General features: G+C 53.8%; 1 protein-coding gene across 1 annotated transcript; it reads right to left on the reverse strand.

Annotated features, from left to right (window-relative positions):
• Positions 1-1,156: 1,156 nt before the first annotated feature.
• On the reverse strand, positions 1,157-25,516 carry WNT4 (Wnt family member 4). Its single transcript, XM_054571452.1, has 5 exons — positions 25,440-25,516; positions 11,286-11,521; positions 2,719-2,850; positions 2,488-2,630; positions 1,157-1,754 (listed from the first exon to the last, which is right to left on the reverse strand). The coding sequence occupies exons 1-5, from the start codon at positions 25,514-25,516 to the stop codon at positions 1,287-1,289; spliced, it is 1,056 nt and encodes a 351-aa protein (XP_054427427.1). The 3' UTR covers positions 1,157-1,286.
• Between the last annotated feature and the right edge of the window lie 44,595 nt (positions 25,517-70,111).

Here is a 70,111-nt window from a genome sequence, read left to right on the forward strand (position 1 = left end):
GGGCAGCTAGGGCTGTCTCTGGGGGACTCGTTAATACCCAGGGTACCTGGGGACAGGGGTGCCTTCCAACTGTCCACGGGTTCATCAGAGCCTCAAGAACCTGTGGGCTCTAGCTCAGCCTGTGGTCTGTGCCTACATCTGCCTCGCTGCCCCTCTCCAGCCAGAGCCCCCTCCCCAAGCCTCAGACCCAAGCAGACTGGCAGTTTCTGGGGCTTTGGGTACAGGAGCTCAGGTGGAGCCTTGGATGGAGGGCTCTTGGGTCTCTGCCTTTGCATCTTGCTTGCTCTGGGACTTGGCTGGGCATTGCCATCTCTGCTGTAAAATGGGCACAAGCATGCCTGTCTTCTCCATCATCCGGTGAGATGGCCCAGTACAGGGCCTAGAGCATAGTGTTTGCTCAGTAAATTTGGTTGAGTGAAATAATGGTTGGGAGAGGGCTTTCTCCCACGACCCTTTCCTCTGTGAGCATTTCCATTCTTAGCTTCACGGAGGAGCAGCACTGTGAGGAGGAGACCCACACGGGGGCATCACTGCAAAGGCCCCACTGGGATCTCTGATCCAGGATGGCGGCCTATACTCCTGCCTGGGAGGGACCCGGGACCAGGGAGTGGGGGGTGGGGGGTTCTCTCTCTGAGGGGGAGGCCAGGCAGGCTGGGCTCCAGGGTGGAACTGTAGCTTTCTCTTGCCCTCATCTCACCTGCCCTCCCTGCCCGGAAGGTTCCACAGAAACTGAACCTCCAGTTGCTCGTGGAGGGCTGAAATGAACCCTTTGCTCTTGACCTGGTATCTGCCCGTTCCCTTTCTAGGGTGCTTGAGAAGACAAGGCCCACCAGGCTGAAGCTACCAGGGGTCCGTGTGTATGTGTGGGGGTGCAACTTCCAGCAAAATGGCACCAATTTCCCCTGCCATAGGGCCACCTCTTTCCCTAGATGGCAGGGTCAGCAGGCATGTGGCTGTAACACTCTTGTTACCCACTTTAAGTCTATAAGTAGAAGAATGGATACAGGTAACAACTGAATGGTCAGCAGCAGCCACATGTGGACAGCTGGAAGCATAAGCAAGGTCCCTTTGGTCAGTGGCAGCCACAAGACTCAGGTCAGGGAGACCCCAGTTGGTGCCCTTGGGGTCGCCTGCCTGGTTTCAGTAATAAATAACATGAGGACCCAAAAACCAAACCAAAACAAAAAAAATATAACCAGTATCTTTTGGGGTAGGTGGTGGGGGACTTTAAATTATCGGCCTTCCCCGGGCCACTAGGTGGTTGCTGGGTGTGGGCTGGGCGGCAGTCACCGGCACGTGTGCAGCTCCACCAGCCGCTGGCACTGCCGGCACTTGACGAAGCAGCACCAGTGGAATTTGCAGCTGCAGCGCTCAGCCAGCTCCACCTGTGCTGTGTGGAAGCCGCGGCCACAGCACAGCAGCTCACAGCCGTCGATGGCCTTGGACGTCTTGTTGCACGTGCGGCCCCTTGTGCCCAGCACACCACTGCGCATGTCCTGCTCACAGAAGTCTGGGCTGGGCTCCAAGTACACCAAGTCCTCATCTGTGTGCGGCTTGAACTGCGCGTTGCGTGGCACCAGTGCCCTGGAGGAGCCCACGCGGCGTGGCTCCACCTCGGTGGCGCCATCAAACTTCTCCTTCAGTGCGTGGCCCACCTGGCGAAAGGGCGGCACAGCTCGCCAGCACGTCTTTACCTCGCAGGAGCCAGACACCCCGTGGCACTTGCACTCCACCCGCATGTGTGTCAGGATGGCCTGCAGGGGACGGGGAGGGGAGAGAGCCATCAGGAGATGTGTCAAGGGAGGCTGGGGAGAGGCCGTTGGGGGGCAGACGGTGAGGGCTTGGCTGGGAGCATGCTGCAGAACTGGAGGAAAAAGTACTGTCACGCTTCCTCTGTATTAAGTACCTACTGTATGCTGTGGTGGGCTGGTAAGTTGTGTTGGGGACAGTTGAAGAAGATATTGTCCCTGCCCCTTGGGCACTTGCAGTTGACGGGGCAGAGACATTTTAAAGGGCAATGGCATATGAAACAGTGAGTGACAAGTGACATGATGGGGAGGAACATGGCTGCACTGAATCTGCACAGAAACCTTGACCAGTAGGTAGGTATGAAGGCAGGTGGTATCAGACTTAAGCCCATGATCTTTGCTGTGACACAGGATTCAAATCCTAGCTGTGCTACCTATTAGGAGGGTGAGTGACAAAGAGGGATGGAGACACCTATGACCATGAGTACACATGGGTAAGGTGTGTTGGGGAGCATGTGTGTTGTGCCGGGGGGGCACTCACTGTTCTGTGACCCCTGCTCCCCTGTCTTTTCCCTACCCTGCCGCCCTGCACCCCACTGGCCAACAGGAGGTGCCCAGTGCTGGTGAGAGCCTGAACAAACGTTTTCCAAGTGGCATGTGGGTTGGGAGAGTGTTCAGGGACCATGCTGAGCCCGCTCTTGCTCCAGTGGTGATGGTGGCGGAAGAAATGACACACTACCTTCCTGCCAGCCTCGTTGTTGTGGAGGTTCATGAGGGCCCGGCTGGATGAGGCCCCTTTGCTTCTCTCCCGCACGTCCACGAACGACTGTGAGAAGGCCACACCATAGGCGATGTTGTCCGAGCACCCTGACCACTGGAAGCCTGGGGCGCAGTGGGCAGAAGGGGCCACGGGTGAGTGACGGCCGTGCCCCTGTTCTCCCACTCATGCCTCCCCACGTCCTGCACTTACCCTGGGGGCTGACCCCATGCACTGTCCGGTCACAGCCACACTTTTCCAGCTCCCCACTGCTGCATGCCCGTGTCACCGCGAAGGCCACACCTGCTGAAGAGATGGCGTACACGAAGGCCGCCTCCCGAGTCCCTGTGGGGGCAGAGGGAGGGCAGGGCTGGGTCCCGGTGCTCCTCCCGCACCCTCCACTTCAGAGGTAGGGGCTTGTGGGACCTTAACAATCAAGGCCCATGGAGAGATCGGGGCAGGCTGACTCCCACGGGCCAGGAATGACACTGTGCTGGCAGTTCTTCTCACACACGGATGCTAAGTACACTTACTATGTGCCAGGCACTGCCCTCCATCTCCACACGTGCTGAGGTCAGTGCTGTCCTCACCCCCGTTTTATAGAGGTCAGCGGTACATGGTGAGCAGACAGTCCAGCCTCACTGCTCTTAGCCTCTGTGGGGCTGCTGTTCTCACAGCTCCCTCCAGAAGGCTAGTGCTGTTCACGCCATTTGAGAGAGAGAAGACAGGCTCAGAGAGGTGGTTTGATGGTAACAAGACTACAGAGCTGTGGAGTAGTGGACTGGATTGCTATCCCAGGCCTGGCGTCCTCTAAAACCAGGGTTCTTTTTGTGCCTATTTCCCAGCCGGTCCCCCTGGGCTCTGAAGGGTCCCCCCACCTTAGTTCCTGCCCCAGGCCTTCTTGCTCAGGCTGAGCTCAGTCCTGATAACATCTTGCTTCCTCATCTCTTGAAGTTGTAATCACAATGGCCCCTACTGTTTACCTGACCACTGCTGATGAGGGCATGTCCTCTACCACCGGGAGCTTTGTCTGTTCCCATTTTACAGATGGCACAGTGCAGGTTTGAGGAGGGGAGGTGATAGAACCAGGACTCAGACACAGGTCTGTCTGCCTCTGTGCTTGTTTCCCTTCCGCCCATGACTTCTCAGTGGTTCTATTTTGGTGCCTGCCCTCGCCCCCTGCCTGAATGGGTGTTTTTATCCTCCTAGGAACTGTGCCTCAGGGGGTGTAGCTTCTGTGGAGCCTCTTACTGGGGGTGTGGGTGGTGGGAGGGAGTATGTATGTGTGTGTGTGCAGTGCAAGTGTGGTGCTTGTGTGCGTGGCTGGCTGGGAGTGTGACCAGACAGGCCCTGCTCCTCTCCTGGGCCCTGTGAGGGCCTCTGTGTGCCCGTGACTGTCCTTCTGTCTCTCGCTGGAGTGTCTGTGTCCGCAGGAGTGGAGGGGGCAGGTTTTGGCCCCATGGTTGGCAATTACCTCTGCGACACCCAGGGCTGTGCTCTCGGCTGCCCTGGGGAGCAGTCGCCGTGGTCAGACAGAAACAATCACCTCCTCTGTACCCGTGTCTGTGGACAGGCAGCAGAAAAAGCTGAGCCGGGGTGGGGGCAGCTCAGGCCCTGGTGGCTCAGGATGCCCTGTTCTTGGTTCGGCCCTTGAGCTGGGGCTACTGCCCACCACCCACTCTCCACTGCCCACCCTCTGCCCTGGCCCGACCATTTTGGACTGGCATCAGGGGCCTTGGCTGGGGCCACGGGGGCCTCGACAGCCTGAGGTGGAATCCTCTCCAAGTTAATCGAGGTTAATAGCAGGATCATGTTGGTTGGTTTTGTGCTGTGGCCGCCCAAAGAGAGACGACTTTAGTTTCTGGTATTTCTGGTATTTCCAGGCCTGAACCAGCACAATTCTTTGCCCCAAAGACCAAGGGGGAAGGGAAAGCAGGAGATAGGGCCACAGGCCCCAGATCTTGGCCCGGCATGGTCCTTTCTCTCTCTGCTTCTCCAGGCTCTCAGGCAGCCCTGGGCCGCCCCCAGCTCTGGCCTCACCTCCCTTGAGTGCTCGTGGCCCTGGAGTGCGTGGGGGCTCTGTGAGGTTGCCCAGGGAGACCTCTGCCTCATTCCCCAAACTGACACCCATCTGCCAGGACTCCAGGTCCCCATTCTCCTGGCCTCGGGGACAAGACGTTACGGTTTTCTCAGCTTGGGAGTGTGGGCCCGAAGGAAGGCTTTCTGAAAGGAAGATAAGAAAAAGAGCTAAAGCTTACAGAGCACTTCCTCTGTCCTGGGTGCTGTCTAAGCACTTCACATAATTTATATACTCTCACAATAATCCTATGAAGTAGAGGCTTTTAACCCTCATTTTACAGATGAGGAAACTGAGGTACTAAGTGGTGAAGCAATGTGTCCTATAAAACCCAGCTGGGCAGTAGTAGAACCGAAATTTGAACTCGGGTATCCTTGCTCCAGAGCTTTGAACCTTGACACTATCTTGCCCCACGGCTAGAGCCCCCAGGGACAGACATACAGCCACTCTTGTCCCATCGCCTGTGTGTGAAGCAGAAAATTCCCTTAGGTCTACCCTAAATCTCACGTGCTGTAGAACAAGCCCGGTTACTTTTGCGGGTTCTTTATGGGGGATGGTGAACAGTTGGCCTCTGTGCTCAGCACAGTGGGCCCCAGAAGGCCTGGAGAATGTGGCCGCGCCACCATGCCCCAAAAGGCGATGGCAGTGGTTCCTCCAGTTTTTTCTAACTGACCCTGGGCCCCAGCCCTTCAACTCCAGTGCTGCGGCCCCTTCCAGCTCCTCCCCTCTGCCAGGGCGCCCAGGCTGGGGCCTTGCTCACTCGTGCACTGGGCACCAGGCAGAGACTGCTGGGAGAGAGGATCGTGTGCGCCTGCAAGTGTAGCTGAAGGGAGTTCCCGGCCACGTGGTAGATAACTGCTCCCTGGTCAGGGGCTTGCCTATTCCAGCTGCAGGAGAAAGACAGTCCTGGCTTTGTCCTCCTGGGACAGCAGAGCCGGCCCAGGGTAAGGCACGACTCTCCAAGGTGCCAGCAGCCACCCTGCAACCTTTGCCTTTTCCATAGAGCCATCCACCCATTCTACTCTCAACTCCTTTCTTCCTGCCTTTTTTCTCCTTCCCAGGGCACCTTCTCAGCCGGTACCACTGGGCTAAATCCTGTGTGTCCTCTGGGTCCTGTCTCAAGGCCGTCTTTGAGAATGTGCTGGGGTTGCTCGGGGCTGGGAATTCAGCATTGTCCTGTGGCCCCAGTAATAGCTCCCCTTCCTGAGGGTGCTGGGACCTCTGCATATGCTAAGGCCCACGACAACCTTAGCAACCAGCTCTCTCCAGCTCTGCTCTGTGGAGGAAAAAGTGAGGCTCAGTGGCTTGTCTGGGGTCCCTCAGCCAGTCTGTGGCCAAGAGGGAACTGGAACAATTCTGAGCACATCACATGCGACGTCTCTCTCAGATGGTAGAGGGAAGTATGTTGTAGCCGGCGGGAGCGTTTGGAGGAGAACCAGAGTTGGGCTGGAAAGGAAGCCATGGGCACCTGGCGGGTGTCCTGGTGGAAGTGCCATCCCCAGCCTAACTCCTGTGCTTCCAAAGCAGATTCGGTGGAGCCCCTAGGGAGGTGGGCAGGACGGGCACGGCTCTCTGAGAAAGACATTATTCCCCGTTCTCTCCCCAGCCCACCTTTCTAGTTTCTTTTGTTTTTATCTGCAAAAGCTCACCTTTTCTTGAAGCCTACTTGTGTCTGAGTTCCAGTTCTATCACCTCCAGGAAGCCTCTTTTGGATTTAAGAGATGATGTAGCTCAGGGTGAAGAGGAAAGGCTTTGGAACTGGACAAAGCCGCATTAAGACTCTTCCTCTCTGAGCCTCATCTTCCCACTTGAAACATGAGGAAAGTCCTCATGAACACAGGCCAGACCCTTGCACTTCTCCCACGTTTCCCTCCCGCCACCATGTGTTTGCTCTCACTGGCCTGCCTGGCCCTTGCAATCAGAGTCGGGTCGCAGACTGTTAAGTATCTTGTGTGTTTGGCTTCTGCAGCCCGATCAGAAGATCCTGGGACCAGGCTGTCCTTTTACGTCTCCTCTAGCCCCCTAGTACCCCGCACAGGGCTGGGCCCAGAGTGGGCCCCTCACAGCCGCTTGGAGATGGGTGGGGTTGGGAAAGAGGGGACGCTCACCAGGCAGGCCTGAGGTGCAGTGCTGGCGCTGCCGCTTCCTAAGTGTGATTTCAGCTGTCTTGTCCATAGAATGGGGCTGATAATAACTACTGACCTCATCAGGTGGTCCTGGAAATCTAATGAGGTTAAAGTAAGGAACGTGCTTAGTCTAGTCCCTGGCACATCTTAGGCGCTCAAGACACAGTAGTTACAGTGAGACTTACTGTTGGGTGATTGATGCGACTTTATTCATTTGCTAATCGATATCGCTGGGGCACGTACACTCTGAAGGGCAGTCAGTTGACCATGTCTTTGCCATTGGGCTAAATGCTTTCTTTGTGCAGAGGCTCTTTCTTGTTGCCATCTCACCAAACATTTATTGATAACCTGCTGTGAGCTAGGTCCTATACTGTGCCCTGGCGACACTGAGGGGAATTTGTCCTCAAGGAACTCTCAGTGGCAGAATGTCTCAGAGGGTGCCCCCCAACTGGCCACCGCTTGATAAATGATCTGATGGCACCAAAAGGCTGGCCTGAGAGGTCCCCCAGAAGGAAGGCATGTTCTCACCCTCATTAGGTTCAATGTGATGCCAATATTGAGGACAAAGATGAGAACACAGGTTTCAGTGAGTGACCACACGGGACTGAAAGGCATTTAATTCTCAAATCTGGCCTGATGTTACCATCAGTAGGGTGTCCTCAATGACAAGCATGTGGGAGTGGAGAGATGGACCTGGATTTTGAATCTTCGCTACTGCCAGTGCCCCACATCCCCTCCCAACCAGGGCTGCCAGAACTGAAAGGGGCCTCAGGGCTCACTGGGTCTCCTTTCTGAGAACAGGAGCTTGATCGAGGTCACAGAGGCAGAGGCAGAGGCAGAGGCAGGCCCTGTGCTGTCGGCAGACAGACGCAGGAGAAGAGAGGTCTGCGTGGCCTTCCCGGTGTTTCCCGTCCTGCTCAGGCCAGCTGCTCTGACACCCCCCTTCCCATCTTGCTCACGGCAGCCTCCAACCTTTGCCAGACTCTGTGGCCTCTCCCTCCTGTTCTCAAACCCTTTTCATTCATTCAGCAAACACCTGCGATGTGCAGGTACTGCTCCGGGCCCTAGGATGAGGCAGTGACTACATGGCACAGAGGCCATCCCACATCTGGTCCTTACTGCCTGCTCAGCCAAGAACTGTCACCTACCAGCCCCCATTCCTAGCTTCCCCAGATGCCAATTTTACCAAATTTCTTGTAGATTTTTGCCTAGAGCATACATTGTCTTCACTGGTCACCATTATCTCACCGTCTGTCTTAATATCAGTAGGACAGAAGCCTCTGGGTGGTGGCCTCTGCTGGGTGGGGGTTGGGGGGGTACGGAGTTGGAGGCTGGAAGGCCTCAGGCAGTAAGAGAGCCTGAGAGGGGGGGTGGGGGTGGGCTCTGTGGGAGCCAGTTAGCCCTGCAGAGGCACCATCTCTCTGAACCCTGACGGGCGTCCCGGGAGGCTGCTTCTGAGATTGTCTCCACTTTATAGGGAGCAGGCTGGTGAGGCTAGGGAATGCAAGGACCTCACCAAGATGTCACAGCTGAGTTGGCAGGTCCCAGACCTGGATGTGTTACCACCCTCTGCTTGCTAGGCCCCCTTCTCAGCTGTGAAACAGGAGCAATACTACACCCTCGCAGAGTCAGGACGATCTGACGCAGACAGCTCACAGGAGCCCCTCTACAAAAGGGGGTTCCTGACTCTGGCGGTGATCTGTTAGGTCTGGCCTCTTCCGTATCTGAGGTCATGACCCCAGCCAGGCAGCTCATGAATGCGGTATTGGCCAAGCCCCTCAATTCCCAGAGCCGGGGGCTGTGACGGGGGCCTGCCCAGACCGGCGGCTGCTGCTGCTGCTGCTACCGCCGCCAAAAACGACAGCAGCTGGTGATGACGGACGGCTCTTCTTGGGTCAGGGTCTCCACTAAGTGCTGCCATGCATTACGTCACTGAATCTTCGTGACAACCCTATGAGGTAAGCGCACCTGCTGGTCTCACTGACAGGTGAAGATGCCGGGGCTTGGAGGAGTGAAGTCACCGCTCGAGGTCAAGCTTGCCACACGCTCCCTCCAGCTGCCTCGTCAACCCCTGCACCTTCTGAGAGTAGCACATTGGCCTCGGGATGGACGAGTCCCTTCTCCTCTTATTCAGTGGAGACAAATTAAGACTTTTCCAAAAGGAATTTTACTCAGGAAGAAAATGAAAAAATACAAAAGTTGAGGAGGTGGATGGAGGGGAAGGCTTCTTCAAATACGACTGCCCTGTGTGGTGGGTCTTGGGGGGCGGGCATCTTGACTCAGCTCCGAGGGGACTGGACGTTTGACCAAGTCACTTGAATCTGGAGCAGGTTCCAGCCAAGCCTGGTAGGATTCTCAGTGTCTTCCCAAACTTGCTGAGCCTGGGCCGGGCCCCTCCTTAGTTTCTGCCGCAAGCACAGGCAAGGAATGGGGTCCCTCTCTGGCTTCAGGCCAGCACTGACCCGTGCCTGCCTTTCTTGGCCCCTCTAGTCCTTGCCCTGACTTGCTTCCTGTCGTTGGAAGACATCCATTGACTGTCACCTGCCTGCCAGGCTCTGCCAAGTGCCGGAAAGCAGGTAAATGAGACATCACCCTTTCCTTGGAAGAGCTCAAGGTTTAGGGGTGGGGGAGACTGGCACCCTAGTTCACTCTAAAAGGTGTAATGAAAGCCATGTGAACACAAGTGGTTTAGAAAAAAGTGTGCTTGTGTGTTTTGAGAGAGAGAAAATGATAGGGAAAATGGGTTAAAATGTGAATAGGTGGTGAATCTAGCTGAAGAGTATATATGGCAATTTCACGTACTATTTTTGCAGCTTTCCCATAAGTTTGAAATTATTTCAAAAGAAAACATTACCAAAAAACAAACAAAAAAACAACAACAAATCCAGGACAAGCCCTGGCATGGACAAAGAGCTTCAGAGCCCAGAGGCAAAAAGCAACCACCTGCTTAGGGACCTGCTGAGTTGGCAGAGGAAGAGTGTTGGGTATTTGGGGTAGAGGACACAGCCCGTGCAGAGGCTGGCAGGGGCTTGAAGGAGCCTGGCACCTGAAACCTGCTGACCTTCCTGCTAGTCCGCCCCAAAGGCTAAACATCTACTGTGTAAGAGGGGCTTCCCATGGTCAGAATCTGTTATTTGGACCTAGTATCCGGGCTTCACCAAACAGGCAGCCCTGGCCCTCAGCAGTGACACCATCGTCCTGGGAAATCCTCCGCTACCAGACCGCTCGCTGGGTCTCAGCTTCCGCTCCGGAGCAGCAACCTTCAGTAATGCCAAGCACGATCGTGCCTCTTTGGCCTCTGCCAGCTCCCAGGAGAATGGCTTCCAAATTTCTATCACAGTTGGTTTCCAACAACATCCAAATGGTTTGCCACAAGCCCAGCAGCCCTAGCTGTCCAGGACCACAGGTGCCAAGACAAAGGTTGGCCCAGGCGACGCTTCCTGCTGCCTGAGCAAGTCCTAGGGCCCCATCAACTGTTGGTGGCTCGGGAGTGTCAGTTTCACGCTCAGGAAGTAGAAAAAGAGGCAGCTGGTTTAGAGTACTTCCTCGAGGGCAGAGGCTTGACCCGGTGACCTCTCAAGGAGCCTTCCAGTTGGTTGCGTGGAACATTCTCTATGCCCTGGCCCACCTTCCTTGGGCTTAATGCCTTCTCCTATTTCTGGTCCCAGCTGAGGGCTCACCTTCTTGGGAGTGTATGGGGCCTGTGTGAGCCCCAGCTTTGGCCAGAGGAGGGGTGCGCCCCTGTGCGCCCAGGACTCCCGTGCCCCCTCCCTCACAGCGTTTTCTCATGTGGGTAAGGGTGACTCCCTGGAGCGGGATTGCCCGGGCTTCAGTCCTGGCTCCGCAGCTTTCTAATTCTGTGACCTTAGGCAAGTTACTTAACCCTCTGTGTGCCTCAGTTTCTTCTTCTGTAACATGGAGGCCTCTCCCAAAGGGCCAGGTGAGCTAAAACACTTTGAACGGTGTCTCGTGTCTAGTGAGTGCCATCGGTGTACAAGCCTCTACCCCTACCAAGCTGCGTTGTTGCCTTGACTGAGAACCCAAGAGGACAGAGGCTGGCGCTGTTTGTCCCTGGGCTTTGAGGGTCTCCGTTAGGGTCATTGAAGGCACAGGTGAATGAGAACGGGCCCATGGACGAGAGGCTGTGTGCTGAGGTAAAACAGGGCTGGGCGTCTGGAGCCCAGGTCTGAATTCTGATTCTGCTGGTCACCCTCCGAGGAGCCCCTGTCTGAGCCTCAGTTTCTTCCTCTGTAACACTGGACGGTAGCTCCCGGACTGAAGACACTGCACGCTGTGGAGTGCTGCCCAGAGCCACGAACACCTGCCTCCTCTGATGGCTCTCGCACCCAACTCCTCCCACCCAGATTACACCCCTCTCACCGCACCTCCATCTGCACCCTATGCCTTCGCTGGAGCGGGCTATTATTTTCGCCTGATAAATGACTGAATGGTCCGGCCTCTAAGGAGCCTATCATTCCCCAGCCAAGGAAATGGCAGTCTCTTCTGGGGTGCCCTGGCAGAGGGTCCACACCCCGGCACCGCTGGCCCCCCAGCACCCCCACGAGCCCCTCCCTCACCTTGCGTCACCACCTTGCCGAAGACAGGCAGGGAGTCGAGCGTGGAGCAGTTCCAGCGCCGGTTCCGGAACTGGTACTGGCACTCCTCGATGGCGAGCTGGGCGCCGCGGCGCACCGAGTCCATCACCTCCAGGTTCCGCTTGCACATCTGCACCTGCCTCTGGATCAGGCCCTTGAGCTTCTCGCATGTCTCCTCCTCTGAGATGCTCCCCACCGAGGACAGCTTGGCCAGGTACCTGGGGAGAGGATGGTGGGGGTGGAACGCATTGCAGAGCCTTGTCCCTCCCCTGTCCGCTACCAGGTGAGGCCACGCCCGTTAGGTCTGTGGGAACTGACTTGTCCCAGCGCGGGCCCTGGCTGTCAGCTTGTCTGGATCCAGTGACAGGCCCTCTTGCCCAGCTCTTGAGGCTGGGCCAGGGAAGTGCTGTTTTGCACGAGAACACCTCTTGAGTTCGCCAAAGCAGGCAGAGCCCCCATGGGTCCTTCCCTGCCCTGCGTGGCCCCTGCACCAGCGTCTGTGCCCTGATGTTATCCCAGCCCCTGGGCTTCCACGCCGTCTTGTTGAGATGCCTTCTAGCTGAGACTCACTGTCTGCTCTGGTGTCTCTCTTTCCTGCTCCCAGGCAGCAACCCCAGTGACCTGAGCCCACCTTCTGGCTGCAACCCCAGTGACCTGAGCCCACCTTCTGGCTGCAACCCCAGTGACCTGAGCCCACCTTCTGGCTGCCAAGCCAAGATCCTCACTGCCAGCCACATGCTGGGGCCATCAGATGGAGACCAGCGTCAGAGCTGCAGCACTTGGGGGTGGGACAATGAGGGCAGTGAAGGGCTGGGGGACTGGGGATGGTCAGCACACAGGCAGTGGCAGGAAAGGGAGTCTTCAAACACCAAGGATGCCATGATCCCTCCTCAGCCCCTTGGGTTCTTACAGCCTGAAGATGTGATAATGCTGGCTCCGCCTCCTACGGCTGTGGTGAGGATCACAGTCTAGATGAGATAATTTATGTCAAGAAGCTCTGGGATCAGGCACATGCGGGGAGGAGGGGCTTTAATATATCCATTTCAGTGGAGGACAGGAGAGAGCACTACTACTTGAACATCTACTATGTGCTGTGCACGGTGACAGGCACTCCATCCTGGGGCATCCTTATCCCAAACTTATGAGGTGATTATTGTTATGCCCATTATATGGATTCTAGGATGAAGGCTAAGAGGGTGATGTGCCCAAGGTGACAGAGATAGCAAGTGTCAGAGCCCGCCTCAAACGCCTTCAAACCCCCAGGGCCTCCCTCTTGCATGCCCCGCCCCCCACAGTGGGTGGAGGGGCCCAGGAAGGTGCTGCCTTGCCTAATGCCAGGCACTTTGTGATCTGGGCCAGGAGGCAAGAGGGCCAGGAGCAAGACACAGAATTGCTCACTAGGATGGGGAAAGGCCTGTGAGGAAGGAGCGATCCCTCTCTCAAGGGAAGGGGGAGTGCATTAGCTGAGCACCTACTAAGAGCCAGTTATGTTTCCGAGAGGTAAAGTAACAGGCACAAGGCACCCAATTTGCAAGGGTGGACCTGGATTGGAGCCCACCCATGTCTGAATGTCCCCATGGCTTGTGCTGTAACTGCTGCCCCTCAGCCTGTCATCTCTCACCCCCAGTGTCCCTGGCACATAGTAGGTATACAAGTGGCAGCTAATGGTGGGAGGAGAGCGGGTGATGACTCTGGAAAGCAAAAGGGATCTTGTATGTGAAAGATGGTCTAATGCGAGTTCTGAGGCAATGGGCCAGGAACCCAACAGTTTGCTGAATGAAGGAATGAATGAATGGTGACCAGATAGAAAAGTACACAGAAAACTCTATTAAAATATGGGAAATTCTGGTGTGTGGGGGGGGCGGGGGGTGTGGGATAGGTGGAGGAGGGCAAAGGGGGAAAAATTGAGACAACTGTAATAGAATAAACATGATTTTAAAAAATAACGAAAAAATGGGAAAGTTTCATGATGGTGATAATAAAAATAGCAAACTTTTATGGAACTTAGGGAGGCTAAGCACTTACATTATCACATTTAACCTCTCAGAGATACCGTGAACTCTCATTTTATAGAGGAGGAAACTGAGGTACAGACAGGTTAAGCAATTTGCCTTCTCTGCAAAATCACACTGATAATAAGAAGTGGAGCCAGGACTCGAACCTGGTTTTGTCTGACTTCAAAGCCGTTGGTAGAGACATTGTTCTCTCATGTAGCTCAATGACTAGAACTGATACCAGTGGGCAGAAGCTGTTGGGAGCCGGGCTCGTTCAACGTATAGAGGACAGTCAAGGTGCAGGGGGCAGGCTGCCTGCTGTGGCCGGGCTCTCCATCCCTGGAGGTGTGCAAACGGCAGCTGGATTCTATTTGCCAAGCATGTGGGTCGGACCAGCGTGATGGTTCTCAAACCTGGCTGGGCACTGACACATTTGTGGGCTTGTTGAAAGCCCAGGTGCCTGGGCCCCACTCCAGGTGGGCATCTAGGCTTTTAGCACATTCCCAGGAGCAGCTGTGACACCAGGCTGACACTGGCCTGGAGGGTCCTTTAGGGGAAGCTCTTGGGTAACCACTGGGGGTGTTCCCTTTTCAGCCTGAGGGAGACCTGATTCTGGGACCCATTTTCTTCCTCGCGGCAGCACCCTGGCTGTGTGGCCTGTCTGAGCCTGGCTTCCTTTACCTAGAAGGGGAGAGAGAAAGGTTCCTGTCCCAGAGGGCTGCTATGAAGAATTAATATGATTTAATTTCTGCATCTGGCTCTGAGCTGGGCACATGGTGGGTGCACTGTGGCTGTGAGGATCTCTCCCTTCCCTGGCAGCACAGGCAGGTGAGTGAGAGGTGGGTGTTCTCGGGCTGAGGTTCTCTGTCTTCTCTTGCCTTCCGGGGCATCCCCCCGCCAACCCCGTCTTCTCTACCAGGTCCTGCCTAGTGGATGCACAGAGACATAGTGTTCTGGCAGAAGCCTGAGCCTTCCAGAAGGACCCAGGGCAGGAAGGTGGTTGGGGGGCAGGGAGAGGGTGCATCTGCAAAGCAAGGAGAACCCTTGGCGCCTCAGTGCTGCCTGGATGCTCCCAGGCCACTGCCAGCTCAGGGAAGGGGTCCCCTGTGGAGCGGATCCACCTGGTGCTCTTGGCCTGCAGGGGGCGCCAAGAGCCCAGCTACTGGCTATGGGCCAGGTCCCTGTTTGGGAGGCCACGGGTGAGGGGACAAGAAATTGGGCCTCAAGTTGGATCCTTTCCTGCTCGGACCCAGGGGTGGCCTCTTGGAGAAGGGTGGGGGCACCTACGTCCTCTGTGACATGGGAGCACTGAGTTGGCCTGTCCCATCTCAACCTATGCTCCCTCTGCATCTAGCCAAGGGGCCAGCTTGGACTGTGCTAGGTCCTGGCTTTTGGGGAAGGGAGGCGTTCAGGGGCAGGGGCTCTATGGGCAGGGGCTCTATGGGCAGGGGGAACAGGTGAGGGAGGCCTGCCTGGACCACCAACCCACTGTGTGACCTTGGGCAAGTCCCCGCCCCTCTCATAGCCCATCTCCTCATGAGTACAATAAACCAGTGGGTCTGTGTGGCCATTGCCTCTGACAGAGTCAGCAGCTCTGCTTCTCAGACTGGATGGGGGTCCTGAGCCTCAAAGGCCTCCTGGACCCATGCCAGGCTGATAGATGGAGCTCCTGCCATTGAACAAGGGATAAGATGGAGCGGAGGGGCCCCCTGCCCCCCTCCGTGAGGCTCAGAGCTCAACGAGGGGAGACGGGCTGAAATAACAGTAGTAGGGATTTAGGGGTGAGCTGCTCGGCTGCCATGGCTCTGAGTCACTGGGACGGCTTCCAGGAAGAAGCTGAGAAACCTCTTCCGCTGAGGAGCGTCCCTGCCCCCACGCTGGCACCGATGCCCACCACCCCCAGCCCCTGCCTTTATCTGGCCCAGCAGCTGTCCCCTTCCATGCCACAGGAGGCACGGCCCCACCCCCACCCTGGTCTCCCAGAGCCCACGGTCTTGCCTGGACAGGGTTGGGTGCCAGAGCAGGAAATGGAGCTGGAAATGGGGTGGAGGGAGTGAGGACTCCAGGCATCACAGGCAACCCCTGTGTTGCTTGCTTGTCTAGCATCCTTAGGGTGTCTGACCTCATCCTACAGGTGAGCAAACTGAGGCCTGGAAAAGTAGAGTGACTTGCCCAAAGTCACTCAGCTAGTGAGTGGCAAAGCTTGGCATGCAAACCCAGCTCTGACTGGGGACTCTCTTTTCCCTGTACCCTGGCTGTGGATCTGTGCTGTGGATCTGTGCTGTCATGTCATGTCAGCCTGGGGTCTCCTCTGCCTAGGACAGGGTGCAGTACATAGAAAGTGTTTAATAAAAACCTGCTGTGTGCACAGAGGGCTGTGTCCTGACCAGGTCCCCTCCGCTCACCTCCTGGCAGAGTATCCAGCGTAGGTAAGGATCGTGTGGGTGGGGGTGAGGGACAGCGTTTCTTTCAGTCTGCCGTGGGCTTGGAGACCCTTAGGGGCTAGGACCACCTGGTCCTGGGGACCTCAGGAACCCCTTCTCTGCTCCCTAAGGTGGCTCAACCTTTCCCCCAGAGACATGCGTGCCACCTGCTGACCCTGGGCCGGGCTCAAGTGTTGACTGCACAAGCCATCCCTGGGGGAGACAGGGCCTGGGCATGATCAATCTCGGCTGCCACGGGGCTGGGATGGCCCTCAGAGGGCCTCGACCATCCCCGCTTCTCCTCCCGTCCTAGTTGCATTGCCCCAGTTTAGGCTTCTTCCTGCAACTGCTGAGTACAGGCTTAGCAATTTGCCACCTGCTGCTCCGGCTACCCAGGACTCTAGCCACAGCCGTGCCATCGGTCAGGTTACCCCACCCGCCCGGGCCGCCCCGGCTGCCGCTGCCAGCCAGCTCGTGCCCCATCTTCGCAGGCAGGGGCTGCAGGTCCTTCAGGCTCCTCCCAGGAGGCCCTCCCCGCGCCCGGCCCGTGCCTGCAGCCTGCGAGGCTGGAGGGCCCTGGCCCTGCCAGGGAGATCAGATCCTCTCGGCCACCTGCTGTTTTCATTAGAAACTAAAATTAGCTGGGCTTGTCCCAAGCTTTTCCAGGTTTGCTTGCTTTTTAAAAAAAATATACAAATTCCTAGAGGAAAATCGGCACCTCTGGGATTCCTCCCCAGCTCTTCCTCTGTGCGTCCAGAGGAGAGGAGACGGGAAATAGCTAGAGCGTTTGGGAGGCCAAGCAGATCAGTGTCGTGGGTCCTGGCCCTGCGGGTGTCCAGGTGGGGGCTGGGACGTCGGCCCAGGCCTCTCTGCCCCCTCCCTCTGGCCTCCCTGCCTGCTTGGGCCACATTTAGAGCCTCCTCAGGAGCGGTCCTGCCTGTGACACCAGGGAGGAGGAAGGCCAAGTGACAGGGAGGAGGAGCCCGAAGGAAACGGAGTGCCTGCTGAACAGTGAGCCACTTTGGGAGACGCGGGGCTGGGTGACAGAAAGAGTGACCCAGAGCCCATCCAGAACTGTGTTCTCATGGGAGGTGGCGAGTACCTGGTTCCCCAACATCCCTACCACATGCCCCAATTATTCAGATCCTTGAATGTTTCTGTACCCTTGGTCTTAGTATCCTGCTGTCCCCTCCCCAGGGTGCCCCTGTCCCTGAGACTCTTATCGCTGAGCATGGTAGGCAGCGTGGCACGTTGTGCGAGGGAGACGACAGGCTGGGGCAGAATCCTATCTCTGTGCTACCTGAGGCACGTGAGTGAGCATCGCCGAGGCTCAGTGTCTTCATCTACAGAATGGGGAGAATAATGGTTTTTATTTCAGGAGTCTTAAGTGAATTAAACGTTCACATAGTACGAACTCTCCCGCTGTTGGCAACATTATTATATCACCATCACTATTAGGATGTTTATGGTCATCGTAGTCATCACCACCGCCATCCCAAAGCCTTGTCATAGCCCCTTAAGCTGACATAGCCCCCTGTCATAACTCCTCCTGGACCTCAGGCCCGTTCCGCTCCTTTGCCTGCTTTGCCTGACTCTGTCAGCTCTCTTAGACCTGGGTCCCCAACACTTTTTTTTTCAGCTGAGTACACTTAGGGGAGGACACACTCCCTTCTGGAATAGTGGGTCACTTCAGCCTCGACCCCAAGAGCAGGCTTCTGACAGAATCTCCAGAGAGAGTGTGTAGAGTTAGAGAACGTGTGTTCCTCCTGCTTCTCGCCCATGTGATGGGTGCTTCAGGGACCAGGAGTATGAGAGACGGGATGGGCGGTGGGGGGTGGTGTTGTTAGGAGATCAGGAGCTGAGGACCCTGGGGTGAGGAGGGCAGGGACAGCGGCTACCCAGGACCAGCTCGGGTGTGCCCAAACCATTTGCGGGACTAGGTGACTAGAAGAGAGGCACCTGACATCTCCTGTCACTTGTGCTCTTCAAACAATAGCCACACACTTTACGACATCCTTATCGCATCCATTCAAGGTTGGCCAGGTGGGTATTACTGTCTCCATTTTATAGATGAGGAAACTGAGGCTCAGAGACACATGTTCAAGGCCGTGCAGCCAGTCAGGGGTGGTCAGTATTTGACAACAGGTCATTCTGGCTCCTAAGCCTGGGCTGGCAGGTCAGGCTTCAAAGATGGCCCAGGGTACCGAAGACACAATGGTTTGGCACCAGCGGACAATGACTGGGGGAAGGGGGCTTCCTTCTTCCACTGACGAGTCTGTCCAGGGCCCCATGTCTTTCCTGCACTACGGGGAAGGTGTCTGGCTGCTTTCAGGGGTGAGAGGTACTGGGAAGCGAGATGTCTCAGGGGTTACGGGGCTGCCTGGATGGTGTCTGGGTCTGCGGTCTCCGCAGCTTTTGGGGCCACAGAGGGAGTTGCTGCCACTGGGCGGAACCCCTTGACGAGGCAGCCAGTGAGGAGGGGCTGGCCTTGGGGACACTCACAGTGGCTGAGGGGCAGGGGGTGCTGCCCGGTTTCAGCATGACTCCAGGGTTCTCCACGCCCGGGCCCAGTTTCCTGTGCTCCAAGGGCGCCCCCTCAGTTGGGCAGAGCGGGGTGGAAGGTGGCCTCCTCCGGAGCCCAGGTCCCTGCTTCCGCACCATAGGGCACGAGTCCCCCTCTTCCTGTCTCCTGGGATCCCTGGCTCCTTTTACTCCCATCCTCAGAGGATTCCGCACCCCCATTTCCTGTCTCTTGGTGTCCCCAGTTTCCGTTACTGCATCACCCTGGTGTCCCAGCTCCCCACATTTCATTCCTGAGGGTTCCGTGTCCCCCACTTCCTGTCTGGGAAACCCCCCCACATCCCCCATCTCACAGTGTTTGTTCCCAGGGGGATTGGTGGCTGACTCAGGGCTAGAAAGTGGCCACTCAGACCTGAGCCTAGATGACCCCAGAGCTGTGCCAGAGGGTAAGAATTTCCCTTCTCTCCCTGGGGCAAGTGTCTTTAGGGTGAGCAAGTGGGTGTCAAATTGAGGGCACTTTCTTATCTTGCCTTGTCCCCTAATTGGCCAGCAGAAAGCTTCTCCCTCACAAAGGCCTACCCACCCCTTGTCCCGAGCGCCTTTCTTGCCCTTGTAGCCATGGAATGATTGAACTGCCCTTCCTGGTTCCACTGAGGCAGCCCTGAGAGTCGGGGGGAGCGAGGAGGGAGGGGTGAAACCCCAGCTGAGCTGTCCGGCGCTGGCTTCCTGGAGTGAGGCTTGTGCCCTGGTGCCTCCAGGTTTCTAGTGAGTTCTTTGGCCATGGCAGATCCCTTCTAAAGGCAGATCCTGGGAGACCCTGTGGCCAAACCATACTGCCCCCCACCCCGCAACAGGGCAGATGGGAAAACCTTGGTTCCTTCCCTGCTCCAGTCGCTCACCACCCCCAGCAGAGAACAACCAATTAGGGGGAAGGGGCTGCCGGTCTGCTTTTATCTGCTGCCAGGAAAGTCCTGGGAAGACAGGAGACCTGGGATGGAGTTCCAGCTCTACCGCCTACATACTGTGTGACCCCAGGTGCCCGGCACAGAGCCTGATGGAGCCGGCCTTGACAAATAAGTGTTTTCCAGGACTGAATAGGGCATCGCATGCACCCTGCGACTACCCTGCCCCGCCCTGCCCCGCCCTGCTGCACTGCTTGGAGGCTCAGTGTCCTGAGAGGGGGTTGAGCTGATAATCTCTGAGAGCCCCTCTCACGCTGACGGCTGTGATTCAGTCCTCTCTGCTCGGGGGGGGGGGGGGGGGGGGCCAGCACAGCTGGGCATCCTTGACTCAAGAGGAAACCCCTGAGGTCTCCAGCTCGTGGGGAAGAGTTCCTGCGACCCGATCCTGTATGATAGGACTTGTGTGTGAGCTGAGTGAGAAATAGGGTCTGATAGGACTTGTGTGTGAGCAGAGTGAGAAATAGGGTCTGAAAGGACCATTCAGAGTCACAGCAGAAAAGAGGCCCCTCTAGTCTCATTGGCAATTTCCTGCTGCTTCCAATGGGCCTCTCCAAAGTTCCCTCCTGAGCTGTGAGCTGTCAGGAGGTTCTCTCTCTCCCCGGGCGCATCGCTCCCTCTTCCCACCCCACTCCCGCCCCTTCTCTTCTCAGACCCGGTCCCCTCCACTGCGGGGGTTCTGACTTGGCCAGGGATCTCTTCAAGTTTGGTTTCAAGTTTGCCAGGACGTGGGGGAGGTGGAGGGGGGTCAGATGGGGAAGAGGAGCTGCTGGGGTCACGGCAGGGAGCGAGCCTTCTCCTGGGTTTGGCTGAATCACAGAAGAAGCAGTTCAGGACTCAGAGATAAAACCTGGCACCTCCTGTGGAAATCTGGACAGCAACCACAGGGTCGCAGCTTGGCCTTCCAGCTGAGTTTGCTGAGCGAACCAGCGGAGGCGCCTGCGGGCGTGTTCGGGGTGGGGGTGACTGGAGGGGCAATGGTGTGCAGCTGTCACTCCCATTAGTGGTTCCCTGGCCAAGTCTGTGCCAGGCTGGCTCAGGCCAAGCCCTTCTCCCCAGAGGGAGGAACAAGAAGAGGAGGCTTGGTGCAAATGCTCAGCTTTCCAAACGCACCCACAGGGCCCGAGTTGGGCGAGTTTCAACAGGTTTGGGGAGCACTGCCTTGTCAGATGCTTGCTGAGTTGCTCAATTGCTAATCCAGGGCTGAGGGAAGAAAGTCAAGCCATAGCAGACAGCTGGGTCGTGACTGCCGCCTGAGCAAACCCCTCGGGCAGAGCCTGGTCCCGGGGCCCTGCAATGGAGGGGGTGGGGCGGGGGACAGCGCTGAACCTGGCTCTGAGGGGTGTGCCCTAGCTGGGGCGCTGAGACCAGAGCAGCAGATCTGCTAGGTGACAGCCACACTTCCTGACACCCGCTTTGGCACATCTTAGCATCACCTGAGACTCAGGGAAGTGGAGCGGAACCTCCCTCCTACTCGAGGTCTCTGAAGACAGGGCACCATTTGGCCACAACTTAAAACCCTCAGGAGGGAACAGGCCCTTCCTTCCTTTACCCGTCGAGTATTGACCGAGCAACGACTGCACGTCAGACGTGTGTCAGACGTTTCGAGGGTGCCAAGAGGTGTTTAGCCACAGCCTCGGCCCCTGGATGTTTATGTCTTGCAGAGGAAGAAGCCACACTGCTGGACGACAGCTACGTATAACACAGAACAGTTCTGTAGGCAGGAGGTTAAAAACCAGAAGACCTGGAGATGGGAGAGGAAGTCAATTTCACGTCCTGCTTCCGATTTTCAGAATGTGCTTGGGGAAGTCACTGCACCACCGGTCCTCTGAAAGGGGACTGAAGAGAATGCTGTCTCCTTCCTTGGAATGAGGGAAGGGAAGAGGTTATGTGGTTCTAATAGGGTAACGGGTGTGAAACCACTGATTCTCAAATGGGGGTGACTTTGCCCCACTGGGGACATTTGGCAATGTCTGGAGACATGTTTGGTTATCATTTGAGGGGGTTCCTACTGGCATCTAGTGGGTAGAGGCCAGGGATGCTGCTAAACATCCTACTGTGCACAGGGCAGGGTCCAAATATCAATGGGGAGATTTGAGAAATCCTGGGGCAAACCGTAAAGGGGTGTGGGTGTGTTAGTGGTTGCACCCAATGCCCAGAGCCATCAGAGGAGCTCCAGGAGGATGGGCGTTGACTGTTTAGAAGGGAGAGAGGTATCCTTTTTAGCTGGGGACTTGGGGGGCATTTCCTGGGGGAGACAGGCCACACCTTTGCCTGTGGGGCTGGCGCAGACATCTGGGCTGGCTCTACATATGTCCGGCCCAGTGAGTTGTGCCCAGAGTGCCAGGCCTCGCTCTGCCCATGGCCAAGGGAGTTACGTAGCCCACTGGGCGAGCAGGTGCACGGGAGCTGGGCTGGGAGGGGCACACCTGCGGGAAGTCCGATCCAGCAAGGAGCCTGATGCCTCCCCAGGTGGCACCAACGGGCGCTCCCGGCAGCCCCTCCACAGGCCAGCGGGATTGCCTAGGGGCCAGGCTGGGCCTCCCTCGCTCCGGGAGGCTCTCGTAGGGGCCCTGGCTGAAGAACAGGGCGGCCGCAGCCTGGAGTCCTACACGTGTGGCCTGTGTAAGACGGCAGGACCGGGACAGAACAGTTTGGGGTAAATAGGGCTTGACAGCAGCAGCCCGAAAGCCTGTTCTCTCCATCGTCCCTGTAATCGGAGCCCCGCTCCCCCGTCTCGCAGGCGGCAGCCCTCGGCGCCCAGCAGCGGCCGTGGCTGCCGGTTCCTTCGGTGTGCCCGGCACTGTGCTCGGACGCTCCACGTGTGGCCTCTCTTTTGCCTCACAACCCCTCAAACGTGGGGCCGTTTTACAGGTGAGGCCCCTGAAGGTCCCAGAGGTGGAGTAACCTGTCCAAGGTCACTGAGCTGGTCGGTGGCAGAACTGGGATGGCACTGCGGGCTCTCCGTCGTCCCAGAGACCCAGTTCCTGGCCACTCTGCTGGACTGCGTTTGGGTGCAGCGCGGGCTGCCTGGCCTGGCCTGGCCTAGCCCGCCTCCGCGAGCAGCCCAGCTCAGCGAGCCACTGCCTTCCCCCAGGAGACCCAACACAACGATATCTTAGCTCGTCTATCTCTTCTCAGGACTCTCATATGGTTCGGAGCAATCTGCTGAGGACTGCCACTGCGAGGATGGAGGAGGCCCGCCCGAGGTCACCCAACATGTGGGGCAGAGCTGGGACTGGAACCCAGCCTCCAGGCTCCCAGCACAGCCCCAGCACCTGGGGGAACAGTCAGAGACATATCCGAGCCCAAGTCTGTGGCGGACTCCAGGCCTTCCACTAAGGGACGGTTTTCATCCACCCATCCATCCCTCCCTCAGCGGTGGGAGCTACCACAAGCTGTCAACTCACTCCGCGTGCCAGACACAAGTCTAATCAACAGCTTCCAGCTTCTCTGGGCTTGCCCAGGCCTCGGGCTGCAGAGCCCTCCCAGCTCCAGGCTTCGTCCTGTCCAACAGCTGCACGCAGCGGGACACCTGGCCTCCCTGCCAGGCCACCCGCCCTTCCAAGACAACAGACAGCACCGGCTCCTGCACCAGGCCAGCCAGCCGCCCCTGGACCGAAGCCCAGCTCCAGGTACTAGAAGGGGAGTGGACAGCCAGGCCTTGCCCCTCGGAGACTGCTGCCAGCCATCCTCTTGGGGCCAGACCTCCAGCGTGGCTCACACTTGAAAAGACACAGTGCCAGCCACCGTGCCTGCCTGCCTGAAGCTTTTCCTTCTAGAGGCAGGTTTTAGATCAGATCCTTCTGCCATTTACTAGCTAGGTGACTCTGGGCAATTACCTTCATGATCCCCAATTTTCTCATCTGTGAAATCGGAGTCAGATGTTGTCAGGGTTTAGAGAGTACAGTGGGAGCTATCATAATTATTATTCCTATTGTCATGATTCTAACCTCCAGGCCACGTCCCCCACTTCGTGGCTGCTTCAGCTCACACTTAACTCTTTCCTCTGCCAGCAACAGCATGTTCACCACCCTACCCTTCTGCGGTGTTGCTTTTATCTTGTCTTTTCCCCTTGACCCTAAGCTCCTGGAAGTCCAGGCTGTGACACAGAATTCCTCCAGAGCTGACTCTGTCCCTGGCCTGGAGAAGGTGACAGATTCAAGGCACGTGACCTACTCTTGGATGTGCCCAGAGATCTCTGTTCCATCACAGCGTCTGTGGTTGGGTAGGGTCCTGGGGAGTCCCTGTCCCTTCTGCTGTGGGTCGAGCAGAGACCCTTGGCTCAAAGCCCGAAGCCCAGGGTGAAACGGGAGTGAGCGGGGTCATCCAGAGACCGCTCCGTGGCAACCTGAACTATCTCCATTGCAGAGAACAGGTTTGCCAACCTTGCCTCTACCTCTAGGCCGCCCTCCTCACCCCACCTCCCCCAATGGCGCCAGAATGAGAACTGAGCTGTTGGAATATACCCCATGGTTTGAGTGACCCGAAGCTGGGGCTGGGATTTGGGGCTTGGATGTGACACCGCCTGGGCCGCATTGGCTCAGCTTCGGGGTGGCTCTGGAGAAGGGGGCAGTCAAAGCACCTGGGTTCAGTTCTTGGCTCTGAATTTGGGCAATTTGCTTCCCCTCCGGGGGCCTAAGGTTCTTCATCTGTAAATGGAGTCCAAACACTAGGTGCTCTTGAAGGACTTTCCACTGTAGATGCCATTCCTTCCCTGAAGGCCTGGGTCAGACCCTAGAGCTGCCGCTTCTCTGTCGACCCTTCCGGGGCCCTCTGCTGGGCGGTCAAACCCAGCCCTCGCTCTCCCTAATGCTCACATTCCCTGTGGAGACCCAGCTTGGAACCAATGCTTTCAAGAGTCAGTTGCAGGGACCCCAGACTCCTTCAAGTCCAAGTCAGCTCCCCTCCTCAGGTCTGCGATTCGAACCCCGCTCAGGGGGCTGGTGTGCAGGGCGGGCCATGGGGGGAGGTGGGGATACCCTGGTTTCTGTATACTGTGCCACTGCCCCTGAAGTGTTAATCAAATTAAGTCTCCAAGAAAAACAAAAGCTCTGCAGCCACTTCAGGCGGCTCCGGAGTCCTCGCTCCCAACAGCTGGGAGAATTCCACATCACCTCGGTCCCCCAAGCCCTGGGTGGCTCGGACCCCAACCAACACTCTCCTTCCCGCCTGCAGGGCCCCGACTGGCCGCAATGACCTCATAGCAACAGCCATTGGACACTCGGGGCAATTTCATGGGAGATATTTGTTCTTTGGTCTTGATGCAGAGGGAATTTTTTCCTCTCCCGCTGTCTCCATGGAAACCCCGGCTACACTGTTGGCTAACCCCCTTCCCACCTCATGCTTTTCAGATCAATATTGGAGCCTGGCTCCCCACTGGCTGCCCACAGAGGATGGGGGCAGCACTCTGGGCCAGGGTTAAGCCTGGAGCCTGGGGAACAGTCACTGAGGGGGGATGGAGAAGGAGACCAGGGTCTTCTTGCTTCCCTGTGGACTCACTTGCCCAAGCTCATCCCTTTAGAATCCTCCCACACCTCCCAGCTTCAGAGGGAGTCCCCTGAGTCAGGCCCTCCTCAAAGAGAAACAGACAGACAGGTCACCAGCAGTCCCCACCCCTCCTTCCTTAGGCGAGACACCCGAGATGTGGGGGGCTGTTGTCCTCTTTAAGGGCTGGACGGAGTTTCTTCTCGCCCCAGGGAGAACCAAGGCCGGCCAGCGCCAACCAAGGGCTCTGGGAGGCCCTGCGTCCTGGTCCCTTCTCTCCTTCCCTCCCTAGCTCCCGCCCCCCAAGTAGAAACAGGTCCCTGCACGCCTCCAGCCCAGCCCGCAGCGCGGCGCAGCTCGGCGTGGGGAGCTCGCTCCTGGACGTCTCAGGATTAACCTGCTGCTACGACCCGGAGTCGTTCCCCGTAATGGGCTTCCTCGGTGACCTGTCAGCCCAGCCTGGGCTGCACCCTGCGCCCGACACCCAACTCGGGCGGCCAGTCCGCGCTCGCACCCCCTTGCGCTCTCGGGCGCCCCAAGCCGCCTTTGGGTGCGGACGCCGCCGCCACCCCTGCTGCCTCTGGGCTGTGAGCCGGACCAGGCAGGAAGGGTGTCCAAAGGGAGGCCCGGGCAGTGGAGAGCGCGAGCGAGCCTCGCGTCCCGCGGCCGAGACACCTGCCGAGCGCCCCCCGTGCCCGCTGCCCCGCCCCGCCCGGCCCCTGCCCGGCTCAGCCAGGTCCCAGCCCGACTTACAGCCAGTTGCTCGCGGCGGCCGAGAAGACGGCGAAGACGAGGAGGCGCAGGGAACGCAGGCAGGAGCGGGGACTCATGGTGCCGCCGCGGGCGCCCGGCCCTGGGCAGCGGCTGCGGCCGCGGGGGGCCTCCCGTCGGGGCGGCAGGTGGGCGCCCCACGAGTGAGCTGGGGCGCGGCGCCGGGCGCGGGCCGGGGCGCGCGCGCGGCGGGGCTCTGCCTCCGTGCCTGCCGGCAGCCCTGCCCGCTGCTGCGCCCGCTGCCCGGCGCGGACCAGACTGTCAGCGCCGCCCAAGAGCCGGGATGCGGCGGCGGCGGCGGTGGAGGCGGGCGGGCTGCCGGGGGGGCGGGCCGGGGGCGGGCCGAGGATGGGGTTACCTGGGCGGGCCCAGCGGCCCGGGACACCCCCCCCCCCGGGGGCGGGCCGGAGAGGCAGCGGTAGCTGCCGCCCTTGCCCGCGGGACTGGGCTTCTCCCGGGCCCTCCCCGGCCCGGCGCCCGGGAAGATTTGGGGCCCGAGCCCTCTCCAGGCACGCCTGGCTGCGCGCCGCGTAGCCTGGCCCGGCTAGAGGCGCGGCGACCCAGCTGCCGGGTCCCCGCCCGGGCCTTGGGGACAGGCGGGCACAGCTCCCCCAGCCCGCCGCTGCGGGCACTGCAGGGCTGCACTCGCGGCCCCGCCTCGCCCCCGCCGGCGCCTCGGAGCCCGACCCCGGCCCGGCCGTAGCGGACCGACCCGAGCGCGGCTGCCGCTCGCGCGCAAGCAGCCGCTTGCGCTCTAGGCGCTCGGGGCTGCGCACCCGGGTGTTCGGCCGCCTCTTCGTCCTCGTCCCCGCCCTCTCTACGCCCCCCCCCCCCCCCCCCCCCCAACCCGCCAGGCCTCTCCCTGCCTCCCGGCCAGCGCGTCCTCTGGCCCAGCCCCTCCCTGGCGCTCACCTCCCTCAGCCTTCCGGGAGCTGGACGGGGCCTCCCCAGCTTCGGGCAGCTTGGGACAGTGGCCCGAGACTGCGGGAATCTGAAACCTCGATCCTGGCTAGCCAAAAGTTCTGGGCAAGACCTAAGCAACAGGGTCCTGACGAAGTCCCTCACCTCTCTGGGCCTCCGTTTTCTCATCCAAGAAATGGACAAAAGACCCGGGAAGTTGTGAGGATGGAATTTAGGAAAGTCCTTTCTAACACACTCACCAAGCCTTGCTTTGCCTTTTGGCTTTCGGGGCGCTTGTTTTAGTCACCCTCCCGAATCCGGCAGATTCAACCCCTAGCTCAGCGCCTGGCTGTTTGTGGAATGAATGAATGAATGAATGAATGAATGAATGAATGAATGAGATGGGCTACAGCCTGTGCCTCGCCGGTGCTGAGCGCTCCTTTCCACACTATAATAACTAGTAAGAGTTATTTGCTCATCCCCAGGCAACCCATCCATCAGGTCCCTGGATCTGATTCTGTGTGCCTCCTCACCTGGCCTGAGCCGGGTCCCACAGCTACTCAGAGATGCAGGGACCTCTTCTCTGAATGGAGAAAGTAAGGCCCAGAGAGGGCTACGGAGGTGCCCTACCTCGCTAGGGCACAGAGACAGAGCCATAGAGCAGGCCTCTGCCCTTCCCCCTGACCCAGGCGCTTTTTGCTCTTAGGAGCCTGAGCTTGGAGCCCATGTAGGTGGCTCTGTTTGGGTGCTGGGGCGATGCCCTCCGCCCCACCGAGTCCCTAAGCTCAGCACAGAGGAGGGGCTCAGTAAACATTTGGTGTTAAGAGCGGGCAGAAGGTGGCAGGGATTTGTGGGGCTGAGCAAGAGTACAGATGGAGGCTCACATACCATATGTCTAAATATTTGCAAGTTATAAATCAAGCTAACAAAATGTGAAATAAAATATGTTCTATTCTCCTCCCTTGACAAGCGCACTTTCATAACAACCTGGAATGCCAGCTTTGAATGCAGAATTCTCAGACTCCCCGGACCCTACACTGGAGCATAGTGGAGCAGGGAGAAGAGCCCCCCTCCTTCCCCACCTCTGCCTTTGGCCTGCTCTGCAAGGGGCCTGTGTACACACATGTGAACATCTCAGCCTGCATGTGCTGGCTCGGTGTACACCGCCCCTCCTCCCAGACGGTTGCTCAGGACTGGGCATCCCAGGGGTGCAGCCTGCCATTGGGGGTGGATCCGTGGAGGAGACCCGTCCAGGGCCTGGCCATCTGGGCAAGGTGTCCCAGGGTCCTGGGTACCCAGAGTTTAATCTGTAGGAAGGGGCACAGGCTGCAGGTGGGCACATCCCTTTGACCTCTTGGTGTCCTTTGCCTGCCATGAGAGCTTCGCTGGAGGGAGACCAGACTGTGGGGTACCAGGGCAGCGACCACTCTCACTTAAGGGGGGTACCAAGTTACTGAATTATTTTGAGCCAATGTATTTGCTTCCTGGAATCTCAGTGTGGTATGGTGGGAAAAAAATAAATTTAAATGGTAACAGACAATTATTTTAGGGTTTTCTTCCAAACCAGGACATTTCTAAGAGCGACTGGGGACTCTAACTGGAAGATTTGCTGGGCTATCAGGCATGAAGAGGCATTGCACCAGGCAAAATAGGATGTCTCGTTCTGCTAAAATATTGAGCCCCCATATGCCAGATGTTGTTCTATGTGCTTTACACACTGTCACTCATTCAACCCTCATGACAAATCCTGGGAGTAGGCACTGTTATCTTCCCTGTTTACAGGTGAGAAAATGAAGTGAATGACTTGCCCAAGGAAAGCGGTGGACCCGGGACTCCAGCGCCATGTCCTCGGTCCCCGTGCTGCCCCGTGCCTGGGGTGCAGGTGTTTGGGCTGAAGCCTCTGTCCCGCAGCATGCGCCCCTGACCTTTGGGGAGCTGCTGTACCTCCAGTGCTGTGTCCCTCGGGTGGTGACAATGTTACCTGGCTCACCTCCTCTAGGGGCTGCTGGGAGACACACGTGAAGCAGTGGGTGTGAGTCCTGTGAGCTGGAATGAGCTGAGCCGGGGAGGGAGGGAGGGAGGGAACTGAGGCCCAGGGCCAGAAAGGCCCGCCCTGATCGTGATAAGGACCAGGAGGAGTCCTTTGGTCTGAGTCAGTGGAAAGTCTTAATGGGAAAGTCTCTTTGAGGAAATGCTCTTCTAACTTTCAAGAACAGTTCAATTGTGAAGCTATCAATACAACTTAATTAAAAGGTTCAATCATCAATAGCTGTTTCGTATGCAATCACATATCTTAATAACAAATGGGTATCTAGTGCTTTGATGTGCCAGCCACTGTTCCAGATGTTTTGCTTCGGTTAATTCATTTAATCCTGGGCCTGGCCCTGGGCAGTAGGTTCTGTTATTGCTCCCATTTACTAGTGTTGATGCCCTGGTGCTGCTCTAAAGTGCTTTAAGATCTATCAACAATCCTATAACATAGGCAGAGCTTGATCAGGTCTATGGAGAAACTAAGGCACAGAGCCATAAAATGGATTGCCCAACAGCCAGTGGCGCAGCCAGGGTTGGGACGTAGAAGGTCTGGGTGATGAGTCACTCACTATACTGTTCAATGCACAAGAGTCTTCCACATATAAGGGTTAATGTCTGGTCCAGAAGGGGAAGGTTTTGGGGCTTCTCCAGGCTCCTCCTGGAAGTAACTGTAAATGCCCAAGGCCTGAGGTGGGGACTCTCATTGTACTCCGTTCTGTTCCCAGAGCACTGAGCAGCCACACATGATGGAATCTGAACACATCTTGGTTAGTTCCTAGTCCTTGGTTGCGGGAAACAATTTCTTAACTTTCTGAGTGACTCACGTTTGAAGTGAGTTCTCCTTTCTTACTTATAAAACTTTGGGAAGATTCATCAAGGAAGGGAAACCTGGACAAGTTTTTAATCAGGCAGAATCATATGCAGCGGGTCTAATTTTTTGCCAGTTCTCGGCGAGTGGGTCCAGAGCAATGTGTGGCCGTGTCTCCAGTCCTGCTTTAGAAGCACCCAGTCATGGGATGTCTGGGAAGCTGGTGACTGGGATCTGCAGTCCCACTTCCCCAACTTTTGAGGTGGAGAAATGAGGCCTTGGGGTCCAGAACATTCTGAAGCCTATACATGCTTTGTTCAAGGAACTAAAAAGGAGAGAGTTCCTTTCCTGCCACCATCGTCTTGTCTGTCCAGACAAGCCCACACCGTTTTGGGGCCCTGACCCAGATGGGGACAGGAGCCTGACCCACCTCAGCCAGCCACACGTGTCTGGGCGACCCTGGGCAGCTCCCTGCCTTCTCTGGGCCTGGCATTTGCTTTCTAAAGACCTTTTTAGGAATGTAGAGCGGGGATAAAGTGGAACATCAAGTTCTCAGGAAGACCTCTGCTGGTTCCCAGCCCTGCCAGATCCCTTCTCCTCTCCGAGCCTCAGTCTCCTCCTCTGTGCCGCTGGGATTGTCAGAGGCACAGTGAGGAACGCGTGTGGTGGTGTGGGCAGCCCGCTAACACAGGCCCAGCTTCAGGGGATGCTCGCGCTTCCTCTTGTTCCAGGGTTTAAACCAGAAGTTACACTCCGGTGGTCTGCAAGCGTGTTTTGGTTGGCCCGCCCAGTGTTTTTAAATGTATAAATTTGTTGACAACATTTCAAGATGGAGAGATTCACATAAGAAGCTGGGTCCCCTGTTTCTCTTGAAAAATGGGGAGATTTGGCAACAGGGCACCCGCGTTGCGGGGCGAAGAGGAGCGACCTCCACACCGCTGCAGCAGCCCACGCCTGTCCCTGCAGCCCCGGCAGCGCTCTCTGGGCAGGAGGGGAGCCAATATTTCCTGAGCACCCTGCTCTGCGTCAGGGACTGTATCAGCTGCTGTGCCCACATAGCGCATTTAATCCTCGCCATAAATTATTAACACCTTATTTTGCCAATGAAGAAATGGAGACTCAGAGATTTGTGATAAGTTGCCCAAGCCCACAGCAGTAGCAGGTGGCACAGCCAGCACTTCTAACCATGACGCTTTTCTCTCTTTCCGCCTGAAGCCCAGCCCAGGGTCCAGCAGAAACCCTGGTTATGACCTGGGGGTGGGTTGATAGACAGACTTCGGCATGGGACGTCAGTGCCTGTGGTTCCCGTACTTTACCTGCAGACGCCCAGGAACCGGGGGCAGTGAGTTAGAGTAGGGGTCTAGGAATCAAGGTGCACCCCTAGAATTCTCGGAATAAAACTCTCCCACCTACATATAAGATGATCATGGATTTAAATTTTTATTATGAAAATGTTCAAATATACACAATAGAAGAAAATTGTAGTATAATAAACCCTCCTGTACACATCACCCAGATTCAGCAAGTATCAGTATTTTGTCCCATTTGCTTCATCTACTTTTTTTTTTTGTTTGTTTCTCTTTTTCTTTACTGATTTATTTCAAAACCTATTCTGGATGTCTTATGTCACCCGTGCGCACTTCAGTGTAGATCTCTAAGACCAGCGGTGTGCTGGAGCCAGCTGGTTCCTGCTGCCAAGAGCTGGCAGTGCTCGTTTCCTTTTAATTCTGATTCCAGGGATGTCATGTTGGTAGCTTGAAATCAGCCACAGTGGGAGCATTTACACCATGGAAATTAGCAGATGCCACAAACCAGGGCTCCCCTCCAAATCCCACCCCAGAGAACCGACTGTTAAACATTTACATCAGCGTCTAAAAGACACAGACATGTTCTTACATAATCACCATGCTATTGTTTATCTCTTCTAATGAAATCAATGCTAACATTCTAATCAAATGTCTCCAACAGTTTAAAAAACTGTGTGTTCACCGTTTTTTTTGTCTACTCAGGAAGCAAACAAGGTCCCCCTATGCCATTTGGTTGTTGGGTCTCTTTATCTTTCTTAATCTAGGGCATGCCCCTCAGTGTCTCACCTGTGGCCTTTTCATGCGCTTGATCATTGCAGACATCAAGGTGGCTGATCTGTAAAGGGTCCCCATTCTCTGTTGGCTATTTGTGCTAGCGGTTAATGGGTTCCTCTGGTCCCATTTTTCTTGTCTTGTCTTGTATTAAAGTCTGAATAGATTCAGCTCAACTTTTTGTTGTTGTTCTTGTTTTGGAGGAGCCAGAAGACTTCATAGGTGGTGCTGGGTTGTACAATTAATTTTTCAGTGCTTATAGATGATTTGTGAGGAAAGAAATGCAGAGTTATTGAAAAGCATCTAAAAATTTATGGTGGCTTTTTGTTATTTTATCATTCATGTATAGTGCAAGCACATGCATCGGAGATTCTTTTGCTATGGAGGAGGGGCTTCAGAGTCAGGAAAGCTGGGCGCTTCTGATTGGGCCTCACCAGCCTAGGCAGGTCTTTCTACATTCCGGTCTCAGGGATGAAGAACTGCCTGTGGGAGTTCATTCCAGGATGCTGTCCCTTGGATGGTCAGGTATTCCTACCTCAGCTGCAGTCTTTCCTGCTTTAGGTGCAGCCTATTTTCTCTGCTTGGTACCCTCGAATTTCTTAACGTTCTGTCTCTCACGTCTTTTCTAGCACTGAGAAGTAAAGCAACCATGAGTATCCTGTGATTCTAGGATTCTAAATCCTGTACTTGAAGCGGTAATCATTTCACCCAAATGGGATTCTAATTTCATGTCCCCAGCCCCAGAAAGAGTTACTCATACCTTCTCCATGCACCTGATAGATGGGGGTCCTCATGGGTCGGGGAAGAGAACGTTCACCTTTGCCTACTAGTCCTGGAATCCCTCTGTGTACCCCAAGTGGCAGGTCTGTGGTCTTGTCCTTCTACCCAGCGTCACGTTTTGGTTCTTGTCTCCAACAGGACTCCTGTCCTTGCCCACACTTCCCATCTGGATCAAACCCTGGAACCTGATTCCTCTTCACCTTTATCCTCTTGTCTGCTCCTTTGCGTCCAACCCCACCTCACTGGGTCAGCCGGGAGCTTGTTCTTTCCTTCCGGGAACAGAGCTGTGGGGAAAGCGCTTCTTGCGTCTGCGCATTCTGCTTGAGCCTTGAAAAATGGTTTGATCTAGAAGCGATACTTCTTCCTTTGGAAAGCAAAGAGGCGTCTGGGGAACATGACAGCTCCCTTAGCTCTATGCCTTGTGTCAGACACTTGAATCTGAACCTTTCTTGAAGCTGCTCTTAGGTCTTAACCTAGGTAACAAACTCTTCAGGTGCGGGAGGGCCCTGGGAGACCTGCCCCCGGCACGTGGCAGCACTCTACAGCAGCTCGTTGTCCCGAAGGGAACTTGGGGGTAGGCAGTGTGAACCTGACCTTTTCTCAAAGGTAATTCGCCTTATCTACAAGGCCTCAGACACCTGTGATCCTGGAGTCTCAGAGAAAAGATCTGACTTGAAAAGAAATATTCAGGGTAAGTTAGAAGGGGCATTCTGTTAAGTTCATGGTAATAGGGGATTTCATCGACAGCTAAGGGTTGCTGCATAAGGTGCTAAATAGCTCTTGAATATTTATTTTTTTGACTTGTTTTGATTACAACCTTTAAAAAAGATTGCTGAGATGTTTTAGTAGAGGACTTAATTTTCTTAAACATTCCCACGTACGTTGAGTGATGTTATTCTGTTTGTATGTTTATACCTGAAAACCTTTTTGGACAAGGGGCAATAGTGGAGGCAGCTTTCAGCGCTCTTTTCCTTTACAGCAACCTGCTCTCCCATTGGAGAGGCACAAGCAAAGGCCCTGAGGTCAGCTAGCCTTGGGATCCGAGCCAGGCATGTCCTTCACTGGCTGAGTGGCTCTCAGAAAATCATCTATAGCCCTTCCATCTCTCTTCCATCTCCCTCCCATCCCCCCTTCACCTCTCCTCTATCTGTTTCCCTTCTTTCTTCCACCCCCCTTCCAGGCACTGTTCACCTGCTGGAAATGCCCCTCAGCCTGTCCTTTACTGGGCTAATGCTCGTTCAGGTATCACTTACATGTCACTTCCCAGAGGGCTTCCTTGGGCTCCAGGCTACATATTCTCTCAGCCTCCTGGGCTTTTTCTTTGAAGCACTGTCAACCTCATCAAAATGACTATTAAGTAGTTATTTGTAAGATTATCTGTGTAATGTGTGACTTCCCGTGGCTCATCACCTCCAAGAGGGTAGGGATCATGCCCGTTTTGCTCAGTGCTGTGTTCCCGGTACCAGTGTGTGCCTGGCACATACGTAGTGCTGGATGAATAGGTGATGTGCAGTTCTCTAAGCCTGAGTTTTTTCATCCAACAATGGGCTTATGAGGTATTTTTTTTTAAAAAAGGAAACAGATATACCTGAACAACATTAGTTTCTTTCCTATTCTCACTTCTTGCAAAAAACTCAAAAGGAATAAATGGTCTTTTGAATCGTTAGCCTGAAAAACCTGCAACTCAAAGGAACGAACACACAGTTGGGATCGTGATGCTGGAGTGGCGGGGACATCCCTGGGTTCTGCCCTGCGATGATGAACTAAATGACTCTCTTGGATGCTGAGATGAGGGGGTACATTCTCATGGGGACGAGAGGACTGGCTGGCCTGTGTGGGCAGGACCCCGGGCTGGGCTGAGGAATCTGCAGAGAATTGTGGGGACCCTGTTCTGCCCTGGAGTGGCCTTGGAGGTGGAACGTGCTGGCAAGACTCCTTGGCGAGTCAGGGGAGACTTCCTGGCAGAGGTGATATCTCAGTTCAGGCCTGAAGTGTCAGGACGGTTAGCTTGACTCACGGTGAGAGACAAAGTGGGCATTCAAGGCTAAGCAACTGGCATGTGCAAAGGCCTGCAGGGGAGATGGCATGGCACGTCTGAGGAAGGGGAGCAGTTTCGAGCGGTGGGTGGGCAGAGATGGAGGAGCGGGTGGGTCCTACGGTGAAGCTGGAAGAAATCAGCAGAGGCCAGAGTAAGAGCAGAGACGAGGAGGCCACCTAACATGTTAGGAACAGCCTGAAGGAGACTAAGCTTGAGGGATGCTCTGTGTGCGTGTGTGTGTGTGTGTGTGTGCCTGCACATGCACGCACATGTATGTGTGAGGGGGTAGCTGGGAGGGCAGCTCTTTCAGCCTCCAGCCAGGGACCACGCACACAGATGCCCGGCCGGCATCCTCGCAGGCGCAGACACCCCGGCACTGGAGTGTCAGAAGCCCGCCGGGGCAGGAGCAGCTGCTTCTAAATCAAGGCCAAAGGCAGCCGAGGGGCCGGGTTGGGTTCGGTGGCTCTGCCGTAGAGGCTGATGTGGGGGCTGGGGCCGAGGGGGCTCTCCGTTAAGGATTCTGGGCCAGAATGAGTCCGGCTGGTTTGGAGAAGTTTATTTTGGAAGCTGGAATGATGCAAAATTAAGTGGGGAGGAAAAAATAGATGAGGCGGCGGTGAGGGTCTGTCTGTGGCTGGCGGGGTTGAATGTGTCCAGCTAGAGGAGCGTTGTTGAGTAAACAGATGGGGGTGGCAGTTTTTCTACATGTCCGCTATAAATACCCCAGAGCGCGGCCGGCCTTGCTGGGGTTTCCTGGCATCGTGGGTGTGGAGATCAAGGTGCAGACATGAGGCACTTCCGGGAGCAGCCGAGGGTGGCCAGGGCACCGCTCAGGTCCCACCCTCCGTGGGGGGCGGGGTGGAGCAGTGACTGAGGTCTGAGGCTGAGGCCCGCGCAGGGGTGGGAGGTGCTCCTCCGCTACTAACTGCCTGTGGCTCTCAGACGAGTCTGGTTACCTCTGTGAGCCTCAGGCTCCTCACCTGTGTGATGGGGATGAGAAGCGAGGGCAAGGGAAGTGTCATTCCTGGCATGGCTGGGGACACTCACACCGCGGACACTCAGGAAGTGCTCTCTCCCACGGTCACATGTCTTAGGTTCTGCGTGAACTCGGCGCGTTCTGTCGTTTCTCTGCATGTCAATTTCCTCATTGAAAATAGGGGGCCAAGTCTGGACACCCGAGGGATCCCTGAGGGTCCCTCCTCGTCTGTACACCATTATAGCACTTAGTAATAATGTTAAGGGGAATGGTAACAGCCTTGCCCACGGCAGGCCTGTAATGACCCAGGGGCTTTGCAAATGAAGCTATCTAAGCTCATTGTTATCTCAGTTAATTTTCCCAACTTCCCCATTTACAGACAGAGAATCTGAGGCTCAGAGAGAAGGAACTGCCTGAAGGAACAGAGCTGGGATCCAGATGCTCCTTCATCCAGTCAGTAAATTGTCAGTGAAGATCAGCCATGGGCCAGGTCCTGAACCAGTTGTTAGAGATTCAGCGCGTGCGTCCCTTCATTCTTGGAGCTCACAGCCCGGTGTGGGAGGTGGGCTACCAATCTGGGCAGGAGTGAATCGCAGACAGGCTCTAGCATGCAGCACGGCCGGAAACCTCCTGTTCTCCTGCACCTTTGGTGGATGTATTTGGGCTCCTCCCTGACTGAGGGATTTTGTCATCCAGACACCCACAGTGCTGGCCTCTCGTTGGCAGGTTCCTGCTGAAATGAATCAAGAACAAATCAATTCAGTTCATCACAACACCGCCTGGCACTACTCTGTGCAGGACTTGTGCTGGCCTCTGGGGATCCGGGCTGACCGAGATGGCTGGGGAGAAGGGGGCGAAAACATCCTCCTCATACATATCTGTGTGGACATATGTCGTGATGGAAGAAACAGCCCACATCTTCCCAGAGCCCAGCGAATTAGGCAGAGCAGCAATCACTGCCCCCATTTTACAGATCAGAAAACAGGTTCAGTGAGGTGAAGTGACTTGCCTAAGGACACTCAGCTGGGACCTATGTGGTGGGGCAGGGCCTGGAACCTGCCAGACTTCAAACCTAGTGCTTCCCTGCACTTGGGAAGGAGCCCTGGCCTGGTGGGAGAGGCCCCAAAGGCCCCCAGCAGCCCCCGAGGCCCACATTTGCATGTCAAGCTTGGCAGTCATGCTCTGAGCTGGGAAAGGCAGGCGCTGTGCCCTTTCCCCATTTCCAGTTATGCAGGTGCTGCGTGTAGTTTAAGGGTTGAAAGGACTGTGTACAGAGTTTCCGCGGACTCAGCTCTGGGCCATGGGGACCCCCCTTCTTGCTGAGCCTCAGTTTCTCTCTGTAAATGATAACCTCCAGGGAATGTTTCAGCTTGGATGCCCCGCATCTCTCCTCCAGGTGGCCGGTCCGTGGGCCCAGGAGGGCACAGTGGGAAGCAGGGGTCCTTCAGACAGGACCAGGGCTTGTGCTCCAGCCCCCAGGGAGGCTTGTGCGCAGGGCTGATCCTAAAGTCTGCACCCATGGCAGGCAGAGCAAACAGGTTCCCTTAGGCCTCTGGGATCCCTGGATTGAGGAGATGGGCCAGGGCCTTTTATTCTCTGCTTTACCTTCCCACACAGTCCCCATCCCAGTGACTCAGGGGACAGTGCTCCCAGGTGGTCAGAGTGGGGCACATGGCAGCGTTAGGGCTGTTCACAAATATTCAGGTTCTCCTCGTTCCAGATCCCTGGTGGGAATGCACTGCCCGCTCCTTGAAGTTGGGGGTGGCTATGTGACTGGCTTTGGCCAATGAAATGTGACAGCAGCCAGCAACTAGCAAGACAGGGGTGGCTTGGGTCCTGAGTGAGGACACCATGGAGCACAGTCCCTGCCAACTCACAAGCAGATGGTGTGAACAAGAACAGGAATTAAACCTTTGCTGTTTAGAGCCACTGAGGTTTTGGAGCTGTTTGTTACTGTGACATAACCCAGTACACCCTGACTGATAGGTTTGGGGGTGGGGTGGTGAGCCATGGGATTAACAAATCATTCTTCCTTTCTTCTTATAATTTTTACGTATTTATCCACCCATTCACTCACCCTTCCATCTGTCCATCCATCTGTCTATTTATTCATCCATCTAGCTGTACATTCATCCATTTGTCAGTCCATGCATCCCTCCATCCATCCCTCCCTCCCTCCCTCCATCCCTCCCTCCCTCCCTCCCTCCCTCCATCCATCCCTCCCTCCCTCCATCCATCCATCCATCCATCCATCCATCCAAGGATTCAAACTCAGGTCACCTTGACCATGACGATCAGCCGCCTCTCTTGTGCCAGGATGCCTCCTCTCCGCCTGCCTGAATCCTCTCTGTCCACAGGGCCTGCCCAGCCCTCACTCCTCCTGACCAGCCCCCAGCCCCAGCCAGGGTGTCGGGGGGCTAGGGAGGCCCACGGAGCCATGGCCACCACAGCTCGCCCGAAAATGTGTTGACTGAGTCAGGGTCGGGAGGCACAACTGCACTTGCCCAGAGAGAGCCGAAGCGTCATGGGAACGTGCCAGCAGTGGTCCCAAGACCTTGATTTCCCCAAAGGGTCCCAGGTCCACACATCTGGAGACCGTTGTCCTTGGCGGGCCTCATCTGTCCATTTTGGTTTTGGCAGACGGGCTTGCCCTAGAAATGTGCTCCCAGCATCCCAACCCCACTCCCAGCTCTTCTAGAGGTCAGAGCAGCCATAGGGTCTACCTGGAAACACAGGTCTCATTTTGAAAAAAGGGAGGCAGAGCCTTAAGGTAGGGACAATTAAGTTTTAGTGAGATTGTCAAATGTTGGTTGGTTAGGGGAGCCACTTAAGCCTCTGCTATTTCCTGTAGGGTCTCCCCAGCTTTGATCATTCAAGTACTGAGAGAGTAGGGGTTTCCCTCAGTCTTGGGAGGTGGGGTGGCCTAGTGGTAAATCCTGGGCTTGAATTTGTTTTCACCTTTGTGTGGCCCCTGAGCCTTAGTTTTCACATCTGTAAAATGGGGGTTTCCTCAGCCTGTAGGCTTGTCGTGAGATGTGACGGGATAGTAAAAGTGTGTAATGTACTGCGTGCATGGCTAGGTGTGCAGTAAATTGTAGCTACTCTCAATGGTGGTGGTGCCGTGCCCTGGACAGGACCTCGCTCAGTGACAGATGTGCAGAGATTCGGTGGCAGAGTTGGGGTGAGGGTGGTGACTGCATTTTTGAACTGAGTTAAGTCCAGTTCCTCTTGCGGAGGAAGCTTAGTCCCTGGGTTAAGTGCTGACACCAGGATGAAGGGCACAACTCAGTGTGCATTTATTAGAAGAAGAAGGGACTTATTCTCTCTTAAAACTCCTACTGTGTGCCAGGCACTGAGGTGGGCAGAGCAGGCCCACGGTTTCTTGGGAGCCTCGCATGGGCCGTCAGAGGGACCATTAACTCCAGTCTGCACATGGTGCAACTGAGGCACAGAGAGGTCAAGGGACAGGTCAAGGTCATACTGTGAATCAAAGACGGAGGTTCCAGCCCAGGTCCCTGACTACTCAACTCTTTGCTCTTTCTTGTACAGACTGTGCCCAGGCCTCTGTGCTCTTCACTTTCTCCAGCCAAGGTCCAGTGTGACGGCCCGAGCAGCTTTGGCAAAGCCTCTCCACAGTCCCGCAGGAGACTTGCCTTGTCCTGGGCCTTGGCTTGGGCTGACGCCCGGTTAGAGTGTGGGCTCAGGTCTGCTCTGGGGCAGCTGGGTCAAACTCCCTGGGGGCCTGAGGGCCAAAGGACGGTGGCAGGAAGTGGGCCGGTGTGCACAGGTGGCAGTGGCACTGGGGAGTCCGCAGATCTCTTCCCAGCACCTCATTCTTCCTCCCAGGGCCCTTTCCTCCCCTTCCAGTTCCTCACAAGGGCCGCCGCCTCCTTCATTCTGGGGTCCACCTCCCTCCCTCTGGTCAGAGAAGAAAATCAGTCCCGTGGCCCCTGTACTTGGTTTAGGCCACAGTCCCCACTATGAAAAAAGCCCAGGGACAGGAAGAGAGACCTGCCCAGAGTCAGAGCCAGAACCAAGAACCGGGGCTCCAGACTCCCTGCCCCGGGGCCACTTCCTCTGAATAACCACTGGGCTGATCCTGTTTCCCAACAAGGCGCGAGCTGGTTCCGAGGGAAGTGGGCACAGATGATGTGAATTCAGGTCTCTCAAGGAACGTTCAGGACAGAGTCAGCACATCTAAACCACACAGGCTCCCCCTCCTCACCCCCCACGTTAGCGGTGTTCCATCCTGGAGTGAGCGCTCTGGGCGATGCTTAACCCGAACCCCTAATTCTCAGAGTGGGATTTCAGGCCTGGTGGTCCCTGGGCAGGATAGAGATTTTGGAGCGAGGGGACATGCCTGGCTTCCCTTGTTCCTCCGCCTGGCCGGCCTTCGGGAAGCCTGACCAGAACCCTCGCACTAGTCTGGGCCTCCTCAGAAGACTCTTTCTGTGCCTTCCTGTTGCGGTTTTGACTTTGGAGAAATGCTCCGGCCTTGAACTCATCGAGGGCCGGCCCCATGTGAAGCTCGAAGTTTGTTCAGCCGTTTTGGGCTCCTGGTGGCAGGGAGCTCGGCCTTAAGCAAAGTCCAAATTGACCGCAGGTTTCCAGGGCGACTCTGGAGCGGACGGGCCTATTTATATGTGGTGGGCATTATATCACCACTTCCCTCCACGCTTAGTTTGTGAAGTTTTTCTCCAGAGGGAGGAAGCATGACCTTCTTTCCACCATCACTTTCGCTTTTCCTGGCCCCTCAGCATCGGGAGACTGGCCGGATGAAGAGAGGCAGTGCCGTAGTGGTTAGGGTGTGGACGCAGACAGACCTGCCTTTGAATCCTTCAGGTCTCATCGCCAATGTCACCTCCTCCAGGAGGCCTTCCCTGACTACTCTTTCTCGGTTTTCTTCTCTTAGCAGGATTTACCACTGTCTGAGTCATCTGGTCATGGATTGATTTGTCGTACTGTCTTCTCCACGAGGGTGCCAGCTCCGAGGTCAGGTTGTGTCTGTTCACTGATGTACTCTCAGTGCCTAGAACAGTGCCAGGCACATAGTAGGTTCAACAAAAGCTTGCTGAATAAATGCCCGAATGGGCTGTGTTCCCTCCAACAGTGGTACTCAAATTTTAAGGTGCATGAGAGCCCCAGGGTCCTTGTTAACTACGCTGACTTGGGGCCCCGCAGAGGATCTGACTCGGTGGGTGTGGGGTGGGCAGGAACCTTTAGCGGGTAGGGAAACACTAGGAAACACTGGGAAACATCCCTTGGGAGACAGCCCAGGACCCTGGGCCTCAGCGGAGCCCAGAGCACGGGTGTGGCTCTGTGAACACCCTTCCTTGAAGGTCTTGGAAGCGGGGTGTACAGCAGGAGGGGCCTTAAAGACCTCAGCTGAGGGCACCAGAAGGTGGACCTCCACGTGAAGCCAGGCTGTCCCCTACAGAGGCATTTGTATCACAGAGTCTACTTTCTTAGAATTCTTGGCTTAACATGTGTTCTCTCTGTCCCCAGAGCAGGGATTCAGTCATTTCCTAATCGCCCTTAGACCTAGGCCCTGACCTGGACCTTGGAACCCCGCTCTGGTCCTTTTTGGCCTGCACGCCATCTCACAGGGTGAGGGGCTGGGGGACGTGCCCGCCCATGGCCCGTACCACACCCCCCAGAGACCTCCCTGCAGACGCTGGGACAGGCTGCTCCAGAGGCCTGAGCCTGCTTCTGGGGTCCGTGTGGGCCTCGTCCCTGGGCCGTTCTCCCGAGGGAGGCTGCACTGCAGGGGTGAGCACTGCTGGGCCAAGGTGGCTGTGGAGCAGGTGTCGAGTGGGCACCGAGGGAGTTTGGACGTGCAGGCCCGGGTATCCACACACTGAGCCCAGGGTGGGAAGGGAGGGGACAGGCTGTAGCTGAGGCTTCAGGTGCACTCTGCTGGGGGGCTGCAAAACTTCGTCTTGTCCCCAGTCACATTCCCAGGGCTGCTCGGGGCCTGGAGCCCGGCTTCCCCTCTCCTTGCTTCTCGCCCGGTTTCTCTGCTTTCAAGCCTGCACCCTCCTTAGAAAGCAAGTGCGGGAAAGGGTGGGAAGAAGAATGTAAATGTGTCATTTCCTTGCCACGTATGTTCATCATTTATTTAGGGCCTGCTGGCATGTCCAGAACTTCCTTAAGTTTCCATGTTTAATCCTCAGGGTGTCCAGGGGGTTAGGTCATGTTTTCCCGATCCTATGACACTCAGAGAGGTGAGGCGACTCATCCAGGGCCACACAGCCAGTAGAACACCCTCAGTCACCTACTTCAAGACCAGTGCTCACAGGTGGGGCTTCGGAAAGAGCAAAACTCTGGGGACTGGGCGGGTGCACGAGGGTGGGAAGGCTTGTCTCTGGACAGAGGGTGGAGGGATGGGGGACAGGGACAGGTATGGCTCTAACGTGTCCTGAAGAGGTCAAGGACAGGGTTTAGTCATACAAGAGGACTGGGGCCACCAGGGAGTCAGCAACGTGGAGGGACAACTTGGGAGCTCCTCAGACCCCAAAGCCACCACCGGACCTCCCAGAGCCTCCCTAAATAACCACTGGTCAAATTAAGACAGGGTTTTGGCTACACAAATGCAGCATCAGCTCAAACCCTGGGTTTCCCTCCCAACCAAGTGACTAAGAGAAGGTGGCCCCCAAAGAAGGACTCATCACCGGGTGAGGCTGAGCTCTCCCAGGCCGGGCTTTCCTCAGGAGAAAGGCTGAGTTCCTCTCAGGTAAGGAGTGAAGGCCTCGGGGTCCCCTCGCGAAGCCTGAGCCCTTGGCCAGGGCCCCTCCGGGGAGCCAGCGTCGGGTCACGGGCCAGGCCTGTGCTGCTTTCGTGGTCATTACAGCCCGCGGGGTGGGTAAAGTCATTGTCCTCATGTTGCATCTGGAGAAACTGAGGCTCAGAGAGGTGCAGTGTGTTGAGGTCATGGAGCTGCAAGTGGAGAGGGAGAGTCGGACCCAAGTTTCTCTGACTCCAGAGACCAAGGGCTCGTCCTCTGCCGCCTGCCTGGTGTTTGCGGAAGCTTTGGGCAGTGGGGCCAAAGGAGCAAAAAGAGATGAGTTCTCATTCCCGCTCCCCGCCGCCCCGTCCCCGAGGCAGACCAGAAGGTGGGCATGTGGCATGCTGGGGGCTGTGGGGAGCAGGGGTGGACAGGGAGCCACGCGCGTGGGGGCTGACGGCATGGAGGGGTAGGAAACCCAGCCTGGGCAACGCCAACCCTTAGTAGGAAGCACCTTTGCTTGTTCGGTCAGGCTGTGGGCAGAGGACGGCGGTGTGGGGTGCCCATTGCCACAAACCGGAGATGGTTTCTAAGGGTAGAGCGTAAACAGTCATCTTGGCTACTTGGGTATGTACTTGGGGTGATGGGATATTCAGCTCTGGAATATTCCAGGAAGTGAAGGAGGCGATCCAGAGGCCTCTGGATCTGAGTGTGAGGTGAAGGGCACAAGCTGGAGGGCCCAAGAGAAGCCTGCTGTCACAGAGGCTGGCCCTGGCCTGGAGCTGGGACATCAGGGAGGCTTCTGCTCTGGCCAAGCTGGCAGGCCTAGTGTGACGGGAGAGAGGGAGGGCGCCATGTTTCTTAAGAATCACGACTCCTTTGTTATCCCATCCTGGGCTGTCCACTGTCCATTTCATTGGTTCACCCAACAAGAGGTAATCCAGCAGGTTCTGAGCAGGCCTCGGGGTACAGCACCGAAGGAGACAAACTCATAGTCGTTTCTGGGGAGTTTCAGTCTGGAAAGGCTGTATTGGCCTCTCATCTGTAGTTTACATGGTGAACCAGCTTAAGCAAAGCAAAACAAAACAAAACACGATGAGGGGCGCATCACCTCATGGGACAGACATCCAGCACTGTTGGCTCCAGGGCAGAGGATATTCTCAGCCTCAGCTGCCCTGTCTCTTCGTTCTACGTTCTCTGTCCGGGGGCTTCACTTTCACCTGGGCATTCTCCGCGGGGTCACTGAGGATGCCTGCCCCAACCGACGTCCCTACAGCTCCTCCTCCTCTATCAACATCCAGCTCTCCAATCTTAATCCAGACCCGCCTCTGAGACCATCAGGGGCGTGTGCGGGGCCGGGGTGGGGGGGGGTGCGGTCATCGGGGGGTGGCTGTTGCTCTCCTGAGGAAGAGGCGAAGGCAACGTGCCCATGAATGAGAAGACAGATATCCAAGGACAAGTTCAATCAATACTGACATAATTGTAATAGTGATTGGTGCTACAAAGGAGAAGTTCAAAGTGAGATCAGTAAGTGGGAGAATCTGATCCAGTCTGAGAAATCCAGAAAGGCTTCCCTGAAGAAGTGGCCTTGGAACAGAGATGTGAGGCACATGCAGGAGTTAACAGGCCTAGGATGGGGAAGGGAGTTAATGGCAGAGGGAGCAGAGTAGCCATGAGGGTGGGTACGGAGGGCCCAAGGCAGAAGGCAAGAGATTGGTAGGTTGGGTGGCAGGGTCAGCCCACATAAGCATCTCTGTGGAGGAAGCTGAAAGGAAACTTGGAGTTTTCTTGAGAGCCAAAGGAAGCCATTGGAGAGCTGTGACGGGGGTGCGGGGGGGGGGGGGTGGCAGCACTGAATATGTGTTCTATAAAGACCTTTCTGGCTGCACCATAGAGAATGGATTGAAGGGGTTAGTAGGAAGCAAGAGATCAGTGAGTTGGCTACAGCTGCAGTCCATGTAGGAGAGGATGGTGGTTTGAATGAGGGAAGTGACAGAGGAGACAGAGAGAGCTGGCTGGATTGGAAATGTTTTAGAGATAAAATTAATGAATTTGGTACCTGGTTGGATGGGGGAGGGATGGGAAGAGAGAAACACGTGAAGGGTGGTGTTTTGGTCTCTAAATTGCATAGTGACCTACACAGTGGGCATTATTGGCTCTGATTTAACAGCTCTGGAGACTGAGGCTCAGAGGCAGGACTTGCCCAAGGTCACCCAGCATGTGAGTGGCCGAGCCTGGATTCCAACGCAGGTCTATGCGTCTTCAAAACCCATGCCCTTTTCCTTCATGGTTGGTTATTTATTTACAGAGAGGGGAAGAGAGGGAGAAAGAGAGGGAGAGAAGCATCCATGCGAGAGAGAAACATTGATTGGTTACCCCTCTTATGCGCCCTGACTGGGCACTGGACCCGCACCCCAGGCATGTGCTCTGACCAGGAATCCAACAGACAACATTTCACTTTGTGGGACAATGCTTAACCACCTGAGCCACACCGGTTGGGGCTTTTCCATGATTTTCTCTCTGCTTTTAACTCCTCCATTAAGGCTCTGAGAAATGAGTGGCAGATGGAGAGAGGCTTTGGGAACCCAGCTCCCTGCTGAGGGAATGCCCGCAATGTGGGTGAGGGTTCTAGAAAGTCCACAGCTAGGAGCGCAAATCAGAGGGCAGGTTAGAGAGAAGCCTAGGGAGGGTGACTCAGGAAGGACACCAGCCTCTTCTACCCATGACAGCCGGGATAGTAATGCTGTGTGTGTAGCCTGGGGAATTTCAGCATCTTGGGACAGGCAAGCACTCCGGAGTCTGGCCTGGAGGTTGAATCCTGGCCCCATGACCTCTGAACTCTGTCTCTAAGACTCAGTTCCCTTGCTTGCAAATTGCCTACGATTTCTGACTTGCAGGGTGATGAAGCTTTGCCACTGAGAAGGGGCCTGTAAATTGTAGCTATTAAAATTCTCTTACGCTAACCTGGGATTTTGAGTGATACTAAGAGAGTCAAGCAAATCCCCAGAGCATGTGGGGGAAGCGGCTGGCACCGGTGCCAGCAGACACCTTGAATATGGACCCTCACTCTCCGTGGCTCAGCAAAACTTATTCTTCCCCAGGAAGCCTCTTGACTACCCCCCACCCCCAACCACAGTGTACCTTCCCTCCTCCAGGCTTTGAATTCTTGGTGGACCTGGACCTTTCACGGCTATCTTCTTGCTGATCTGAACTTCACAACTCCCAGGAAGTGAGACCAGGTAGAGTTACCCAAACATGCGCGTGACCTGGAGTAACTTAACTTCATTGTTCCTCTGTTAATTCAGGGAACCAGAAGAGATAAGACCATTTTTCCCAGAGTGTGTTAAAGAATTCAACGAGATAATGTATTTGGCATGCCCAACACAGGACTAAATAGTACTTCCCCTGGGGTTGTCATTTTAGGTTTGTGCCTGTCTTCTTTCAGGGCCGCGAGCCTCACAGAAGGTAGAAATTATACCTTAATGACTTGTGAATACTCAAGAGTAGGACAGGATGCCTAACACGTAGTAGGTGCTCAGTTAAGGTCTGTTGAATCAATGGGCTCTCTCTCTTGGTGTCCCCAGCAGTGCCTTGCACATGATTGAGAGGCGGGTTAAGGCAGAGGTTAGGGGAATGGATTTTGGAATCAGGCAGATTTTGGGTTCTTATCTTGCCTCTGACTCATAACAGCTTTGATTCTTCATCACTTCACTTAACTCTGTAAAGAGTTAAAAGGTCCCCTCCCAGGGTTCTGTGATGATTTGTTAAATCACATTAACTCATGCACGTGAAAGGCTTAATGCATTTCAAGATGGAAGCTGCAACAATAATTAATGAACTAACTCCTGTGTCTGCGGCTGCCCAATGCAGTGGGCCTGTGTGGGTGGCTTTCTCACTATCCCCCTGCCTTCCCAGCGAACCCTGATTTTGGTTTGGGGAACCATGTCATTCCAGGGACTGACTCTGCTTCTGGTGCTGGACAGAAGTGGGGCTCGGTCAATGAACACATGTCACCGCCCTGGCTCAGAGACTGGTTTAGGGTTGGGCATGTGACCTGGACCTGTCACATCGGAGTGAACCTCAGGACTTTTATGAATTCTGGGATAAAGATGGTTCTCCGATACCCTACTGAGCACAGATGAGGTGATCTTTGACTTTGGAACTGCTGGCAGGTGTCTTGGAACTATAAGGGGAGTCAGTCTTGAAAAAGGCAAGGTAAGTGAGAGAAAGAAACTAGGTCCTTGCTGGCAGTGTTAAGCTGCTGGATCAAGCCTTTCCTGAAGGACTTTTTTAAAAAAAATAATGTGAGTCAATAAATTGACTTTATTATTTATGGCTGTTTAAATTGGGCTTTCTGTTCCTAGTAACAAAAATCATTCTTACGGATACAACCCATACATTTCTCCACCTTGTGTAGCTGTCACTTCCTTTCTGTGGGTGGGGTGACATCGGCTCAGGCCACATTTCCTCCATGAGTACATGGACTCTGTGAGAACCAGCTGACGCTGCTGCCTGTCGGAAACCAGACCACCCAGTAGTCAAAAGATTATGGAAACATAAAGAAAACCAGAGCAGGGAAAAATCCAAGTGAATGCTTCCAGAATAACCAAAGAGAAAAAAAAGTGGTGGCAACGCTAACAGCAAAATAATCGACCACCACACTCCTGATTGAAGAGCATGTACCTTGACCTGAAGGATATGTCATCTCTGCAGGGAATGTTCGTTGCTTCTGGCCGCCAGCATCCACTCCCCTGCAGGCCCGCTGTCCGGTTTCCTCCCCTGGGATACCTTAGGGTCCCACCTTTGCCAGCTCGTGGTGGGCAACAGAAGCTCCTTTACTGGAATCGAATCTTGATGCATCCCTGAGGCCGGGTCCTTATTGTAGTATTCCGGCTGTGAACCCAATATTGTATCTTCTGCTGTCTAACCTCTGTGGTGCCCTTGGTTCCCCAGCCTGGTGCTCCAGCCTCCTGTGGATCCTGCGAGCTCCCAGTAGCTGAAGCTAGTAAAGGCCACTTCTGTTGCTTGCAACCAAAGAGTCCTCAACGATACACCTTCTGAAGGGGCTCTGACACGGTGGGAAAGGGGTCTGTCATTTATTGGGAGCTTATCAAATGCAGGCTGGGTGATTCCCCACCTGGTTCTGGTTATGCACTTGATGGGCCCATTCTTGGGAAGGCAGGCTGGGTGACTGTGAAGGGTCCTCAAAGTCATGGTGCCTTGTCAGGTGTCCCGCATTGCCTGCGGGCTGAATACATACATATATGATCATGCTGAAGCGATGAATGGAATATAAATCTGGGCCAAGGAATTCCTAAATTCACATTTAGAAAAAATCTTTAGGTAGCTTTTCATCTAATGAATACCGAATGTAAAAATCTGGTAGAGTGTTCACATGGAGAAAAGGTGCTGCTCTTGAAAACGTAAGAATCACACAATGGGGGTGTGGTGAGCAGAGGGTGTGTTTCACAGGGCCTCTGGTTTGTCTATCCTTCTTGCCCCCCAGAACCCCTTTTCCCTCCAGGACTGCATTCTGATATAGCTCTGGAAACTGGCTCCTCCCACTGGCTCCAGAGGTGCCATGTGACTCAGATCTGGCCAATCAGAGCGTTGGATTTCCCTGGCCATGTGACTCAGATCTGAACCAATCAGAGCCTTGGTTCAGGTGGGGACATGACCCCCACCAGGACCAATGAAAAGCAGTTAAGAGTTTTGTTGGGACTTCTGGGAAGGAACCGCCTGCCAGGCTTAGAGGATTTAAACCTGAAGAGGCCCAAAAGTCTGGAGTCTTGGCAGGTGCTGCACCGTGAGGATAAAGTTGCCTGTGAGTGGAGACAGTGCAGAGGAGGGGGCGCTGAGAGACAGAGAGAGAGAGCGAGAGCCCCTACCTCCTGGTGAGGTGGGCTGGGGCCTCTGCGCCGGCCTTGGAAAGCCAGCCCACCCCTGGACTCCTCAGGGACAGAGCCGAAGAATGCTTTTCCTTAAACTACTCAAGGGTCCCAACGGACACGTGGGAGACGTGGTACGGGTATTCCGAGACTCATTTAGGAAACCGTCCTGTTACCAATCCAGAGAAATGGGCATCTCAGGAAAGGCACATTCAGTGTATCGAGGGACCTGATTTCCTTGTGGGGTGCGATTTCGATTGCCCCGCCTCACTTAGGGGACTCATCTTAGAGTTGCCAGATTTAGCAAATAAAAATACAGAACTTCTAGTTAAATGTGAAGTTCAGATAAACAACAAATAGTGTTTCAGTATAAACCTGTCTCATTCAGTGATTGGGACACACTTATACCGGGTAATTATTCCCTGTGCATCTGAACTTCACATTTAACCGAGTGCCCGGTATTTTATCAGGCAACCCCACCCCAGACTTCCTCTGAAGTCGCCCTGGACAGGTGTGTCCCAAGATGAGGAGGGGGCAGGCACGGTGCCTGCGGGCGGACGCTGGATGGAGTGGGAGCCTGCAGGTGTGAGAGTTGCCAGGGGGCCGGGATGGGGGTGGGGCGTGGGGCGGGCGCTGAACAAGGGAAGAGGAGAGCAGGGTCACTGAGGTGTCACCAGGCGGGACCCCGAGGCCCGGCAGCGGAAGAGCATGGCACTCACTGTGCCTGCAGCGGCCGCAGCTCCCTTGAAGCTCTCTTATCGTCCCCCCTGCTCAAGGAGCCCATGTTTGCGTCGCATGGCCTCCCAGCTGTAGTTGATTGGCTACGGCTGGGCCTGACCCAAGGGCAGCCACTGCAGGGCCAGACTTTCACTGGGACTCGGTGAGAAGACTTGAAGTGGCCTGGTCAGGTCCCGTGCCTGAGCTTAGAGGTGAGGAGAGGCCAGGGCCACCAGCTGCAGGAACGGAAGCCTGATGGCGACAAGGCGAGAGGCTGAGGGGCCCTGAGGGGCCTGTGCAAAGCCGGCGAAGCTGCGCCAACTCAGAGGCTGTGAGGTCAAGAAGCTAACTTAGGTCTTGGGGTTCCAGATAGGACGCTACTTTTTTTTAAACCCTCACCTGAGGATGTGTTTAATGATTTTAGCGAGCGAGAGAAACATCAATCGGTTGCCTCCCGTACAGGCCCCTAGAACCCACAGGCTTTTGGTGTAGGGGACAATGCTTCAGCCAGCTGAACCACCCGGCCAGGGCCAGATGTGACCCCACCCTTGAGAAGCTCCGAGTCTCATGCGGAGCAGACCCCTAAGGAGTAAATACTGTGTCTCGGTGTGAGGAGAGAGAGAGGTACAATATGCTTCTGGGACGTAAGGGAGGAAGAAGCTAATTCTGCCTGGCAGGCTGAGGAGGGCTTCCCAGAGCTCATACAGGAGACGGGGTTAGAGGTGAGGACTTGGAAACTGACTGTCTCTAAGGGACATGTGGGCAAAGCTGGCCCAGGAGAGGGGAGAGTCCAGGGTCACAGGCTGCTGCTTTGGGAAGCCAGGTGGGCACAAGGATGAGCTAAGTTAGTCAGGTGTGAAAGAGGTGCTGTGGCCTTCTGGGTCTGGCTTCTACTTTCCGCTTTTAAAATGGCAGGGATCCATGAACTGTTCTCTAATTAAAATAAACCACAGTGAAATCATAAAGAGCTAGTGTCACTATGGCCAACCAGAAAATCCACAGTCTGTCTGAAGCAGCCACCCACTAGAATCACCAGGACCAGCTTTACGACATGGGATTCCTGGACCCCACCCCTGGAGCATCTGACTTAATTGGTCTAGAGTGGGGCCCGGGCAGCAAAGTAGTGTAATAGCTGCTCAGGTGATTCTCGTTTGATTCTAAGGTCCGGCCGAGGCTGAGAACTGCTGGTCCAAAAGGAATGCCAGTTGGTGCCTTGCAGGAATGCGTCTTCCCAAATCTTTAGATTTTTCAAGGACAGTCAGAAACCTGGATTTTTCTGTGAAACCTCCTTATTTTAAAATGTCGGCTCAACTTTAAAAAAAAAAAAAAGGGCAAGTTTGGGGAGTACTTAATGCCCTTATCCTCACAGAGGATATTTCTGAGGTATTTTTATTTATTTTGCAGGTGAGGCGACAGAGGGTGTGTAACCCACCTGGAGCTGGAACGCCGGACCGAGGTGCGTACCCCAGTGGCCTGGTTCCAGAGCCCTTGCTCTTCACCCACCTGCAGCCTGGATCCGGCTCGTGGCCCAGCAGTTTGTGACCTCAGGCAGGTGAGCAAGATGGAAGAGGGCCTGGGGCAGAGTCCTGGCCCTGATGACAAAGAAGGAAGGAGCGGGCAGAGGGTGGGCGAGCTGCATCCGACACGTGCTGACTGAGTGGAAGAAGGGAGCCCTTTGCCATCTGTCATGGCCTCCAGCACTTCCGAAGCCCCATGCGGCCCTGCCAGGGGGTGGAGCCCAGCGGCTCTGCTTCCTACCAGGCCTAGCAGGCTCAGACTTGGGTCTTCCTCAGAACAGGCCGGGCCAAGATGCTGCAGAGAAATGGGCTCACCTGGTACTGGGGCTGTTGCTGGGGATGCTACAGCCTTTGTTGCCGTGACTCGGGGCAGGACATCACCTGATGGCAGCCATCACCTCTTAGGCCGTGGGCTCCAGGCTGGGCCCTGGGAGGTGTCTCTGTCTGAGGCTGGTGGACCTACCCAATGAGCGATGCTCCTGGAGTCACCTTATAAGGGAATGTTGTCTTCCTGCAGGCTGCAAGGATGGGGCTGGGGCCATTCTGGGTAAGGCAAGAGCAAGAATTCAATCAGCCGGTGGCACTGGGCAGGGAGAGGAAAGTGGGCACTTTCTGTGTGCCTCCTGGGTGTGCGGCACTATGCTAGGTGCCTTTACATCTGATTTCTTAATTTTCACAATTTTGAGGGTTCAGTACTGTTATCTCCATTTTACAGATGAGGAAGCTGAGGCTCAGAGAGGTGAAGTGACTTGGCCAAGGTATCATAGCTTGTAAATAGAGCTGCGATTTGAGTTCAGGTTGTTTCCTGGCCGTTTATCTTCTCTAGATATGCCCAGAGGCCCCTCCTCAAAACGCACCCACATCCCACTCGCTCTGGACCCCAAGACCTGACTGCCCTGCCCTAACAGGCAGGCTGTGTACAGCTGAGTGGTGCATTTACAGGTCACAGGAATCTCGGACAGACCCAATCAGTAAATGACAAGTATACACAGATAAATTGCAGAGAGATTTGGGGCAGACAATTGTTAACACGCTGATCAAATCATATAATGAATCTGTGGTCACCAGGCCAAGAATCATTTTAATTGAGTTAAAGATAAGAACAAAATTATATGCTTTTATCTAGCTAAAAAAAGCAGTGATTATTTTGTTTCCCAGATCATTTTTAGCTTCATAAAAGTACTTTAAAAATCAACCTTGTTGTCTTTTCATCTCTGCTAAGAACCCCGGTCCCTGCCCCTGCAGACAGGCTGGCCAGGCGGCCCCCGGACCTGTGTCTTAGTTGCTTGGCTCTCCTTGCTTGCTGGGTCCACCCTGCATCCAGCTGAAGGCAGCACCGAGGAGGGTCTGAACGTGGGTGCTGAGGAGTTCCCGGGAAGAGCCCCTGGGGCCCAGGCAGGAGCGCTTCTTAGGAGGGTCCCATTTTGTTAAGTGGGCTGGGTGTTAGGTGGCTGGAACCTGGGCCTGTGGCAGGGAGTGGGGGGATGGGGAGGAAGGCGGGGGGTGGGGGCGGGGCGCGGGCCGATGCCTGCTCAGTCTTTACCAGGAGGCTAGCCTGACGGCCCAGCATTCTAGGCTCTGCTCAGCCAGGACCTGCTTGGTCCAACCCTCCAGCCTCTGGCCTTTCCTCCAGATCCAAGCCACTCGGCAATCTCACTGTGTCGCACCTCCATACCTTTTTGTGGACTCTTGGATTATACGAGAGTACGAAGCCAGTTTACCTGCCAGGAAGAAACAATGTCTGAGGACTGTTGTAGAGGCAGTTGGTTGGGTTTTGATTGTCTAGTACCCAGGATCCCCGGGGATCCTCCCCTGCCCACTCTTTGCTTACTGTTTTGCACAGGGCGTTTCCCTCTTAGAGGTGAAACATGTGACCTGCCTAAGCCCGTCTGGTCCTTCTTTTCCTTTAGCCACAGGGATCGGTGCAGTCAGAGCCAGTGGGACATGGTGAGATGTCGCTGGGGCTGCTGAACAGACTCAAGCCTCCTTCTGGACTTGAGTCTGGCCCTGGCTCTCCGGCCCACCCTCCCCTTTGCAAGCTCCGTGTGGCCTCCCCATAAATGCCCCTCGAGCATTAGGAAGCCAGATTGGATTCTGCTGCTGGCAATCAAGGTGCTCTAGAGAAGGCATCCCTCAAATCTACGAATGTCCACCCCTACCTTCTGGTGTAGAGGAACCCAATGCCTCTTCAGCTATAGCTAGATGGAGCTGCGAGCCAGGGGCCCCGTGGGGAGAGGAGGCTGTGGTGAAGGTGCCCGGAGGAGGACAGTGCCCCATCTTGGTCCCAGATGGGACCACAGAGGTCAGTCCCGAGTGAACTGTCAGGCAGCCAGGGCTTTGCCCAGAGGGGCCTCCCAGCCCCAAACCTAATCCTTTTTGTTGAGTCCTGGGAGTGGGGATGGAGAGGTGCAGGGGAGGGAAGGAGGGACTGTCCTTTTCAGGCTGGCGCCATGACCAGAACCACATTCCAGGTGCCAAAGTGAAGCCACAAGTGTGTGTGCATTGGTGGCGGGGTGGGTGGGTGGGTGGGGCTGCCGGTTGGGGGCAGAGGAGAGAGGCGGGCGCAGGCCTCGGTGCCCACACCTATGTTTCCCCTGCAGAAAGGGGTGAGGGCCCTTGGGGGGAGGGGAATAGAAAAAACATTGGCTTGGAGACAGATGGGTCTAGGTTTGAATCTCTTCTGTCACTAATCAGCTGTGAGGGCTTGGGCAGATCACCCCACCTCTCTGAGCCTTGGTGTTCCTGCCTGTAGAATGGGAATAATCCTACATGCTTCCTGGAATTATTGTGAACATCAAACAAGGATGAATCATGTAAAATGCTCATACTGGTGCCTGGCATAAGCAAAGAGTCCATCGGTGTTTGCTTTTGTTGTTAGAGAGAATAAGGACCTTACTTCAGGCTGAGCTGGGTAAATTCCTTGAAGAGTTGTCTTGGTTGTAATTCCAATTCTGAGCTGATGGACCCTGGGCAGCTGACTACAGGCTCCCTCCTTGCGTGTCAGTTTGCTCATCTGTAAAATGGGGATAATAGCAGTTTCTGTCCAAGAGTGGACATGAGGACTAAATGACCAAGTTCACAGAAAGGGTGTAGCGCCGTGTGTGGCACGTAGCAGGTGCTCAGTGACTGTCAGTCCCCTCCCCACCACCTCCCTCTTTGTACCGGATGTGGCACAGCAGGTGTGCGGAGCAGAAAAGCCCAGACCTGGAGGCGGAGAAGTAGGTTTTTCCGCCAGGATTGGCACTAAATTGCTGGGCTTTCTTTGGGTGGGATTTTGACTTCTGGGTCTCAGTCGACCTCCCATCTGTTAAATGATGGCCTTAGACTTGATGGTCCTGCTTCTGCCTCTAAAAGTCCATTCTGTAAAAACAAAACTGTTGCTATGTAGATAGAAGCCTGAGGGCAGCTCCTCTTTGCTTGGGATGGAGCTGTACTTTTTCTTCAGAAAACCCTTTGTTTGCCAGGCCCTTTTTGGCTCTGAAATGGCAGAGTCTCCCTGCCCCACCCTCCATCGGGCCTGGTTGGGAAGGAGAAGGTCATCACAAAGTGAAGGGCACAGCTCTGTGTAACGAACGGGAATTGGGGAGTTGCCTCTGTGCCCCTGGAGAGAGGCCTTGGGAGGCTCAGGACTCTGAGCAGAGTGGAGCCGAGCAGGGGCTTCCTCAGTGGAGAGGGACTTAGGAACATGGGGGTGCCGGAGCCAGGAGCAGCTGGCACAGAGGGCCCGGAATGTTCTGAACAGTAAGTGAAATGTTCGCTTTGGTGTTTCTGCCAGTTTGGTCCAGAAATACCTCTCCATTCCCCCAAACCTTCAGTAAGGTCTATTGCACACGCAGCCTTGCGTCTTGGGGCTTTGGGAATGGGGCAGTCAGGGCAGAGAGGGGCTGGCAGACAGCAGGGTGTGATGGAGATGTCGCTCAGGCCAAGAGCAGAGTTGGGGGTGAAAAGAGATTGGAACTGAAGCCTCCGCAGGAGGTCTCAGAGATATCAGGAAGGACATTGGACTTCCTGCAGCGTGGGGCATGGGGTTTTGAATGATTTTATTTTGCAATGAAGGCCACAGTGAACCTAGAGGACGTGGAGACATTGGGGTTCTGGTTTTGTGTTTGCACAGTGTGGACTGACAGAGAGGAAAGGGCATGCAGGGCGGATGGGGGTAGGGCGGGGGAACGGCAAGACCTTGGCCTGGAGCTGAGGAGCACAGGACTGGGACGGAGGACTTGTGGATAGTGTCACCACAGAGAGCAATGGGTTTGAGTCACAAAGGGCCTGGCTTAGTAGGTAAGAACTTGATTTTTTTCTACAAGCAATGGGGAGCCATGGAAGACTTCGGAGCAGGAGGGGGAGAAGGAGCAGCCACACATAGTGAATGCACTGGAGTGGGACGGGGACAGGAAGTAGGTGGGGAATGGGCATTTGGTGCTGGGGACAGTTCACTCTAGAGGATTTGTTGCGGCCAGATCAGCACACACTGGTTCCCAAGGCTGAGCGAGAGGCAGCCGCCTGTGAAGGGGACACCTGTGTAACAGTCCTGGGGCAGCCTGGTTTCACCTGCATCCATCACCAGCTTCCTCCCTGGCCCCGCCTTTCCTGTGACTCAGCCCCTCTGAGGTCTTAACACAGAGTCAGGGGAACTTTTAAAGCCTGTCATTCTGGAGGTGACTCAGTTAAAGGGGCAGGGCCCAAGGAGGGGAATCTCTCACCCCAAGAACTTTAGTGTAGTCCCCACATCTACATGGGTTACAGCTAAGGTCCAGCTGCCATACTAGCCGAAACAGACCTAGAGAGGGGAAGGGACCAGTGCAGGCTTGAGTGGCTGGAGCAAAGGCTTAGATTCAGTTCAAGTTCAGTCACTCTGTGTGACTCTGGGTGAGCCTCTTCTCCCTGGGCCTCTGTTTTCTCATCTGTGAAATGGGATAACCCAAAAACCCAGTTTTCTCTCTCCTCTCACTTCCTGGCCTGTCTTCCCCTCACCGCAGACACCATCTGTGCTCAGGCCTTTGGTCACATGTACAGGTCCTGGACGTCTTTACAGCTCACAGGCGCTCTGACACCTCCTCTTTTTGACACTGGCTCCCAACCCTCCTGGGACCCTGCTTCCCTTGGAGACACCCCTTCCTAACACTGCCGCGCTCCCCCATTCTGGGGTGCGCCTTGCTGCTGTCCTCCAGCCTCCTTGCCACCCTCCACATCCCTGAAGATTTGGCTCACACCCTTTCCTCCACCTGCTCCCTCCGCAGCCAGGGTGACTTTGTGAGCTGTGGATGACATGTCTAGCATTCTGGTCACTCAGTTCCTGGGACTTCTCATCTCTAGTGACTCCACTTCCTTCAAATGCCTGCTGCCATTGTCACCTTGTCATCTCCCAGGACTGCCCGCTCCGAAACCCTAATTCTGAGCCCTCCTCCCTCACGGGGACCACTCCCTGCCTAGCGGACACTCCACGCCTCTGCTGAGACCTCCTGAGCGCTCCTTTTCCCTCCTCCAGGGCCCTGCTTGTCCCCGAAGCCCCTTGTCCCGGTCACCCCACCTTCCTCTTTCCTCCACTTGCTCCTTGGGCATCGCTGATGAAAATCATTGCCCAGAGGGTCACGGTCGCTGCAGATCCACGGTTTTGTCTCAGCCAGGCCCTCAGCACCTCCCTTCCAGCCTCCTCCTTATTGTGGGTGGTCCTCTCTCCAGGCCATCATCACCTGGCCTGGCCTTCATCACCCTCCTCAGGGCGCCTCGCCGCTTCCCAATGCCTCACACAGGTGAGGTGACCTCATCTGTTACCTCAGCAAGACCCACAGGTGTTGGTGGGAACACCCTCGGTTTCCACTCCCAGCTACCCACCCTCGCCTCACCATCTTCACCTTCTGTCTTCTGGTCCCCAGGTCGAAACCGCCTGCCTGGGGCACAGTTGCTCCCGCCCTTCTCTTCTGGGCCCTGTTCTCTCCCATCTTTCCCGGGACCTCGCATCTTCGGCAATCCCCATTCTCCTCCAGCCCTTCTCTGGCTCAGCCCTCACGGCCTACTATGTGTCTGTCTTCCCATTGCAAAGTAAAGAATCCCAAACCTCCCTGGAACTGGTGTCTTGTCTCTAGGTACCGAGCTCGCCCCTTGCCTGGGCACCTCCCAAGTGTGGTCACCTAACACGTCTTCGTGTCCTCCTTCACTGCCATCTCCCCTCCCCCATCACCCTGCAGGAGGATGCCAATGATGACCTTGCCAAGATCCATGGTTAACTCTTTACACCTTAGCTAATGCCTCCTGCCATTTTTTTTCCCTTCTGGAAAGTTCTCCTTTCTGTGATGGAGCTTTCCAATGGCCTCCCCTACAAACATTCTTTCCTGGTTTGTTATTAACAGAATGAAGATCTTCAGGAAAAAGTGTGCTCTGCCAAAAGGCCACATTTCCCGATTTCCCTTGCACCTGGAGGTGGCCAATGAGGTGTAAGTTAAGCGAAAGCGGTGGGGAAGGGTGGGAAAGAGCTTCCAGGAAAGTTCTGTCTTAGAGTCTGGGCAGTCTCAGCTAGGAGGCAAACCTGCTCTTGTTTCTTCCTTGTTCTTGCTGTTGGAACATGGATGTGGCGGCTAGAGCGGCGGCTGCAATCTCATGACCACGAAGTGACCTTGAATGTGGAGATTACGGCTAAGACTAGCCCAGCAAGAGACAGAAAAGCCTGAGTCTCTGACGATGATGGCTACCTGCCTCCGTACTTCCTTTATATGAATCTGTAACTGTATTTTGTATCAGAAACTGTATTTTGATTAAGCCACTGATTTGGGTTTTTTATTGCTTTCAGCAAGTCCAGTCCTAGACTGTGCAACTTCAGAATGGTTTCCTGTCTGTCTCTCAGGCTGTTCCTCCTCTGTCTTCATTTGTGTCCTGCTCCTAACTCCTCCCCTTTTTTCTTCTGTACCTCATACTTCCTAAGTAATTTTGTTCTTGCTTGTGACTCCACTTCATATGCCCGTGACTTCCAATTGGCAGCACAGACTCTCCCCGACCCACGGACCTCCAATATGCAACCAGGATGTCCCACAGAGCCCGCAAACTCAGCGGCCTGCAAGGTTTTCCTCACGTGATTTTCCCTCTCAGCTCAGCGGGTGAATCTTTATCCGCTTAGCCGGCCAAGTTGCAAACCCAGGAGTCATCCTTGTTTTTGTCCTTCCCCCTCTTTCCCTCTCAGCTCCTCGTGTGCAATCATTCATCAAGACCTCAGAATTTACCATTTCACACCCATCAAGATGATGGCTGTTATCAAAACCCAGAAATAACAGGTGTCGGCAGGGACATGGGGAAGGTGGGCCTTTGTGCATTGCTGAGCGGGAACGTGAAATGGTGCAGCCGCTGTGGAAGACAGTGTGGTGATTCCTCAAAAAGTTAAGCACAGACTTACCATATGATCCAGCAATTCCACTTCTAAGTATGTGCTCCAGAGAATGGAAAGCAGAGTGCCAATGAGATATTTGCACACCTCTGTTTATAGCAGCATTATTCATAAAAGCCAAAGGTGGAAGCAACCCAAATATCTATTGGCAGGTGAATGGATAAGCAAAATGTGGGATATTCACATGATGGAATATTACTCAGCCTTAAGAAGGAAACTCTGAAGCATGCTACAACATGGATGAAGCTTGAAGGCATTATGCTAACTGAAGTATGCCAGTCACAAAATGCCAAGTGGAACTAAAGGATTCCAGTTGAATGAGGTACTATAAGTCCTTACTTAACGTCATCATAGATTCTTAGAAACTGCAACTTTAAACCAAAGGAGTGTAGTGAGACCAATTTTACCATAGGCTAATTGGTATAAATGAGAGTTCAGTTCATACAGCGTATTTCTGGTCACAGAAACATCAGCAAACTTCTAAAGAAAGACCCAAAACACTTCTACTATTAGACATTAAAATAAATGTGAAAATACATTTAAGAAAGATTAATAAAAACAAGTAAGATCCTTATTTTCTAATATACTTATTCCAGTTCAGGGTCTCGGGTGGCTGGCGCCTCTCCCTGCAGCTGAAGGCACAAGGTGGGACCCCACCCTGGACAGGGCACATTGTACACTGCACACTCACTCAGACTGGGACAGTTTAGACACGCCAACTCACCTAACATGCACATCTTTGGGACGTGGGAGGAAACCAGAGTCCCCAGAGAAAACGCACTTAGGCATGGGGACACTAAACCACGCAGACAGTGGCCCCTGCCAGGTAGCAGGGTTTTTTCCTCATCAATATTATAGTGAGATACCTTTGAATGAAGCTATGGTATTCAAGGACCTGCTGTAGCTAAAGCTATCAAAATCATAGAGACCGAAGGTAGAACGGTGGCTGCCATGGGCTGGGGAGGCAGAGGGGAGTGAGCATTTAATGGGGACAGTTTCAGTGGTGGAAGACAGAAAGGTCTGGAGGTGCATGGTGGTGATAGTTGCACAACAAGGTAAATACACTTAATGCCACAAAACTGTACACTTAAAATGGTTAAGATTTTATACTATCCATATTTTACCATCATTAAAAAAAGATCTATCAGTCCCACTTCCTAAATGGCCTCTGAGCCTTTCCTTGTCTCCTTCACAGCGTTCGATCCTCCGTGGGGCCACTGCAGAACCTTCGCTCTGCTGTCTCTGCCTTCTATGTCTCTCTCGGCCTCCGTAGCCCACCCACCTCTCACTCAGAGTGTGTTTTATAAATCACGAATCTGTTTCGGTCAGATCCTCCCATAGAACCCTTCAGGGCTCCCAGTCGCCTATCTGACCAATTATAAGCCTGGCTTTCAAGACCCTCCCTGATTGGCCCCATTTATCTTTCCAGCCAACACCTCCCTCTTTTTGGTCCAGTAATTCCTCAAGTGCCTTTGGCTCTTTCATTGCTCTGTCCCCTCTGTCTGCACGCTCACAGTGACGCCTCCACCTTCTCTCCTTTGCACAGCCTATGCGTCCCGCAGAACTCTAGGGTCTCCTCCTCTGGGACAGCATCACTACACGTCTCTCTGGCCGCCATATCACTCCTTGTCATCTACATCTATTACCGCGCACACCGTGCTGCTCCCTGATTATTTGCATGCATTTCTGCCCTCAGGCAATCCGTCAGCGTCCCTCCCCTTCCTCCAGGAAGTCCTTCCCAACTCTTCCAGCCCACAGTGACATCCACCTTCTCTGAGTTGAGTCCTCGCAACTTGTTTGTTGGGCCCTGTCTTGTCTTCACTTCTCTCATGAGGATAAGTTTTTCCTCTTTGGTGAGCTGGTAAGAAAGCTTCCTGATCACAGGGACCGTGGCCTCTGTTCTCTTGCTGCCCAGCCTCCAGCACGGGGCTGGCTGCCTGGAAGGAAGGCAGGAGTGGACATTTATCAGGCCACTTTGTGCCAGACCTTCTTGTACCTGTCGCATACTTTTGCCTTCCTGAGGATTCTGAAATCTGCATTATTCTTATTCTTTAGATGAGGAGACTACAGCCCAAGGTCAATGGGCTGGCACCACACAGCATGACATTGGTGGAGTGAGGGTTTGAACCAAGGCCAGGCAGGCCCCTGAGCTTGTGCTCTGCTTCTGGTCAAAGGCTGGGCTCCAGAAAGACTTGGTGGGTTGGACTGGGCTGAGTGGGCGCACACCAGAGCATGTCTCCTGTACATGTGGCAGCATTCGATGTTTCCAGCAAACTCAAGTGCACACAAGTTGGAGGCAGCATCAAGGGAAACAGCTCGTGGTGGTCCTGGCTCCGGGCCTAGGGAAGCATCCAGGGCTGTGGAGGCGGGCAGAGAGCTGGGTGGCATTGGGGCAGTGGGCAAGTCGCCTTGGTTGTCCCAGGAAAACCTAGGCTGCGCCGGTTGCTCCAGGAGCACGACCTTTTTCTGCGGCAGCAATGCATATATTTTGAGATCTATTTATTTATTGTAAGATCTCAGGCAATTCCTGTCACCTTTCTGACTCTCATTTTCCTCATCTAAAAAATGAGAATTTACCTAGTTATCTGTCTCAGGTTTTGGGGGGCAGATCCTTTGCAAGGATGGCTGTGGTAGTGTCTTGATGATGAGAAAATCCCACATCCTTTTGAGGGGCTTTGCATCCTCTGAGGGAGCCGGTGGCATCGAGGTGGGGGAGGATTGCTGGTCCTGGTTTACAAGTAAGAGACAGAGCCTCTGGCCATGAATTGATTTGCTAGCGAGAGCAGGGGCTGGGATCTCTGAGGTTTTACACGAAGCCTTTCTATTTGACTTAACCAACAGAGAGAAGCCGGCAGGTAAGAGATTAACTAACTGGAATTTAGGGCCAAGTGACGGGGAGTTTAATGGTGAGGGATTGAGCATCAGGGGAAAAAAAAAAAAAATCAAATTACTAATTTAGAGGATCAGAGAGGGAAAGTTAGTTGCCCAATGTCACAGAGCAGAGCAGATTTGTGGTAGAACTAAGCCCAGAACTTAGCTACAATGACAGAGCAATGACCAAAAAAAAAAAAAACAAACCAAAAAACCATCAACAACAACCAAAAAACCCCCCAAAACCCTCAACTAATACTAGTTATTGTATCCATGTGGTAATAGGCACTCTGTATGTACTAAGCAGTTAATCCTCCTAGAAGCCTGAAGGGTTAAGTACCTCCATGATTATTTTCAGATGTATTTATAGAAGCTCCATGAGGCGACCCCACTTGTCCAGAGCTCATGCTTGGTTAGTCGGAAATCAACAATTGAACCCGGATTCGACACCAAAACTGGTGTTCTTAGCCATTCTGTCCCACCTCCCCACTTGGCCGTGCGGGCATGAGTCTGTAAACCTTGCATATTGACCAGAGGCTTCAAAGTCCTGGAGAGCCAGGTTGGGGCAGATGGCCAGGCTGGTTGCTGGGTGCCAGCTGTCAGGGCCTCTGTCCGTGGGCAGCCAGGTGTGCAAAGACTTCATCAAAAGGGCTGTGGGGTGTGGGGAGTACGCTGGCTTGTGTGTCAGGAGGTACACGCTCACCATCCAGACCTCAGTTTCCCCATCATGAACTATAGATGTTAACTGATTCCTAAGGTGCTTCCCCAAACCACATTCCTGGCCTCCTCCCTTCAAGGGGCTTCTGAGTTGAGGTTTTGTGGGGGTGCCAGCAGGCCCCCCCTCCCCCAAGGTGTGAGCCACCCAGGGAACATGGGACTGGCTGTCATGGCAACCCTGTGTTGCGAAATGACGTAATTAGAGTTCCAAAAGTGTGAAATCAAATACAACATCCGCAAACATAGCCTGGGGGTCGGCATGGCAACCACAGGGCACCAGGACGGGCAGGCGCTCCCCGCCCACATCAGCCAGCCTGGCCTGGCCACTTGGGCAGGCACAGGAGGCAACTGCTCCCTCTCCTGGGGCATCTGCAAGACCCTCTGCTGCTGCCTGCTTCTCTGCTCTCCTTCTTCCTTGTTCTTGCTCCTCAAGGAGGCTGTGTGCCCAGCTGGTTGGGATGTTGGCTCTAGCACCAGACAGACCTGGGTTCACATCCTGTCACAGAGCAGCTGTGAAGTCTTGGGCAATTAGCTTTCCTTCTTGCAGCTTCCTTGCCTTAGATGTGAGCTGTCACCCAGTACTTGTCTTCTTTCTTCCCCTCTGTCGTTGCTTTCCCTGCCTTCCACCCTCAGGGCAGCTGCAGGCCTGGGGGTGTCTGTGTCCTGGTGCCTTGGCATCCAGGCCATCAGCCAGTCCCTGTACGGCTGCGCCATGTGACCTTACTCTTAGGTCTTCCCTGATCTGGACCTGGGTCCTCTGTATACAGTAAGGGCATAGGCCATGTGTCTCTTTCAAAGTGTGGCCCACGGGCCACCTGCGTCATCATCACCTGGGTGTCCGGTTAAAAGGGCAGATTCCTGGATTCTTCCTCTCAATGTTTTGAATCAGTAGGTTTGGAGTGGGGTCCAGGAATCTGAGTTTTAACAGGCTCTGCAGGTGAACCTGAGGGATACCCCAATGTGAGAACCCTTGAAGTAGGCGGTTCCTATGCCTTGCTCTGACTGGCTACCTTCTGGGGTCCCTCTTTTTATTCGGTGGCACTGTTGCCATCAGGCCAAGGCAGGCTTCTTCTGTTTCTGTCTCCATCTCTCACATTCATTTAATCAACAGGTGTTTCTTGGGCCAGGTCCTGTGCCAGGCACGTAACTTGCCCACCCCAGGGAAGACCTGGTGCTCTTTGTGATGGGGGGCAGGGCTGAGAAGGCAGAGACTGACAAGCCACCGTCATTCTGTGACGCAGTTTCTTTGTGTATAAATGGGGATAATGATTCGATAATGAGAGTGTCCCGCTACTCCTGTGTTGGTGCGGGGCTCGGGAGAGCATGCCGAAGACATGCTCTCTGGGGACCTGTGGCCTGCTGCGCACCATGATAAATGCTTTGATTGGTTCACTCATAAAATGCTTCCAGTAACTTTTGTTATTTTTATTATTGTATTTTTTTAAAGAGAGATAAGAGGAGGGAGGGAGAAAGAGAGGGAGAGAAACATCAATGTGAAAGAGGAATGTCAGTTGGTTGCCCTCTGTAGGTACCCCAGCCGGGGAGTGAACCTGACACTTAGGCATGTGCCCTGACCAGGAATCAAACTGGCGACCTTTTGGTTTGTGGGATGACACCCAGCCAACTGAGCCACACCGGTCAGGGTGCTCCCAGTCAATTTCAAAGTGGAGCTATTTCCCTACATTTTACAGTTGAGGAAACAGGCTCAGAGAGGTGACGACTCATCTGGGGACATTCAGCAAGTAACCAATTTGCAATTGTTCCACACCCCTTCCAGCTCCTGTCTCCTCCTCCCTCTCCCCAACCCCCTTCACTCCTCTTGCACTATCCCCTTCTCTCTTGTCCTCATCTATTTTCCATCAAAAGGTCTAGAGAGAGACTTCTGTGCTTGCTGTCTTCATGTCCTCGCTCTTTACCCCCACTGCAGTCTGTTGTCCCCGCACCCCAGACCTGCCAAGATTACAAGGACCTTCCTGGGGCAAAACCCAATGGTCTTGACCCCTGGGCAGTGCTGATGCTGGACGTCACTCTCTCCTCCTACAGCATACTCACCTCCTGGGCTTTACACTCCCACCTCAACTGGGGTTCCTTAATCTCTTAGTTTAAAGGATTGTTAAACACTCAAACACTTGTTGAGAATCCGCCACATGTCCACTCTGCTGAGTTGGGGGGATTCATGGGGAACAGACCCTCGAGATGTCTGTCCCCCTGAGCAGGGAACACCATGGGCTGCCCCCTGGAGGCACCTTCTCTGCTGCTCTTGGCTGGGGGATGCTCGTGTCCCTGTGCCTCACTCCTCTGCAGGCTGCCCTCTCTGCATGCACTTTCTTGGTAGCCTGGTCTGCTCCTAGGGCCTTGGACCCCCAGTGCAGCCTGAGGAGTCCCCAGCCCCCAACCCAGGACATTCTTAATGAGCTTCAGCCTGGGATGTCCACAGCCCGCCTGCATCCCACTGCCTGCCCTAATTGTTCTGAGGACTCCAGGCATCCCCTCTAGTCCCTCCTGCATGGAGTTGCCACAGTGCTTTCTCTAAATTACACTAGTCTGACTGTGACTGCTCAGTGCCACGAGCTAGAATCCCGAAACTTTTACCTGCCTAACTCCTGATCCTGTGAGAATCACATCCTCCAGAAAGTCCTCCAAGACTGATCAAGTGGCTGCTCGGTGTGCTCCCAGCCCACGATACTAGAGGACCCCTTCCAGCATTATGAGATCCTTGAACTCAGAGCCTGGTACAGAGTAAGGCACCAGTGAACGTGCCTTGAACGGTGGCCAAGAGGCTGTAAGAACCCACAAACACCTAGAGCAAACCTCTTGTTCTACCAATGGGACACAAGGCCCAAAGTCTCAGATGGAATCAGTGGCAGAGCCAGGACAGAGCCCCAAGTGCCTGGATTCTATATCAAAGTTTGTCCCATCAGAACACAAGGCCAGGATGATGAGAGGCCACTGATAAAACAGTGCTTGGACACACTGAATTATGCTGTGGCCCCATCGTATTCTGGGCTTCTTTGGACAGATGCAGGCAGTTCTTTGCAGTTGTCAGGTGAAGTGATCCTCACAGTAAGCCCTTGAATGTTCACCAAGGGCCTCCGGAGAGGCTAGGAAGGCAGCTGGAGCGGCTGTGGCCGTTATCCCTCGACAAGGAAGGAGACTGTCCACCTGAGAATTAGGCTGGTCCAGAGGGGCAGCGCGGGAGACCGAGGCCTGACGCGGTGGCTTGATGTGCTGCAGCTAGCCTTGCCTGAAGCCAAAGCAGACTTGTGAGAGTGTGTGTGTGTGTTAGTAATTCTTTGTTTTTTAACATGTGTTTCTGCCACTTGTAATCAAAATGGTCCTGAGTAATGAAGATTGTGACAAGCCTGGCAGAGTTTGTTCTGAAATGCCTGATTTGGGGGGAGTGGAATAGACACAGTCAAATGACAAGCCCAAAAAATATGATTTCTAGAATGTAGTTTGGCGTAGAGGGAGGCTTCATGAGGGTCACATGATAGAAGAGACAGTGATAACTCTGGACATATCCATGGAATTCATCCATTCATTTGACTGTTCTAAAGGCCTTATTGAGCACCTACTGTGGGCCACAGAGAACGCTTGGCGAGGGGGTCTGTCCTGGGACTCTATTCTATTGGTCTGTCTCTCCTGGCACCAACACCACCTTATCTTAGTTGCTATCGATTTAGAACAGTCATGGCATGTGCTAGTGTCGCAGTCAGTTCAGGCTACTTCAACAAAAGTACCACAGGTCGGTGGCTTATAAAACAGAAATTTATTTTTCACAGTTCTGGAGGCTGGGGGGTCCAAGATCAAGGCACAGATAGACTTGGCGTTTGGTGAGAGCTCACTGTCTGGTTCATGGCTGGCTGTCTTCTCTCTGTGTCTTCAGGTGGCGGAAGGGATGAGGGAGCTCTCTGGGGCCCTTTTTATAAGTGCACTAATCCCATCCATGAGGGCTGCACTCTCCTGATCTAATCACCTCCCAAAGGTCCTATCTTCTAATACCGTAACACTGGGCATTCGATTTCAACCTATGAAATTGTGTGTGTGTGTGTGGGGGGTGGGCATAAACATTCACTCCACAGGAAGTAATACAAGTCTTCTAGCTTGTTCTTCTTCACATTTGACTTGGCTATTCTTGGTTCTTTGCATTTCCAAACCAATTTTAGAATCAGCTTGTCACTCTTCACACTATACACACATATACACAAAGTGACCTGCTAAGACTTTTATTGTGATTTCCTTGAATTTCCACATCAATTTGAGGAAAGTTGACATCTTTATGATATTGAGTCTTCTGACCCATTATATTTTATTTAAAAATAAAGTTGATTTTATATTTTCTGTTATTGAATGATAAGGCAGAGAAGTTAGAAATGCAGACAAGTAGACAGAAGTCATTTCCCTTTATGCTTATTTTATGCCCATACCCATCAGTGCTAACTGCATTGTCTTGTTTTCCACACATTTTATTTTACACAGTTGGGTTTATAATACTTAGTGGACAATTATGTATTCCATTTAATACTTAATGCTAGAATATAAATTTTCATGTTATTTCAAAATCTTTATAAACATGAATTTTAATGACTAGAGAGTCATTTGTGAGTTGATACGCCATAACCTAAGTATCTAATCCATAATCCAGAAATGGAATTACTGGGTCAAAGATAAGAACATTTTAAGGCTCCTGATTCTCGCCATGGAGCCAGCCCCTGGCGGAGCCGGGACTCTGAGCCGCAGCCCTGGCCTCATCCGGCACCCTCCTTTCAGGACTGCTGGCCTTAGGACACACGGGCAGTGGAGGGGACAGGGCCTCATCCTTCCAGCCTCAGGCCATTCTTAGCGGCTCCACCCCGGGTTTGCCCGAGGTTTTCTGCTGAGGTTAACTGTGACTCAGGACGGTGGAACGAACCACCCCCTCATTAATCAGGGTGATGTTGGGAAGAGACAGCCCTTTGCTGGGCCCCTGTGGGAGTGGGGCTGAAGGACAACATTCCTTTAGGTGACACTCTGCCAAGGCCTCCTGTACATTTTCTATGTTCCAGGCAGTGTGGCTGGAGTAGGAGAGGTAAGGGGTGGGGTCAGATGGTCTGAGGAGCCACTCTGGTCATTAGTTCCTATGTAACCGTGAGCACAAAGTGGTTTCAGTTCTCTGAGCCTTGGTTGCCTTATCCATCAAATGGGGACAAATGCACCCACCTCCCAGGCCTGCTGAGTTTAAATAGAATTATGTGGAGGAAAGGACTTTGTAAATGAATCAGGCAAGGAGTTCAGGGCCAGGTATTCAGAATGAAAAACCTTCTTATAGCCAAGGAAGACTCTTTTATCATGTTCTCAGATTCTTCCCTGTTTTTTGTTCTCAGCCAGGAGGCCCTCCCTGGGCCAGCCCAGGGGCCTGTAGCCATAGTTCTTCCTGCTTCCAGGCTGTGCCGTGGTTCTCTCACCAGGTATCAGATACACGTTTCCTCCATCCCTGAGGGCTCTCACAGCCTTCACAGGAGTCTCAAGGCCCATCTTAGTCCGTTTAGGCTGCTATAACAAAAATACCATAGAGTAGGTGGATAAGCAACAGAGATTTATTTCTCACAGTTCTAAAGAGTGAGAAGTCCAAGGTCAGGGTGCCAGCAGGGTTGCTTCCTGGTGTGTAGAGGGCCATCTTCTTGCTGTGGCTTCACATGAAGAAGAGAGTAGTCCTCTCTCCGGGTCGCTTTTTATAAGGGCACTAACTCCACTCATGAGGGCCCCACCCTCAAGGCCTAATTATCTCCCGAAGGCCTGACCTCCAAATGACATTACGTTGGGATTGGGGCTTCAACATATGAATCCTGCAGGACACAAGCATTCAGTCCACAGCAGGACCCCAGGGCAGCAGCTTGGTGGGGTTTGCCAGTTGTCCTAGGCACTTCCCACTTGTCCAAGATTAGCTGCACCGTCAGCACTTAGGACAACTGCTCTCTGCTCCACTCCTCATTCCCATCCAAGGGTGATCTTGGCAGTTCCCATGGCCGGTGTCACCTCTCCATGAACTGGGGCCCCTTTGGTCCTGATCGTGATGGGAAATGATGGTTGGACCTGATGCCATTGGAGGTCCCATTAAATCATGGGTTTCCTGTGCTGGAAGAAGTGATGGCGGCAGCACGGGCTTATACATTCACCCCATATTTCTGGTCTAGTTGGTGCCATGGCAACTGAGGCAAAGGTCAAATCATCACCATAACCTACCTTTCTGTTCTTCACATCAACTCACAACTTTGTACTGAATCAACCCAACAGGGCTGACTTTCACTGACATGGAAGGTGAGCAATGGTGAACAGAAAGATCGCAGTGGTGACCGCACACATGGCAGGCACAGTGTGGGGGCCGCAGGTCCCTATGCGGATCCACAGGAAGTGCCATGATGCAGGAATGTGGGTGGGAGGTAGGTGAGCAGGGACTCAAATGTCTGTGTGTCTGCTCCAAGTACTGGTAGGTTCTAGGCACCACGTCCTGAGGCTTTTCTGGCCACCTGCCCACTAATCAAAGCTCCTTGCCAGCTGCATAAATTTGAATGGTTTGTACAACTTCCTTAAACTTTAATGTCCTCTTCTGTAAAGGAGGGTAAATATAATATCTCTCCTTAAAATGAGGCTGATAATAACCTCTATAAAATAGGACTAACAATAATCTGTCCATATAGGGCTTTTCTTTTAAATTAATAAACTTTAGGACAATTGTAGGTTTACAGAAATATTGAGCAATAGTACAGAGTTCCTATACACAGTCCCCAACACACACACGCGCACACACACCCCCCTCCCTTTTTTTATTAACATCTTGCTTTAGTATGGTACATTTTTTATATTGTAATTTATACATTATTATCAATTATTATATATTATTATCAATTATATATTATGCTGTTATTTACTAATGTGTATAGTTAGCATTAGGATTCACTCTTTGTGTTGACAGTTCTATGGGTTTTGACAAATGCACAATGTCATGTATTCACCAGTACAGTATCACACAGAATAGCTTCACTGTTCTAAAAATTCCCTGTGTGTCATGTGTTCGTCACCCCACTGCCCCTGCCCCACTGCCCTAGCCATAAGAACCCCTGACAACCATTGATCTTTTTACTGTCTCCATAATTTTGCCTCTCCCCTACCAGAAAGTCATATAGTCATTCAGACTGGTTTCTTTCACTTAGCAATATGCACTTAAGTTTCCTTCATGTCTTTTCATGGCTTGATGCCCATTTCTTTTTATTGTTAAATAACATTTTATTATATGGATATAGCACATTTTGTTTATCCATTTACCCTTTGAGGGACTTCTTGTTGCTTCCAGTTTTGGGCAGTTATGAATAAAACCACTCAAAACATCTGTGTGCAGTTTTTTGTGTGTGGTTGTCAGCAAAAGTTTACAACTCATTTGCATAAATGCCTAGGAGCATGGTTGCTGGATTGTGTGATAGGTTATATTTAGCTTTGTAAGAAACTGCCACGCTGTCTTCCAAAGTGACTGTACCATTTTACATTGCCACCAGCAATGAATGAGAGTTCCTGTTGCTCCACCTCCTTCCCAGAATTTGGTGGTGTCAGTTTTTTTTTTTATTTTAGCCCTTCTAATAGGTATGTAGTAGCATCTTATTGTTGTTGTAACACATAATTCTTTAAAGAAATATGATATTGAACATCTTTTCATATGCATATTTGCCATCTGTATATCTTCCTTGTGAAGTGTCTGTACAGATCTTTTGCCCATCTTTTAAATTGGTTTTCTTGTTTTCTTATTTTTTGAGTTTTTTGTATGTTTCAGATACAAGTCCTTTATCAGATATGTGTTTGCAAATATTTTCTCCCTGTCTGTGGTTTGGCTTTTCTCTTAACAGTGGCTTTCACAGAGCAGAAGTTTTTAATTTTAATGAAGTTGAGCTTATTAAGTTTTTCATTCAGGGATCATGCTTTTGGTATTGTACCTCAAAACTTGTTAACAAACCCAGGGTCACCTTGATTTTCTCGTATATTTTCTAGAGCTATTTTAGTTTTGCATTTTATATTTAGGTCTATGATCCATTTTGAGTTAATTTTTTTGAATGTGAAACGTCTATGTCTACATTCTTCTTCTTCCTTTTTTTTTTTTTTTTTTTTGCTTGTGGATGTCCAGTTGTTCCAGTATCATTTGTTGAAGAAAAAAAAAAAACAACTGTCCTTTCCCCATTGATTTGCCTATGCGCGTTTGTCAAAGATCAGTTAACTATATGTATATGGGTGCATTTTTTTGTCCTCTACTTTGTTCCACTGATCTATTTGCTTATTTTGCCAATGTCATACTGTCTTGGTTACTGTAGCTTTATAGTAAGTCCTGAACTCAGGAGTGTCAGCCCTCTGACTTTGTTCTTCTTCTTCAGTATTGGGGGGACTATTATGGATCTTTTGCTTTTCCACATAAACTTTAGAATCAGTTCGTTGATATCCACAAGTAACTTGCTTGCATTTTAATTGTTATTGTGTTGAATTTAGAGATGAAGTGGGGAAAAAAAACTGACATGTTAACAATATTGAGTATTCCTATTCATGAACATGGACTATCTCTCCATTTATTTTATTTTGATTTATTTTATTTGATTTATTTTATCAAAGTTTTGTAGTTTTCCTCATTAGATCTTGTATATTTTTTGTTAGATTTATACCTAAGTATTTTATTTTTTGGTCCTAATGTAAATGGTATTGCATTTTAAATTTCAAATTCCAATTGTTTGTTGCTGGTGCATGGGAGAACAATTGACTTTTTAAAAAAAGATATTTATTTATTTTTAGAGAGAGGGTAAAGGAGGGAGAAAAAAAGGGAGAGAAACATTGATCAGCTGCCCCTCACATGTGCCCCAACTGGGGACCAAACCCACAACCAGGGCATGTGCTCTGACCAGGGATCAAACTGGCAGCCTTTTGCTTTCTGGGGTGATGCCCAACCAACTGAGCTACACAGGCCAGGGAAAGAGCAATTGACTTTTGTATATTAACCCTGAATCCTGAAATCTTGCTATAATCTTTTGATATAACATTACAGTTTCAGGAGTTTTTTGTTGCTCTTGAGGCCTTGAGATTTTCAACATAGACAATCATGTCACCTGCAAACAGTTTTATTTCTTCTTTTACAATCCATATACCTTTTATTTCATTTTATTATCATGTTCCATTAGCAAGGACTTCCAATATGTTGTTGAATAGGAGTTGTGAGAGAAAAGATCC

This window comes from Pteronotus mesoamericanus, unplaced genomic scaffold (genome assembly GCF_021234165.1).
Source record: "Pteronotus mesoamericanus isolate MK-2021 breed Mesoamerican mustached bat unplaced genomic scaffold, CSHL_Meso_final contig_221, whole genome shotgun sequence".
Classification (NCBI taxonomy): Eukaryota; Metazoa; Chordata; class Mammalia; order Chiroptera; family Mormoopidae; genus Pteronotus; species Pteronotus mesoamericanus.

Excerpts from the sequence above, each read along its gene's own strand:
- WNT4 (XM_054571452.1), bottom strand. The coding sequence starts at position 25,516 with ATGAGTCCCCGCTCCTGCCTGCGTTCCCTGCGCCTCCTCGTCTTCGCC. Across the intron at positions 2,851-11,285 it reads CGGCAAGGTGGTGACGCAAG|GGACTCGGGAGGCGGCCTTC; the intron begins GTGAGGGAGGGG and ends CTGCCCCCACAG. Across the intron at positions 1,755-2,487 it reads ACAACGAGGCTGGCAGGAAG|GCCATCCTGACACACATGCG; the intron begins GTAGTGTGTCAT and ends CGTCCCCTGCAG.